Here is a 72,089-nt window from a genome sequence, read left to right as displayed (position 1 = left end):
TGAAATCATTTTAGAGCGATAAGGAAATGTCAAAAAACTTCTACCGCCTTAATTGCTTTTAACAAAACTTAGCTCTATGAATTTTACAAGAATTTGTTTCCTTAATTGTCATCGTCATACACTGTTTGGTTTAAATTTTCTATTGTTTTATTTTCCCGATATTTATTTAGTAAAAATAGAATGTTATTTTTATTTTATTCTACTACTTACTAATGAAATAAAAAACCTTCATGCGATAAATGATATTTTAAGTGACAGCAGCATCATACAAATTTGTATGGTACAACAATATATAAATTAAAAATAAATTTTCTACAAATTTGATACAAATTTGATATGTCTACAACTACAAATAAACTAAAAATAAATTTTATATAACTAATTATATAGTATAAAACTTATTTATAACTTATCTACAACTTTCATACATTATTTTTACCCAGTTAAATATAACAACAATATCATACAGCTAAAATACAATTTTCATACAATTTATATACGATATGTCTTTTGTATTTATTTTGTATACGATTTGTATATATTTTGTATGTAGCATTTTCTTCTTCCTCTTTGAAATTTCAATAAAAACTTCCTCACTTAATACAATTTTGATACATATCAATAACCTTATATAAACAGATAGTATTTATAACTTAAATATAAATTTCATACAATGATTCATACAATATACAACTATTTTTCAACTTTTATACAATATTCAAATAAAAAAATATATAACTACAACATAATATAACTTAAATACAATTTACATACAACTTTAATACAATTTCGTAAGTGTATTGTATGTCATGTGTTCTTCTTCTTCGATTTTCAATCTGAAATTCGGCCAAAATCAAGTCTAATCTTCACCAAACACCCTCAAAATTGATACATAAACTCCAAAGAATATTCTCAATTGTTTGCAACAACACTCGATCCAAATAAATAATAGTTTTTAAAAACCCAAATTCGAATTCAAAGCTTCGAAGCTTTTAATGGCTGTCAATGGTAGAGAATCAAATACCTTCAAAATTTATTGATTGACAATTTTAATTCGAACATCAATTGTGCAACATGAAAGAAAATTATTAGATTAAAACTCTATAGTAAAATGATTGAAATCCATTGATGAATTTCATTATTACTCTATACAACAAGAAAGCATAAAAAAACAGAGAACATTAAAGGAAGAAAAATTGGGGAAAAAACAAAAAAGGGGATAACTGATATATATATATATATATATATATATATATATATATATATATATATATATATATATATATAGAGAGAGAGAGAGAGAGAGAGAGGCAGGTATAAAGGGGCGGAAAAATAACTGATATTCCTTATTCAATTAATAATATAAAGGGATACTCATTTAAAACTTATTTGTATATAATTGTTAAATTGAATATGACCATGTAATTAAGTTAAAACTTGATTAGGGAGGGTAATAAATTTTCATATGCAGTATAGGAAGGTAAAAAAGCCATTTAGCCTATTATTTAAGGGAAAAGTCCGGATTTGTCCTTCTACTATGGTATATAGTTTACATTTATCCCCAATTATACTTTTCATTCATATCCACCCTTACCGTTCAAGAATGTCAGTGAAAACCTAAATCTTTTACCTAAATCACAAAAATATGAGTACGTTTATAAAACTGTATTTTTTCCCAAAACTTTCTGTCACGACCCAAAATTCGCATGTCGTGATGGCACCTATCTCAATACTAGACAAGCCGACAACCTTAATAAATCATAATAACCTCTTAAGTTTGAAAACATAATATTTAAATTCAATATAAAAATCTCATAAATACTGATATAAGTACACTCCCAAAATCCGGTGTCATTGAGTACATGAGCATCTAAATGATAACAAAGTTTGACTGATAAAAACACTGTCTGAAAATATAGAACATTACAATAACTGAAAGGAAGAGAGTCAAGGTCAACGGACACCAAGCAGCTACCTTGATAGTCTCCAACTGATAACACTCTGAGATCTAACAGTCGTCGTATCCGGAAGCACATGGATTTGCACACGAGGTGCAGGGTGTAGTATGAGTACAACCAACTCAGAAAGTAACAATACTAAATAAAGAACTGAAAGTAGTGGCGAGCTTCACAGCTAAGTCCAATTACAGTAATTCCTAACATAAGAAAGTAGGCATGCTTTCAAGTTCGACAATTAAGGCCAACACAATAATTTCATGTCAATTTCAACTGAAACAGAAGATAATATCTCTCAGAAATTTCCAAAACAATGATATATGACAACTGTAAGACAACAATAATGAAATCAATGCATCCTCTCAGAGCAACAGTCACTTAGTCCTCCCACTCGCTCAGCATTTAGCACCCGCACTCAGTAGGTACCTGCGCTCACTAGGTGTATGTACAGACTCCAGAGAGGCTCCTTCAGCCCAAGCGTTATAATCCGCACGGACAACTCACGTGCTATAATATCAATATCTAGATCCGCACGGACAACTCACCTGCTATAGTAAAATATCTGGATCCGCACGGATAACTCACATGATGCATGGACAACTCACGTGCTATAGTATCAATATCTCACAATCAGGCCCTCGGCCCCACTCAGTCATAAATCTCTCCAGTCTCTCGGGCTCTCAGAAATTATGAAAATCTGTCCCAACAGAAATGATATAATGTATCAACAAGGAACAATAGAGACTGAGATAAAATAAATAAGTAAACTGTGACTGAGTACAAAATAGCAATTTAGCAGATAATTCAACATGTACATGATCTCTGTGGGTCCCTACAATGCCAACACATAATTTAAACATGATTTGTGGTTTAATTTCTCTACTACGTGGAGAATGTACAGATAACAACAGATTATTGAACTACATAGTTTCATGGAATTTGACCAAGTCATAATTCCCACGGTGCACGCCCACACGCCCATCACCTAACATGTGTGTCAACTCAAAACCGATCACATAACACATAATTCGGGGTTTTATACCCTCAGAACAAAATTTAGAACTGTTACGTATCTCAAACCGTGTAATTCTTTACTCCGCTATGCCTTTGCTTGACGAACTGGCCTCCGAAAGCCTCGTATCTAGTCACAATTAATTCGATTCAGTCAATACAAATTATTGGAATTAATTCCATATGAAAATACTAATTTTCTAACAAAATCCGAAATTTAACTCAAAAATTGCCTGTGGGGCCCATGTCTCAGAACCCGACAAACGTTACAAAATATGAACGCCCATTCAACTACGAGTCCAACCATACCAAATTTACCAAATTCCGACATCAGCTCGACCTCCAAATCTCAAATCTTATTTTCAAATCCCTAGACCTCAAATCCTCGAATTTCACCTCAAAAATATGTAATCTAGTCGAAATACTAAAAGATAATTCAATATTATTGACTAACAATAATCACAAGGGACTTACCTCAAGTTTTTCCGTAAATTCTCGCTCAAAAATAACCTCAACCCGTATTCTTTCGCCCAAAAATGTTGAAATGAGCTAAAAAAACAAAACTGCTCAATAAAAACGCTATTCTAATCGCTAAAAGTCCATTTCTCGTCACTAAAGGTCTGCACCAGAACCTGTTTGCTCCAGCAATTTATTTATTCACTAAAAAGGCTCTAACTCCATCATATGAACTCGGAATTCGACGATTCTTGTTTCTATGAGTCACAAATAATAATACGGACCTAGTCGTTCAATCAAAACTCAATTCGGAGCTCATTTGCTCAATACGATACCAATTTCGCTCGTTAATCAATTAACTCATGTTTTGCGCTAAAAATCTAATCACGACTTGATAAAATTAGACCAAACATTTCAGATCATTCTTATAATTCATTATCAAACTCCCGGAAGTCTCGAAATCAAATTTCGATCTCTAGAACTAAATATAGACCTTTGGATCATTACATGTTTATGCTCAAAACACCAAACTCTTCCAAAACCTATTCCCCAATAGCTTGTAGTGTATCAACCATAACTTTTTGTACCCAACTCCAACTCCTAAACGGTTTAAATTTCTGAAAACTAGATACAAAGGGCTACTATTTTTATTTTTGTATCATCTCCAAATTCCTTACAGATTACGAGATATAAGCTTCCAAAGTCAGCTCTGTGCAGCAGATATTTCTACGATGCACACTGTTGTAGCAAAAAAACAAACCAACAGTTAAAAATGGCCTAGAAATGGTCCGAAACCACTCCAAAACTCACGCGAGCCCCTCGGGACCCCGTCCGAACATACCAACAAGTCTCAAAATATATTATGGACTTAGTCGAGGCCTCAAATCACATCAAACAACAATAAAATCACGAATCGCACCCCAATTCAAGCCTAATGAAACTAAGAAATTCCAACCTCTACATTCGATGGCGAAACCTATCAAATCAAGTCCGATTGACCTCAAATATTGCACACAAGTCATAAATCACATAACAAACCTAAGAAAATTTCCAAAACTAGATTCCGACCCCGATATCAAAAAGTCAACTCCCCGGTCAAACTTCCGAACTTAAATTTTCTACTTTCGCCATTTCAAGCCTAATTTAGCTACGGACTTCCAAATAATTTTTCGGACATGCTCGTAAGTCCAAAATCACCATACGGAGCTATTGGAATCATCAAAATTTTATTCCAGGGTCATTTACATATAAGTACACATCCAGTCAACCTTTTTAACTTAAGTTTTATCTTGGAAACTAAGTGTCTCAATTCATTTCAAAACCTTGCCGGACCCGAACCAATTACCCCGGCAAGTCATATAACAACTTTAAAGCATAAATTGAGCAGTAAATAGGGGAACATGGCTGTAATATTCAAAACAACCGGCCGGGTCGTTATATTCTCCCCCACTTAAACATACGTTCGTCCTCGAACGTGCCAAGAGTTGTTCCTAAGCCTTTAAATCACTGTTCCACCTTACCATGCACATACTCGGGGGTAATCCCATGTTACTCTATTCTATGTAGGCCTGACAATAATACAACATAACTGAAAGTCATTAATTCAACCTTAGCCCATAAACCTTGGAATTAAATTTCTAGCATTCATAATTTCTTTTCAAGACCCGAATCTCACATCTACACATTGTATAAGTCTGAACAAACTGTATCAAACCATAACCATAACCCCAGATATAATCACATAACATACTACACAACTCACATGCTTACAACACCATTCCTGATCACAATAACTACTCCAAACCAACCAAGTACTAGTATTAAACCCCACATTCCACATATCCTCGTTCCAAAACCTTCAAACACTACCGATAATGAAAGAAACATATAGGAACTCACAAGCACTCACCAGATCAGCAGGTCATGGAGCTTTCCCTCATTCAACAGGTACCATAGCTAATTATTTAAACCAAATTCTAAATTATTCTTCCAACACGCTGTAATCAAACCTGATAGTACCCATTCTAGGTCCAATGACCTTATATTATCAAACACAATTATTCCATAGATATGCCATATTAATATAACTCCAGCCACAACTGCGCAATCCGTGTACCAAAAATGAAAAATATCTCAAACAAGAGAACCATTTTGCAAGTTCAACAAGCACCACCACAACCGCAATGCTATGAGCTCATCATATATAGTAGAACCAAGACACACAAATCTAATAAGGGTAACCAGCTCTCCTAGAGCTCACATTAACATCACTCGCACATGGGCTCAAACCTCGCATATATGCGCACTCCTAGTGCTTAGCTATCACAAATAATTAACGCAATTAGTGCCCCCACTGAGTTTAAATAAAACACTCACCTCAAAAAGGTCGCAAACTTGAAACAATATGCTTTTGAGAACTCTCAGTCTCCAAATTCATAAAACATATGAATCACCGTAACTGATCCCAACTCCAACACTCGAATGACTAACACACGTTTCATGCACGATCATCCTACGAGGAATACTTTCATAATTTCTCCGTGCCACATAGCAATAATTTGAATATCAGCAGTCTATCAACCAGGTGAGTACCATAATACCGATGAAAATCTGTAAGTCAAAACGCAATGCGTCTTCTGAAATGCGCGCCCTTCTCAGGGATTACCGAGTAGTTAGAACATTCATCTAATTATCTGGAATGCCCAAAATTCATGACCTTCCCTTTAGAAATGAACTGCCACCTTGTACATGTAAATCTTAATCTCGCGCCACACACCACATCTATCATGCCATCATGTGACAAGCAAGAGAATCTCATTATCAACTTTGGGTAACCAACAAATTACATACCCGGTCATTTAGTAACCTTCATCTTGCTTCCTTCTAGGAGGAATTCATAATACATAACATGTTCCCTACACCGGTAAAAATTTTCGGTTCAACCCATGGTAGAAACCATTAAGAACACTTTGAAATCCATTTGCACATAACCAAGCTATCAGAACCGAATCCCTCTAACTCGACCAAGCCACGCAGGTAACCAAACCCAAGAATATTGCCACCAAAATTTCTGTAAAGTCTCACCACATCATAATTACCCCATAAATGCCACAACCGTAACACTCACTCTGAAAATACCTTATGTGAATTTGAAATTGTTCCTCTTTCCTTTCTTATACTGAAATGTAAAATCCATAGTCATACAAAATTACCGCAAGTCCCGGCACCTTCAAATGCAAATCTCAGATTTTATCCATACACAAGAACGAAAACATTCTCAATTACTATATATAATTCTCTAACCCATTAGAACTTTCTCAGGAGTCACCCACTTTGCTCAAATCTAAATTGCACCGCCCAAACGGGCTAAAAGGCACAAGCCTCATTAGCACAACAACCCCCAAAGAAGTAACCCTGCCTTAACACCACCAATCAAATTCATACTTCGTGCGCACTACGTTCTTCAAAATAACAATTTAATCATTCCATGATTTTCATATTTTTATAAAGTGCCATATAACCCGTATTCAGGAATTTCCTTACTCGAGTCATCCTCGATCTCCATCTCTGCAAGTCATAACTGATCCACAAGTATGCCTCAGACCCAAAATAAAATTTAACACATAACCATGAAATCAAATTGTCAATAGCAGGCTCCCCCACTTAGCTTTAAGCTACAATTATATAAACTTAGAACCCGCAAGGATTTCTCCTTCTCAATTACCATGATCTCGCACCTTTAATTCGCCAGACTTCTCGAAGTCTTTTGTTAAGCTTTTCATGAATATTCTGAATCACCAGCCACAGTCACACACTTGACCTCTTACCAGGTAGCAAGTAATATTCCTCGCAGAAGCTTCATCAACATTACGCCACCGCTAACTACTCGCAGGAGATAACCCACATGTGGAATTCCTTAATGACATCTTCCAACGACGCTGCACTGGGTGCAACGTCCACGTAATCATTAAATTCTCCTGAGCTCATGCTCTCCCACCATTTGTATAAGTCTGCACTTTCCCTATTGACATCAACTGAAAGTTCAACAATACCTTCCGAACTCAAGTCATATTGCACCTGAAACGATAATCAGATCTTCACATCCCTCTTCATTTCAAACAAACTCTTTTCTTTCATATTCAATCTTTCTTCGTACAATAACCATCACTCCAAATAAAGTCCGTAGGCCAAATCACATTCCATCACGATTCCCAAACCATTCTATACTTTTTCAAGGCGCACGACTACCCTACCATGGAATCCATATGCTAATCTGCCACTCTTACTTCGGTTAAACCATCTCCTTTAAGCAACTTCTCAACCTCTACTTCTCCTACTTGACCTGCTAGTACTTCAACCACCGCGAAACACTTCTTGTCATGTCTTCCCTCATAATTTACTGCCCAACTGTTGCATCAAATCAAAATGCATCTCTGTAGCACCTGAACCAATAAAATGTTACCGACTCTAAGACTCTTCGAAGATCATCTTTATCGAGCCATCAACATTAGAAATACCAATTCGATTCTGAACTGCTGCACACAGCTATCTCTGGCAACCGCCCCTCAGGCACCATTTCACAACACCCTGCCCCGAAGGCAAAATTCAAGAAGACCATAACACCGGTGGACCATAATGCGTTCAAACAAGGACGGCGACACCGCATCACAATAAAAATTTCACCATGCTCGCAAATATCAAGTCTTGTTACTTTAACAACCAAACTTGGACATCTATAGTCCGATTGCCTTTCCTCCGCTGGAATTAATTGTTGAACCCCTTAATCATGCAGAAATCCTCTCTTCGACCCATTCACCGCCTCAACACATAACGAGCACCTTACCATTACATCAACAATGTGCGATAACAATGCATAGCCATCGTAGCAACCTGTGCACAGTCTCGATATCATAGAAAATACAGATACTGAGCTAGAATAAAAGAACATCCTTCTGCAAGGCGACGATAATAGCCTGCCCGAACACGCAAGGAAAAACATCCTGCACCACGTTTTCAATACCACTACAACCCCTCGACGCCCAATTGATAACAAGCGATTTGTGTCGCATAAGATTGAGTAGGAAGGAAATAAAGGCACAAGTCTCAATAGAATCAAACCGCACAATGAGTAAATCAAGAATGAAAGCGCTCCTAACAGCCCTGTAGCCTCTCGAAGATAAGTACAGATATCTCCGTACCGATCCGCAAGACTATACTAGAATTGCTCATGACTCGTGAGACCTATGTGACCTAGGCTCTGATACCAACTTGTCACGACACAAAATCCGCATGTCGTGATAGCGCCTATCTCAATATGGCAACCTCAATAAATAACAATAACCTCTTAAGTTTGAAAATATAATATTTAAATTCAATATAAAAATCTCACAAACACTGATATAAGTACACTCCCAAAATCCGGTGTCACTGAGTACATGAGAATCTAAATGATAACAAAGTCTGACTGATAAAAACTCAGTCTGAAAATATAGAGCAGTACAATAACTGAAAGGAAGAGAGTCAAGGTCAGTGGACGCCAAGCAGCTACCTTGATAGTCTCCAACTGACAACACTCTGAGATCTAACAATCGCCATATCCGGAAGCACCTGGATCTGCACACGAGGTGCAAGGTGTAGTATGAGTACAACCAACTAAGCAAGTAACAATACTAAATAAAGAACTGAAAGTAGTGACGAACTTCACAGCTAAGTCCAATTACAGTAATTTCCAACATAAGAAAGTAGGCATGCTTTCAAGTTCGACAATTAAGGCCAACACAATAATTTCATGTCAAGTTCAACTGAAACAGGAGATAATATCTTTCAGAAATTTCCAAAACAATGATATATGACAATTGTAGTACAACAATAATGAAATCAATGCATCCTCTTAGAGCAACAGTCACTCAGTCCTCCCACTCGCTCAGCATTCGGTACTCACACTCAGTAGCTACATGCGCTCACTAGGTATGTGTATAGACTCCGGAGGGGCTCCTTCAGCCCAAGCACTATAATCCGCACGGATAACTCACGTGCTATAGTATCAATATCTGGATCTGCACGGACACCTCACGTGCTATATTATAATATCTGGATCCGCACGGACAACTCACATGATGCACGAACAACTCACGTGCTATAGTATCAATATCTCACAATCAGGCCTTCGGCTCCCACTCAGTCATAAATCTCTCCAGTCTCTCGGGCTCTCAGAAATCATAAAAATCAGCCCCAACAGAAATGATGTAATGTATCAATAAGGAACAATAAAGACTGAGATAAAATAAATAAGTAAACTGTGACTGAATACAAAACATCAATTTAGCAGATAATTCAACATGTACACGACCTCTGTGGGTCCCTACAGTGCCAACACATAATCTAAACATGATTTGCGGTTCAATTTCTCTACTACGTGGAGAATGTACATATAACAACAGATTATTCAATTATACAGTTCCATGAAATTTGACCAAGTCATAATTCTCACGGTGCACGCTCGCACACCCGTCACCTAGCATGTGCGTCACCTCAAAATCGATCACATAACACATAATTCGGGGTTTTATACCCTAAGAACAAAATTTAAAACTGCTACTTACCTCAAACCGTATAATTCTTTACTCTGCTATGCCTTTGCCTAGAGAATTGGCCTCCGAAAGCCTCGTATCTAGTCACAATTAATTCGATTCAGTCAATACAAATTATTGGAATTAATTCTATGTGAAAATACTAATTTTCCAATAAAATCCGAAATTTAACTCAAAAATTGCCCGTGGGGACCACGTCTCGGAATCCAACAAAAGTTACAAAATATGAACGCCCATTCAACCACTAGTCCAACCATATAATAAAAATTTACCAAATTCCGACATCAACTCGACCTCCAAATCTCAAATCTTATTTTCAAATTCCTAGACCCCAAATCCTCGAAATTCACCTCAAAACACATGTAATCTAGTCAAAATACTCAATGATAATTCAATATTATTGACTAACAATGATCACAAGGGACTTACCTCAAGTTTCCCGTGAATTCTCGCTCAAAAATCGCCTCAACCCGTGTTCTTTCGCCCAAAAATGTTGAAACGAGCAAAAAAAACAAAACTGCTCAATAAAAACACTAATCTTGTCGCTAAAAATCAATTTTCCGTCACTAAAAGTCCATTTCCCATCACTAAAGGTCCGCACCAGAACCTGCTTGCACCAGCAATTTATTTATTCACTAAAAAGGCTCTAACTCCGTCATATGAACTCGAAATTCGATGATTCTTGTTCCTATGAGTCACAAATAATAATACAAACCTAGTCGTTCAATCGAAACTCAATTCGGAGCTCATTTGCTCAATGTGATACCAATTTTGCTCGTTAAATAATTAACTCATGTTTCGCGCTAAAAACCCAATCGCAACTTGATGAAATTAGACCAAACATTTCAGATCATTCCTATAATTCATTATTAAACTCCCGAAAGTCTCGAAATCAAATTTCGATCTCTTGAACTAAAAATGGACCTTTGGATCATTACATGTTTATGCTCAAAACACCAAATTCTTCCAAAAACTCTTTCCCGACAGCCTGTAGTGTATTAATCATAACTTTTTTTTTCCAGCTCCAATTGCCAAACGGTTTAAATTTAAGAAAACTAGATACAAAGGGCTACAACTTTCACTTTTGGATTATCTCCAAATCCCTTACAGATTACGAGATATAAGCTTCCAAAGTCAGCTCCCTGCAGCAGAAATTTCTGCGATGCACACTGCTGTAGCAAAAAACAACCAGCAGTTAAAAATGGCCTAGAAATGGTCCGAAACCACTCCGAAACTCACCCGAGCCCCTCGGGACCCTGTCCGAACATACCAACAAGTCTCAAAACGTATTACGAACTTAGTCGAGGCCTCAAATCACATCAAACAACACTAAAATCACGAATCGCACCCCAATTCAAGCCTAATGAAACTAAGAAACTCCAACCTCTACATTCGATGCCGAAACCTATCAAATCAAGTCCGATTGACCTCAAATTTTGCACACAAGTCATAAATCACATAACAAACCTAAGAAAATTTCCAAAACTAGATTCCAACCCCGATATCAAAAAGTCAACTCCCCGGTCAAACTTCCGAACTTAAATTTCCTACTTTCGCCATTTCAAGCCTAATTTAACTACAGACTTCCAAATAATTTTTCGGACACGCTCGTAAGTCCAAAATCATCATACGGAGCTATTGAAATCATCAAAATTTTATTCCAGGGTCGTTTACATTTAAGTACACATCCAGTCAACCTTTTCAACTTAAGTTTTATCTTGGAAACTAAGTGTCTCAATTCATTTCAAAACCTCACCGGACCCGAACCAATTACCCCGAAAAGTCATATAACAACTTTAAAGCATAAATTGAGCAGTAAATGAGGGAACATGGCTGTAATTCTCAAAACAACCAGCCGGGTCGTTACACTTTCAACACCCAATCCCTCTATTAATTTGTCCATATCAGCTGTCAAGTCAGCAGGTCCCACACACTAAAAGTCACAGAAAAATATTTTTTACTCTTTCTTTTCTTTCTTTCTTTCACTTTTTTGCCCTCTTTTCTATTTCTTCACGTTTTAAGATTCTTCTCCGATGACCAAAATTCTCAAAGGAAAGCCATTTCTATCTTTGTTTACCCGAAAAATGTACAGTTAAATTTGTTCGTGGTTTCTAGACAAGTGAATTAATTTGATCCAAAAAATAATGAAATAACTGATGAAATATAAAATACTTAGCCTTAGAATGTAGATGGAACGACAGAGCTAATGAGTCCGGGAACAGGGTTTCTAGGCACAACAATGATAAGATCAAAAGCAAGAAAGTAAAATTGTATTAAGATATTGTATAGAATGTACTGTAAGTTAGCCAAAAAATTTCTGTCCTTATAATGATAACATAACTCACTATTTATAACTACATCTAGGAAAGGATGTCCTAGGATCATGCCCTCCTTTAATGTCAATTATGAGGGCCATTGATAAAGATGTAACGTTAGACATAAATGCCAAATTCCTTGTAACGGGCCATCATCCTTAATGCTGCAAAATATTTTGTATTAAATGTTGTCGGGCACATAGCATTTAATACTCCTTTTATGATCGTTATTCCTTCCGGTGATAAGCGGAATAGCTATGTTCGGTGGCCATCCCCATCTTCTGTTCCACGTGTCCTTTCTTTAAGAGGCCACGTATTATGTCATATTTTTTCCTATACAGATAGGCCCCCTGCTTTCCGATGACACAATCTTGAGTTACCGGGAAGTTGGTAGAAAGTACCTTTTTGGTGGAAATTACTATAACTCCCTTTGAAGTCGAAAGCACCTTTTTGGCGGAAATTACTATAACTCCTTTTGAAGTTTTCTGACAGTTGATTAGACGCACGTCTCTCCATATTTAATACCCCAAACACGCGTCATCCTATGATTCGGTACAACCTTTTACTGATTATCGAGGTAATCATGGCCATGAATTTAGTCGCCAAAATTTTAGTTATATGCATCCTCATTTCTAAAACTTCTAACCTGCATCTTTATTTCCCAACTTTTCTCTAATCTTCTTCAAACCAGAAATTTTCCTTCCTTCTATTCCAATGCTTCCTCTTCAAAATGTGCTAGTTCTTCAAAGGGCAAGAACAAAATCGAGGATTCCGTTCCTCCAACAGTGGGTTCCATCATCCCAAGAAGGCTTAATACTTCGAAGGAGTTTGAAGAGAAATTTCCTACTGCTAACCCTCGTACATGGGCTGTTAGTAGATACCCTTCTTCCATTCGTGCTTCCAGTATTCCTGCTGTAAAGGAGGACTGCTGCTGCCCTGAGTTAAATATTATTGCTCCTGATTTATCGGAGAGAGTGACCCTTCCTAAGGAAGGTTTTACATATTTCTTCATGTATCCATTTACTTTGAGTGCGTTTTCTTTAAGCGGAGAGCTTGATTCCATAATTGCGGAGTTTTGCCTTCGCTACCAGGTGTGCTTGGCACATGTAACTCCTATAGTGTGGAGGACGATCGCCTGCCTTCGGCATTTGTGCCAACAAATTGTAGAGGAGCTAACCCTAGCTCATATGATGAATATTTATTCCCCTAAAATCTTCCACGGGGGAATGATAAACCTTTACAAGCGTGGCCACCATGCTTTACTGTCTAGCATGGATGACGACAATGACCGTGGGTGGATGGAACAGTTCGTTGCAGTTGCCACCAGTGACATTATTCCAACAACGGTTTCATCCTTTTCAGTTGCTTGGAACCGCTCTCGTAAGTTCCCTTTAATAAACTTTTTCCTACTAAATATTCTTTTATGCTCGTATTGATCTTTCAAACTTCGTTTGTTACAGCGACTCGATGGATCCCATTGGTGATAGAAGGCTTGGACCGGTTGGTTCAGAAGATCTTGGAGATCACAACGCCCGAAACTCATTTGTGGAAAGAGCTGTCCCTTAAATATGGGTGGAAGGTCAAAAATTATGGTAACTTTGAATTACCTTGTTTCCATTTTTTGTATATGAAGAACTTGGTTGAACCCTTCTGACTTGTTCATGAAATTAGGTCTACATACTGGCTCAATTGATGTTCCCGATGAGGATGTTTTGGTTGACCCTACTGATGCGGCGAGGCTGCTTCAGGAGGCACTTACTCGAACAGGCATCTCCGGGCCTGCTTCGGGAGCAAATGTTTCTTCACGGAGTCCCCGGCCAGAGAACAAGCAACCAAAGAGAAGACGTTCCTCTATGGTCGGGGGCAAAGAATAAGAGGGCAAAGGTTGATGCCCCCGAGTCATCTCCGGTGGCGATGGTGACTGGTCCTCCTTCCAGGCCGGTCATAAACACTGTGATGATCGATGATGATGAAGAAGCTAGTGATGAGAGAGCTTCTTTACATAGAAGGATATGATCCTCATCATCTCAACAAGATGCTCGACCTGTTGAGGCAATTGTACCAACTGACGATGAAGTCTCAGCACTTTGGGGAGAATCTGATTTAGCTGAATATGCTAACTCCCGCTTTCGGGTTCCAATTGCTGTAACCGATACCGCGGGGCTGAGTACCGGGTCCGTGCCGACTTCGGTTGGCGAGCATCAAATAACTAGCACTACATTTGATGCAGCTGCTTCTCATTCTTCAACTCCATCAGCTTCATCTCCACCTTTACCATCATCAGTAACTGCTACATCATTTCTATCTTCATCCACTCTTCCAACAGCGGTTGCTACATCATCTCCATCGGTTGCACCTGACCATGGAGAAGGTGTCCCTCCTCCACAACAGTTCATGGAAATTTGGGGCAAAATTATGCTGCCCCTTCTGAAGATCCATAAAGGAGGGGGAGTGTTACCCTTTCAGTCTCCATCGGGTGCAACTTGCTTTCGAGGCCGGTGGAGCTTGCTAACTATCTGAAGCCTTTGGATTCAGAAAAAGACTGGGAGAAGATTCAGTCACTCTCGGGGGAGTGTTTGTTGAACAATTCTATGCATAACGCCGCATCGGTACGTTCCTTTCTTCTTCTATTATTTCTTCTACTTTGAGCAAACGTACTCTAAGTTTTACCTCTTCTTGTTTTGTAGGCCAACTTTCTTGATTTTGAGGGCCTTCAAAGGCTGATTCATGAGAAGGAAGAACTAATTTCTGAACGGGATCAGCTTTTGGCAGAACGGGACTAGACTGTTCTCCGCCTCTCAGAACTGGAAACCAAGGCTACCAAGGTTTTGTTTTGAAGGCTCGTTTGCAGCAAAGCGAGCAAGAAGTGGTAACCCTTAGCTGAGAAATTGGGTCATTGAGGGTTAGATTTAATGAAGCCAAGGATAAATGGGCAGAAATCCAGAACGTCATTCTCGCTGCAACCGATCGTGAGGCTGCCTTCGCTGAAAGAGTGATTAACTTGGAGGCAACCTTAAACCCCAAAAGTGAAGAGCTTTCTGTTGTGGTAGCGAAACATGTCCAGCTAGAAGAGAAGTACAGGAAAACCTTTCCGCCGAAGTTCTTGAGTCTCAAATCTTCTAGGTCTGCCCGGGAAAACCTTTTCGCAGAAGTTACTCAACTCAAAGAAGAACTCAAGCACCGAGTGGCTTCCCTCATTGTTGAAAAAACTTATTCCATGTATAGCATGAATAGAAAAACCTTGGAAGAGGCCAAGACTGGTATTATTGACATTAATGCCGAAATTGCTAAGGCCCGAGAGCTTGAGTTGGCTGTAAAAAATAGACTCCCGGCACAGTCTGTCGCTCCAGGTTCTTCTGATTCTGGTTCTGAGTTTTTGGAAACTGAAGAAGGATCGGAAGGTGATGATACCGAAGACCAAGCTGGTTAAAATATTGAGCCATCGGTGGAACCATCTACTACTCCCAGGGATGAGGATACTTCTCTTCCTCCTAATTCCGGAGACGCTGCAGTTTAGCTTTTTCTTTCTTTTTCTATTTTGTACCTTTATTATTTTGATGCGTCTTTGTAAATAAAATCATATATTTTTGCTCAAGTATCATTTGAGTCTTACTTTCATTTGAATGTTCATGCAAGTCTTTAACTTTCATACTTGCTCAAGTATTCTGCGCATGTTGTTCTGTTCGCGCTTTATTTTGTGTAATATCGAATGCCTTTCCTTCGAGGCACTTTGGTTTTGAGTATTATCCCTTTTTTCGTGAGGGTTTCCATGAGTATTTGCGCAAGTTTGCTTTTTGCGTCTTTTTCGTATGTGGCTTCGGGTGTATTTTTCCCCGATGGCATTCTAGATTCCGGTTATTGATTCTTCCGGAATAAACCCTTTAACGTGAGGGTCTTTATAAGAGAGGGCACTCTTATGTTTACGATGCTCTTGAAGAGGACGTCTCCTGTTCATTACGGCACTAACATTTGCAGTACTTGTTTAACTTTCAAATGGCAAAATTAACTCATCATTCATACAAGAAACAAGATAAAAACAAAAGGATTTCATTTTATTTAATTCCTTCTAATTTCAAAAGTACGTAAGAATTTTTCAATGCAGAAAAGAACTTGCCATGACTTGTGGGTATCTTGTATAACTTGTTTCTACGGGGCTGGCTGCGCAGTCTCCGGTCCCGATGATGTATTCTATTCCCGAATTTTTGTTCCCACGGTTGACGTGGCATTCAGTGTTGCCGTATTCTCATATCATTCTGCCCCAATATTCGAATGCGAATTGGAATACTGAAAGTTTTGTATCTTTGAAGATCCCACCAATGAATTGCTAGGTAATTCTTCACTCAGCAGCATATCTTGTTTTCCCTTAAGAACCCATGCTAACGAGCGAAAGAATACCTAACAGTCCTCTAGTGGTTTGTGCTCATAAACAGTCGGGTAACCTCCGTTCGGTAGCAAACTTAACTTCCTGGTGGGAATTTGCTATCAAAGCAAAGATTATCTAATCGTCCCCGAGTGGAAACTTGTTCGTGTGCCTTGTTATGAAAGGTCTTATCATTGTTGTCTTCGTAGTATGCTTTCCGTCGCTGCCTCGTTAAAAACCTTATCAGAAAAACTCAATTGGGTCAAAAACTGAACGAAGGAAAAAATAGTGCAGCACATACTTTCCATTTGACTGTTGTTTGTCAGCAGTAATATCTTTTGAGGTGAGCCACGTTCCAGTTGTTGGGCAACTTGTCTCCGTTCCGGCTCTCCAACTCGTATGATCCTTTTCTAGTGATAGCTGAAACCCGGTAAGGGACTTCCCATGTTGGGCCTAACTTGCCCGCATTGAGTTCCTTGGTGTTTTGAGTTACCTTTCTCAAGACCAAGTTTCCTACTTTGAAATAACGGAGGTTGGCTCTTCGATTATAATATCGCTCCATTCTCTGCTTTTGAGCCGCCATTTTGACATGCGTCAAGTCCATGCGTTCCTCGAGTAGCTCCAAGTTAATTAGTATTGCTTTGTTGTTCGATTCTTCATTCTCTTGGAAATACCTTAAGGTTAGTTCTCCTACTTCCACTGGTATCAAAGCTTCTGCGCCGTACAGTTGAATTTGTTCGTGGTTTCTAGACAAGTGAATTAATTTGATCCAAAAAGTAATGAAATAACTGATGAAATATAAAATACTTAGCCTTAGAATGTAGATGGAACGACAGAGCTAATGAGTCCGGGAACAGGGTTTCCGGGCACAATAATAATAAGATAAAAAGCGAGAAAGTAAAATTGTATTAAAATATTGTATAGAATGTAGTGTAAGTTAGCCATAAAATTCGTGTCCTTATAATGATAACAAAGCTCACTATTTATAGCTACGTCTAGGAAATGAGGTCCTAGAATCATGCCCTCCTTTAATGTCAATTATGAGGGTCAGTAATGAAGATGTAACGTTAGATATAAATGCCAAATTCCTTATAATGGGCCATCATCCTTAATGTTGCAAAATATTCTGTATTAAATGTTACTAGGCGCAAAGCATTTAATACTCCTTTTATGATCGTTATTCCTTCCGGTGACAAGCGGAACAGCTATGTTCGGTGGCCATCCCCATCTTCTGTTCCACGTGTCCTTTTTTTAAGCGGCCATGTGTCATGACATATTTTTCCCTATACAATCCCTACTTTCTCAAAACCCAGATCTGATTGCAGGGAAGGCAATCTTAATTCAAAAAACTTTCAAACCCAAACTCTAAATTTTCAAACCTCAGTTCTTCTATTTTTATTCCTTTTCTTTTCTTTTCTTTATTTTCTTCATCCCTAGAATTTTACCGAAGAGTGTACTATAAAGAGTGTTTAATCTAATAGGATTTGAGGAATATTTAAGATATTATTTGGTCGGAAAGTCCCACTCCGAGAAGATGAAGAAATCTGGGGTTTTGTTTGTTCCTTTTGTTGGTCGGTTCATATTTACTTTATCCCCAATAAAATCTTTCTGTTCATGTGAGTTTTCCGGTGAGGTGTAGCGATGTGGAGTGGGTTTGAGGAGAAAGAAAAACTATGGGGTGGAGAAGATTCCTGGAATTTTAAAATAAATTATTTTTTCCATATCTCAAAGTGGGGAAATAGGTAATGGCTAAAAATTCATGAGCAAATGAGGATGATCCTTTTATTCTAGAGAGCGAGCAACGAATGATATTCTTTGGTGGTTGAAAATGGATGTTAGCAGTGGCGGATACCGAATTTTCATCAAAGGGTGTCAAAGTATAAATAATTAGATACATCGAAAAGTTAAGGGGAGTCAACGTATAGTAAATATACATAAAATAAAAAAAATTATCTAGCAAAATAGCTTAATTTTCCGGTGAAGGGGTGTCGCTTGACACTCCTTGCTTCAATGTGGCTCCACCACCGGATGTTACTTTAATGATGAATTTGTTCTGGATTGAAAGAGGAAGATGAAGTTTATGGAATCTGGTGTGTGATGATGAGGTTAATTTTAACGTGGGACCTGCTAATATGGCAGCTGATGTGAAAAAATTAATAGAAGGATTGGGTGCCACGATGGAGGGATGTTAGGGTTAAGGGCAATTTTAAAAAGTTTGTTAACGGTAGGGGTGAATCTGAACGAAATGTATAACGGGAGACTAATGAAACTATATACTATATAGTGGGGCACACCTTTTCCCTATTATTTAAGGCAGATAACTAAATTTGTTTTAGGGCAGATTATAATTCAACTCTTTCACTGATTATATTTTACTTGTTTCAACTCGTCAAATGTAAGTCAATCCGTTCCTTTGATGCCCCTAGAAATGACCACTTAAAAGTAAGATATAATTGGGCAAACTGTTGTTGGAAAATGAAACTTTGATTAATTAGAATATCTGACCATATTAAATGGTAAATCAAGATAAAACATTCAATGACAAGTTGATCGGGTAATTAAGGAAACATTCCTGGAGACGGTGGCTTTTCTGATTAGAGAATGGCCAGCCAATAACCTTTAGCATAATGCAATGATATCTTCGTTAAACTAGCTCTCATTATTGATTATACTGTATATTTTTCCAAAGTCCAAGGTCGGTTTCCTCCCCGAAATACTTTTAAATCAACACTAGTGGACAACATACGCTGAGCTGGATCCCCCACCCCCACTTCAACCCCTTGGGGTTCATGGCGTCCCTTCAATGTATTCAAGAGGTCCAATTATTTCGTCCCAGGCTCTCCTCCCAATTTCAACTTGCCATCCAAGGGGTATCTTTGTTGTAAGTTATAACCCTCTATACCAAAACAAAAAATATTATACAATCCAGAATTACTCATTTTGCTTTAATTTCTTGATGCTTTATTGTAGAATAAGAAAGGATCTTTCAAAGTCGTGACAGCAAAAATGGCGGCGCAGCTTCATCTCCGTGCTAATAATTGCATTTTGTTGCCGTCAACGTCTTTTTCTTCATTCCACACATTTTCTGTATTGAATTCTTCAAAAGATTCTGGGGATAACAGATCAGTCCTAGGCGTGGGGAGATCCTTCTTGGGTTTGAATGACAGAAGAATATTAGGAAATAGGAGAGTGATTAAAAGAAAGAATGATTCTTCTTCGGTCATAATTAGAGCGTCAGCAGGAGGTGCAGCAATATGGGATGGTTTTATGCCGGAAAAGAGCTCCAAAGCTCCTGCACTAAGTGACGTTTTCTGGCCTTCTGCAGGTAAGGTTAAGGGGTAGTAACACTACTTAAAAGTTGTACACTTTAATTACAGTATTCTTGATATGGGAATATTACGTTACTAATGGTAGAATGCATTTACTGTACGTTGAAAATAGGGGCATTTGCGGCAATGGCTATGCTAGGAAAGATAGACCAAATATTGGCACCGAAAGGGATATCAATGACTATAGCTCCATTCGGAGCTGTTTGTGCTGTCCTCTTTGCCACGCCTTCTTCTCCTGGTGCTAGGGTACGCTTTCTTTCTCATTCACTACCACATCTTTTTTCATTATATTTCTTTGCTGAAAATAACATAAGTAGTGCTATCGTTTTCTTTTTGGTGGAGCGGGAAAAGGGTTGGAGTGGGGTCAATGGCGCAGGGTACTTGTTGTTTTAGCTAGAAGGTTTTACAACCGCATGCTTATTTTATTTGCTTATAAGATATGGTCATACTATTAATGTTTTTATATATATATCGAATTGCCAATCGTAGCTTAAAGTTTTATGTTAGTTTTCTGAGAAATGAAGCGAGGTGCCTTTAGTATGGAAAATATGTTCTCCTGTTTTAAGCTAGATATAAAAATATGTAAAACATGAAAATTACTAGTATATCCTATAAAACTGATGTTTTGAAAATAGTTTTGAGTGACACTAGATGGCTAGAATTGATATTTCCTCGTTTTCCACTCACCACATGGTGTTGTCTCCCTTCTATTTTGGATCTGATTAAGTGCAATCACTTGACACTTAATCTGTTATTAACAAGGTATAATGAGGATAATTACTAGCTACCCAAATGAGTATGGTTAAACCAACTTGTTAAAATTTACATTCAATCAAATGTTGACAACAATGTATTAGTTGAGGTAAGTTATAGTTGACAACAATGTATTTGTACCTATATATTGAAGAAAGACATTTTTATGAAATGTTTTCTGTTATACCGAACACATAAATCTGCACCAAATTGAAATTAAAAGTATTGCAATATAACTATTGCATTTTAAAGATTGATGCCTAAATGTTAATTGAAGCAAAAATATGAAGCTAAAAATTTAGTTATAAGAAAATTGACTTTAGCTCATAAATGAGGGAACAATTTCCCTCTTTCGATAGAAATTGTTTTTCCTTTGAAATCATTTTCTGGTAAACAAGCATTAGAAAATGACCAACATCATTCCAAACACTCCCGAGCTGTGAGTTGCAAATAGTCAACGTACTCACATGTATTCTTCTCTACATACAATTTTTATCTGTATCTATTATACAAAAGTCAACGACCAAAACCAACATTATAAGCCATTGTAACAAATATAAAATTTGAAATAAAGGGAGTAACAATGGAACTGATCGATGAGTTTTAAAACTAGTTTTTTTTTAAGGAATAAAGATTAACTCAATTGGATGACCAAAGTAATAAAACAAGTGCCAAATTTTAAAGTTTTTTTTGGTCAAAAATGCTAAAATTTCAAAAGTATCCTTTTAATATTTGTCTGTGACGACTTATTTGAGTAGCCTTACCAGTTTTGTCATGCATTCTGTCCTTACCTTAATAAACTTCTGATAGTTATATTTGTAATTGTTTGGCTCTTGTCTCCTAGAGTGTGTAATTCATATTTTTGTTAGAATCAAGTAATTAGGTGTAATGTGGAAGCTAACAAAATAAATCTTGAACTACGATAAATCAGATAGCAAAACACAAATATACCAAACGAGACACAAACATTTAGCGTGATTCGGTCAATTGGACGGAAATGAGCAATCCACTATATAAAAAGAGAAGAGAGTACAAAATATCGAAAAAACAACCTCACAAACAGGCAAACAAGTGGCACATTAACACTTGTCCCGAAAAGTTCTCCCCCCTAAACAAGACTCTCAAACTCCATACATTGTGGATGCTATTGAATGAGAAGAAAAGATCCTCAATTTATAGAAGTCCAAAACTTTTGTGTCGAGAAAATGAACCAGCCAAATATGAGAGATTTATGTTTCCTTCTAAGAATAGGAAAATCCAATTATGATAAATATATTACTCCTTCCTTTAAGAGATAGGAAAATCAAATACGATAAAAAGTTAATATTTTTATCAACAATAAGAGAAAAAAGAAAAGGCCATTTCAATATATTTCAATATTGAGTAAACAAACAAGAACTCTTGATAACATTAGCTAGCTAGAGAGCTATTTTTATATAGCAACTTGAAGTGAGCGACATGGAGTGGAAAGTGGAAACAGTCACAGTGATGGACAGTAACTGTGCTGTTTCTCATTTGTCGGCTTCCAAAAAAAAGCAAGGGCCAGAAGATAGCAAAATAGTACAAAGTCCTTAATTTGGTTACCAGTTGGTACCTTTATTAATATTCTTAAATCTTGTAAAGTCCTTAATCTTGGATTCTCCCTTATAAAAGTTTTGGCTCTGTCTATATCTATCCAGAGAATACTTTTTTCTGTGCTGCTTCTGCTTCTGCTTCTCTTTCAATTTGTCCACTAGTGAACATGCAAGTCAATTATCTCCTTGGTAAAGTTTAGCCCTGTACTTTTAATTTGTGTGTGATTTTGTGCTAAGCATACATAATTTTCTATAAAAGATTTCACATTATTAAGAGTATCTCTACACCATATATTTGGCTTCCTAATTTTTTCAACTACCAACAATCTTCCCTCGAACTAAATTCTATATGGGCTATCACCACAACCCACAAGTCTCCGCCCGAACTAAGCTCCATGTCGCCCATTATCACAGTTCATGAGTCAATTTTCAAGATTTACTGTATGCCACCCACCTGACCGAGCATTCATGGCCACAGAAGCCCATAACTAGCTTCTTTTTGTGTGCTTGTCTAAGCTACCTTTGGTATAGTGAAGATAGTAAACCATGCCTCACGTTATTACTCAGCCATCTCCATAAAAAGAAAATAAAGGAAAGAGATTTTATTACAAAATAGAAACTTGATAGTAGCTGTAATTACTAGAGTACTGCACTTGAATCAACTGGTTATACAATTGTGATTCAATAAAGTTAATAATGACCACCGAGGGTGTGGTCGAATGGTTGGGAGTAAATAGGGTTTTTGTGTTCAAACTTTGGGAGCAAACAACCTTTTGTTAGGGAGTGCTTTATCCCTTAATTAGTGAACGCAACTATGTGAATCTGAATTAGTCACGTGAGACACGATTAAATCAAGTTCACAAAGTTAATAGGCTTTATATTTACCAGAAAAACTCAATAACCAAGTGCATGTGGCATGAGTTACCCAAAAAAAAAAAATATCTTGTCATTTTATTTATATTAATAAAAGGGTTAACATTTACTGGTAGCATATACTCAATACCAGCCTTTAGACGTGCTAATTAAGTTGTACATATCTTTAATTGCTCAAGTTCAGGGCTTTGTTGAAACATCTGGAAAATGATTTATTGGGCTTTGTTTACACAAGTTGAGGGCTTTGCTAATCAAATGTCCGGTTATATAAAATATGCTGACCATCAAATTCTGTGTTGATTGAATGTGCAGAAGTACAATATGTTTATGGCACAAATCGGTTGTGCAGCCATTGGTGTTTTGGCATTCACAATATTGGGGCCAGGTTGGCTAGCTCGAAGCACAGCCCTTTCTGCTGCCATGGCTTTCATGATTTATACTCGTTCTGTTCATCCTCCTGGTAAATTAGTGTTTGAGAAATTATCTCTTTTTGTATATTTCATAATATTCAAAGCTGATGTGCTAATTATGCATTATGTATGATAGCTGCAAGTCTGCCACTACTGTTCATTGACGGAGCTAAGCTGCATCAGCTCAACTATTGGTATGTTCTGTTCCCTGGAGCTGCTGGTTGCATTCTTCTGTGTTTAATAGTAAGTTTTGCTTCCTCTCTTCCTTCTTATTTAACTGCTATCAGTTAATGAAAAAGCTCATTGCATTCGTCTTTGAAACAGTTCAAATCATTTTAATAATAGGGTAATAAATTTGATCCGTTTACCGAGAAGTTCTATGGTTTGAGCCTGCTGAATTGAATTTTCGAACATGAGCAATATACTATTTCCTTATTTAGTATTCGACAATTCTCAAATCATGAGCTAGTTTTTTAATTGAGTTAGTGGCTCAAAGTTCGCTTGCTCAACATTGTATCAAAGCGAGATTCGGTCAAGGTTTACCCAATGTTTGATCTCTATATTATATTGTCCACACACCCAATATCTAATTCTCGTTGTGGGAGGTATTAGATATGACATATTGATTGAGGAATATCTTGTTGTTCTCCTTGTATAATTTTAGATAATCTTTACTTATAAACTAATTTTTACAGTTGAGTTAGGTTCGAAGTCTTTAGGTTCAGGTCTACTTTTTTTTTTTTTTTTTTTTTTAATATAGTAGGACTCAAAAAGCCTAAAGTATCAGAGGATGTTCGGCCAATATGGTGACCAAATCATCTCTTTGCAATTGGAGTTGAAACATTTTTCAGATCTCGTTTTAGAGTGATTTATGATCAGTCTGGTATTAAATCTGTTTTTTTCCCTTCACTTTTGATAAGTGATACCAGTTATTGTTGTGTTCCATTTATTTAACATATTTATCTTTTTAGTCTATCTAAAAAAAGAATGTCATTTTTTAATATTTAGAACAACTTAACTTTTAACTTTATATATTTAACCCTTAATGACCTGATTTTATAGTCACATAAATATCTATAACATAAAAAAATCTTTGTTTCTTTCTTAAAATTAGTAGTTTGGTGAGTACAATTTTCCGACTATTTATTAATTCTCTCCTTTTCCAATAATTGCAGCAAGAGATGGTGTGTTACCTAAAAGAGAATGTCAAATTCTGATGTGAAATGCGATGCCTCATATGAGAGCTGTATAAAAATTCTTTTGCATGGTCAAAATTGAAGGTGCAACAGAGGAATCCACCATTTCTCCAATAAAGCAATCACGGATTTGATGAAAATGAATATCGTGCAATGTCAAGCGGATAATTCCGATTTATATATAGTTGTGAATATGATATGATTCTCATTCAACCCAGAAAAATTAAATATCATATAGTAGCTTTTTCTGGAAATCGTTGTGTCATGGAACTCAATTGACGCTTTTTTATTAATAGAAAATATCACAAATTTGTCATCATAAGCTATATATTATACAATCACAAATCTGAAGACTCTCATAAATATAGGAATAAATTTAGATGATAATTAATACTACTGGCATAAAAATGAAAACTTTAATCAATATTTTTCAAGTCCGACGCAAAATCATGTCTCCCCTAGCAGCTAGCACAATAAAGATCAGGTGAATCATGTGATGCTGGAAACATCTGTGTTTTTAATATTTAAGTTTATTGATGATATCAAGGAAAAGCTATTTTCCATATAGATCTTGAATACACGAAGTTTATAGTATGATTTCGAACGAAAGTTCAAACATGGATTACAAACTTATCCATAATGATTGATACGGATGATCTCGCCGGAGAGGGAGGCCATGGCCAGGAGCAGCCAGGTGGGAAAAGGGGTTTGCAGCAACTCAAAAAAAAAATGAATAAGAAAAATGAAATTTTAGAGTTGCTTGTTGCCTTGTTGGACGTGCATCGAATGGAGATCGAATTTAAAATTTATTAATTTGAGATTTTAATCATTTTAAGCTATTGAGTTTTAAATTAATTATTTATATATATTAAATAAATATTTTAAAATAATTACAAAATTTGAATCAAAGTTAATGAGTTCGGTAAAATCCTATCTTACACACTACACTAGCTCCACCCCTAGGACCAAGAGCCTTTCCTTTCTAAAAGCGAAAGCTATGTTTAACTAACAAAAAACAACACCTAATCATTTTAACTAACAAAAAACAACACCTAATCAATCATATGATAAATCTCGTCGGCGGTGCATCATCAAACGGAAAAGTACAGGTGTTAATTCTCACATATTTGGAGAGCTGGATGAATGCAAATGGAGAAGATCGAGATGCAGAGAAAATATGGGGAGAGAAAGTATGAAACTTATTTATAACCGACTTTTGTGTCCATTTACATTGTTAATATATAACTAACAAACTAACCACACTAGTTAATTAGTCTAACTATGGTCTAAGTGACAAATGTACAATCAGTGAGTTCCTTTACACCTCCCCCTCCCCTCCCCCCCCCAAGCTTGAGGAGATGAAGATATTCTTATCCCAAGCTTGGACAAGAGATATCGATGTTGAAGTATGGTGAGAGGATGTCAGCCTGCTGAACTGAGGAAGGTAGATACTGAATGTGAACTAGTCCTTGAAGCACCTTCTCTCGAATGAAGTGACAATTGATGTCAATGTATTTAGTACACTCATGAAACACGAGATTAGTAGCTATATGAATAGCTCACTTACTATCACAATGTAGAGATATAGGAAGTGCATATCCACAACCAACTCCTTGAACAAACCAGTGAGCTAAACAAACTCAACAACTGTTGAAGTAAGGCTCCGATACTCTGCCCCAGCAGAGCTTCTCGAAATGGTGGTCTACTTCTTGGACTTCCAAGAAATTAGGGACGCACCAAATTTAACTAGATATCCTATGATAGATCGCCTAGTGATAGGACACGAAGCCCAATCAGCATCACAAAATATTGTAAGGCTATTATCAGCAACAACAAACATGAGAATACTCATTCTAGGAGAAGATATGATATATCGAACCAAACGAACAACAACCTCTATATGAGAAACCTTTGGGGAATGCATGAATTGACTAAGGTTTTGCACTGTATAAGCAATGCCATGCATGGTAATGGAGAGGTATAAAAGCCTACCCAACAACCTCTGGTAAAACACTTGGATTACTCAACAATTCATCAAAAGTCTCACCAATGTGCTTGTCAAATTCATAAGATGTGAGCTTGTGATAAGCTCTAAAGGAGCACCCACACACGTTGCCCCAGCTAGTCCCATATCGGAGATAAGCTCCAAAGCATATTTCCTTTGGTGCATAAGGATACCTCTTTACTCCGAGCAAATTCAATGCCAAGAAAATACTTGAGTTCCCCCAAGTCTATAATTTTGAAACTCTACTGCAAATTGCCTTTAGTTTCTTCAATCATGCTCAAATCATCACTAGTGATTAAGAGATCATTGACATACACTAAGACAATCACAGTTTTTTCACAATATCTTCTAGTGAAAAGTGAATAGTCTAGATGACTCTGAATGAACCCAAAAGATAACAAGGTAGTGGTAAGCTTCAAGTTCCACTGTCTTGAATCCTGTTTAAGGCCATATAGAGATTTAAAAAGTCGACATGCAGTCTGCTTCCCTGCTTTAGAACTGAATCCTTGTGGTAAACTCATGTAGACCTCTTCTTGGAGATCCCCTTACAAGAAAGTATTATAGACATCCATTTGGCTGATGGTCCAATGCTTGACAACAGCAATGGAAATGACAGCTCGCACAGTAACCATTTCAACCACGGGAGAGAATGTCTCTTGGTAATCAAGACCCTCTTGCTGGTTATAACCCTTAGCTACTAACCGAACCTTGAACCTTTCTAATTCCCCAGTTGCCTTGTATTTGATTTTATAGACCCATTTGCAACCAATGACCCTCTTTCCCTGTGGCAAAGGTACTACCTTCCAAGTGTCATTATCTTCTAGTACCTTGATTTCAAGTTGCATTGCTTCAACCCATCGTGGATCCTTGGCTGCCTGTGTATAAGTAGTGGGTTCAACCTCAACTGAGAATCTGGTAAGAAAACTCTAATAAGTAGAAGAAAGTGAATCATAAGAGATCATATCAGAAAGAGGATAAGAACACGTCTGAGCAGCTTGAGGCTCAGAAGAGGCAGATGGAGTTGAAGAGTCAATAAAGGACAGAAGAGAAACATTAAGATTATCTGGATCAACAACCTCTGGAAAGAGCAGCTCAACATTGTCTTGTATAGTCTTGAAAGGGAAGATGAATTCATTGAAAACTACATCCCTACTGATGAAGACTACCTGTTTCTCAAGATCATAAATCTTGTAGCCCTTCTGAAAAATACCATAGCCAAGTAGAACAAACTTAATAGCTCTAGGACTGAACTTATCTTGCTTGGGTAAAGTAGAGGCATAATATAAACACCCTATGATTCTCAATTGTGTGTGAGAGAGAGGATGCGTTTATATAAGACCTCAAACGCAGACTTATTATCTAAGACAGATAAGGGAATCCTATTGATGATACACATTGTGGCTTCAATGCAACATCCCCAGAATCTTGAGGGCAAACAACTTTGGAACTTAATGGCTCTAGCAGTCTCAAGAATATGTCTATGCTTTCGTTCAACCACCCCACTTTGCTGGGGTATATATGGACATGACCTTTGATTTATGATCCTATATGTGTTAAACAAAGCTCCACAAGTAGAGTTAAAGAACTCTGTGCCATTATGTCATGACCCAAATCGGAGGGCCGCGACGGGCACCCGGTGCCTTACTCAACTGAGTACCAACGTAACATATCTTTCTTATCACACCATCATAGGTAAATGGGTCTGAAGGGCCATCATGAGATAACTGGAATAAAATATAAGGGAATACTAGACATAGGATAACTCAACATGATATAAAAACTTATACACGTGACATACGGGCCTATAAGGACGACATGATCATTTGTACACTCAAAACATAGGTCGATAAAGCCATACAAGTATCCATATACATGACATCTGTCTACAAGCCTCTAAGATTACATAAACGTTATAAAGGTCGGGATAGGGCCCCACCATACCAATCAATACATGTCCAAATCATACTGACCAAATAGGCAACTCCGGAGCAAATAGAGTGCACCAATACCTTCCGCTGAGTAATAGCCTACTAGGAGGACTATCAACCCGTCTATCAGGCGGACATGAAACGCAGCGTCTCCAGGCAAAAGGGACGTCAGTACAAATAAAGTACCGAGTATGTAAGGCATGAAAACATGGTGTAAAGAACTCAACATGTAAGTCTAAATATCTCTATGAATCATGAAACATTTATAATGTCATGCATATGCGTGTAAATGTCATACCATGAATAGGTATATGAGTACATGACACCATCAAGCCTCTGAGGGCATCCCATCATATCATCTTGGCCTCTGTAGGCGAAATTATCAATGTATACCAGCTGATCAGGTGGTGGTGTGTATATAACGCCTTAACCTTAACCCATATCCCATATACATATAATATACGCGTATATAACGCCATCTGGTCATGGGTCAATGTACATGTATAAATGAATGCAATGTATAATGAAGTAAGTCAACAAGATCTCTCGGATAAACTTTATCAACTTCGTATTTTTCTGAGACCCGTGAACAGATGATATAATAATAAGACACATGGGGAATCAAGAACATATTCACTCCTAGTACTTCTATGAATATGGCCATTTATGAAAGTTGTGCGTTTGCTCGTTTTGTTTGTATCATATGGATCATGCCAAAAGTAAAGAAGGGATAGCCTTAGCATACCTTTGTCGTTTACCTAACCACACGACATCGGTTCAACCCGTTAGTACTTCAATCTACAACAAATAATAAGGGACCATTGTTAAGCTTACAGAAGCTAGAACTCAACACAAAATGAGGGACTAGCTCATCAACGAAATTTTGGACAACACCTCCCCTTATTCTTTTTACTTTTCTCAAACCTACAAACAAGACCAACATGTCTAGAATGCCAACAAATATATTTATATCAATATCTAACCTCATATTCATTACAATGCATCACCTAAACAGTCCACACCATCTCACCCAACAACCAAGTTCTAACTTGCACTTTCCAAGCCTTCTCTTCTTCCAAATATATCAACCACAATAGCAATGATATTCTTAAGTTATTTCTACTAATTTCCAGCCATAAAACATCAAGAATTCAACTCCAAAATAGTCAAGCAACTACAACAATTCAACATAAAGTTCAACTTACTTCACAAGTTTCCTTTATCAAATCAACTAGATATACATAGTTGATCTTAAATACATATAGGAGAAGTTAAACCTTACCTTGGCAGCAAGAATACTCATCCAACTAAGCTTCACTTCAAGCTCAAATAAGCTTTTTACCCTAAATAACAAAGTAGGTAGATAACTAGGTGATCTTGATCTTCCAAGAGAGAAATCACCTTACCAACTTGTGAATTTGGTCTTGAACCCTAGGATAACTTTGAGAGAGATCTTGGGCTAATATTTTGGAGCTCCTTCACGTTGCAATAGAGAGAGAGGGATTATGAATTATTTATCTAATAAAATTGAGATATATTTATGTTTATATGGACCCACTAATGGGCTTGGGAAGATGGGTCATGGGTTGCCCCAAGACTTGCCCATCTCTATCCTTTTTCATTCCCTTTTAATTTGATCCACAAGCTCTAAGTAGGCGATTCACCTACTTAATCAAGTAGGTGATTCGTGTTGGTCCTTTTTCCATTTTGAAACATGTGTCTCATCCTCATTAAATAATTTAGACATGAATCGAGTAGCTCAAGCAAGTAGGACGAAAAGTAAGTTGGTGAAGCAGGCACGTCGGGTAAGCAAGCAACTCGTTTTTATTTGTCCAAACTCTACTTTCTTACGTTTAAGTGCATTCGTCCTCAACCTAGTCGTTTGTATGTTGAACAAAAATACGGGATGTAATATCATTAGATCACTTTAAATACTTTCAAAGAGAATCTCATTTCCGAGCTTACATCAATTGACTTACGGCGTACTTTCATGTACGAAAATATGGGGTGTAACATCATTCTCCCCTTTGTCACGACCCAAATCGGAGGGCCGCGATGGGCACCCGGTGCCTTACTCAACCGAGTACCAATGTAACATATCTTTCTTATCACACCATCATAGGTAAATGGTCCAGAAGGTCCATCATGAGATAACTGTAATAAAATATATGGGAATACTAGACATAAGACGACCGAACATGATATAGAAACTTATACACGCGACATACGGGCCTAAAAGGACAACATAATCATTTGTACATTCAAAATATAGCCCGATAAAGCCATACAAGTATCCATATACATGACATCTATCTACAAGCCTCTAAGAGTACATAAATGTCATAAAGGTCAGGACAGAGCCCCGCCTTACCAATCAATACATGTCCAAATCATACTGACCAAATAGGCAACTCCGAAACAAGTTGAGTGCACCAACACCTTCCGCTGAGCTGATAGCCTACTAGGAGGACTGTCAACCTGTCTATCGGGACCTGCGGGCATGAAATGCAGCGTCCCCAGGCAAAAGGGATGTCAGTACAAAAAAGTACCGAGTATGTAAGGCATGAAAGAAACATAGTGTAAAAGAACTCAACATGTAAGTCTGAATATCTCTGTGAATCGTGAAACATTTATAATGTCATGCATATGCGTGTACATGTCATACCATGCATAGGTACATGAGTACATAATATCATCAAGCCTCTGAGGGCATCCCATCATATCATCTCGGCCTCTGTGGGCGAAATTATCAACGTATACCAGCTGATCAGGTGGTGGTGCGTATATAACGTCATAACCTTTCCCCATATATCATATACATATAATATACGCGTATATAGAGCCATCTGGTCATGGGTCAATGTACATGTATAAATGAATGCAATGCATAATGAAGTAAGTCAACAAGATCTCTCGGATAAACTTTATCAACTTACGTATTTTTCTGAGACCCGTGAACAGATGATATAATAATAGGACACATGGGGAATCAAGAACATAGTCACTCCTAGTACTTCTATGAATAGAACCATTTATGAAAGTTGTGCGTTTGCTCATTTCGTTTGTATCATATGATTCATGCCAAAAGTAAAGAAGGGATAGCCTTAATATACCTTTGTCATTTACCTAACCACACGACGTCGGTTCAACCCGTTAGTACTTCAATCTACAACAAATAATAAGGGACCATTGTTAAGCTTACAGAAGCTAGAACTCAACACAAATGAGGGACTAGCTCATCTACGAAATTTTGGACAACACCTCCCCTTATTCTTTTTACTTTCCTCAAATCGGTACAGAAATTGTAAATTATTTATCCCCTTAAAGCATATATATATATATATATATATATATATATATATATATATATATATATATATATATATATATATATATATATATATATATATATATATATCTAACATCATATTCATTACAATACATCACCAAAACAGTCCACGCCATCTCACCCAACAACTGTCACGACCCAAAATCCATAAACGTCGTGATAGCGCCAGACTCCAGTGTCACGCAAGACAACAATAAATACTTAATTAAATCCTCATTTTAATATTTTTTTGAAATCGTAAATTTACTTCAATTTATCTAGTAAAAGATGAATTTACAGAATAAATAACCATATTTTCCATTTCCAACAGTGAACATCCCATAATCATCCCAGAACCCGGTGTCACAAGTGAAGGAGCCTTTTCTAGAAATTTAAAATAAAATACAATAACTGTCTGGAATACAACTTGGACAGGACAAAAAATACAATACTCTGAAGGAGACTCTACAGGTTGCGGTGCGTCGTATAGAATGCAGCTCACCTAAGTCCCTGCCATAATCACGCCTCTGCGCATACAAGGCCGCTAAACATATGTGTACCTGCACACAAATGTGCAGCAAGTGTAGCATGAGTACGTAAATCAACGCATACCCAGTAAGTATCCCTCCTATCCTCGAAGAAGTAGTGACGAGGGGTCGACTTCGACACTTACTAGTGGTCCAATAATATCAAGTATAGTAAAGAAGTGAATGAATATGAGAGAGAGTAAATATATGAAATAGACAAGTATAAAATACGTAGTACAAATTTTTCTCTTTACAATTTACTCAAGTTCTCAACTAGCATGTTCCCTTCGTAACCGGAGCATATGTATAGATATAGTGAATTTCATCAAAGAGGTTGTCATAATCCAAATCAGGGAAAAACCCTCAGTACACTGGCTTCTTGCCAAACGTTACGCACGATTCCATAAGGATAATATATATAGGAAATGCCGAGGCATACGACCCGATCCATCATAAAAGTAAATTGTGCATTGCCAAGGGTCGAACGACGCGAACCATAGATGCATCTATTAACTTGCTGAGGCGAACGACCCACTCCTATGAGAGTGTGGTACATAAATCCAGCCGAGGCGAACAACCCAATCCCATAAGAGTGGTAGAAGAAAATACCCTGCTCGCAAATCATACGTGCGGCGCGGTCACATATAAATCTAAGGAATCTCCCCGCTCGCGGATCATACTTGCGATGCGGTCAAATATAAATTTAACATTAAGATGATATATCTTTCTTGATTCTTTTCAAAATATGGGAAATTCAGCTTGTAGCCTTTTAAGAAAATTACCCCGCTCGCGAAACATACATGCGACGCGGTTACACATATATTTCTTAAGCTAGTATAGCATTACTCAATCCTTTTTGAAATTACGAAGTTCAAATAAAACCATTTAAATCTTAAGTTCTTGAATTTCAATTCCTTTCCAAACATTTAATAAGCAAACTCAATCTCGCTCACTCTCGAGGCAGACAATAAACATTAATCAATAACAATATCAACAAGGCATGATGTGAGCCTAAAACAACCCGAACATAAGCATAGTTAGTAGCTACGTACAAACTTTCATCACCTCGTGCGTAGGTAGCCCCCACAAATAGAAGCACACAATAATTTAGTTTACCTATGGGGTTAATTCCCCCTTATAAGATTAGAAAGGAGACTTACCTCGCTTCGTAGTTCCATAACCAGCTTTCGAGCCCTTCAAACCTCTCGAATCGATGCCCAACGCCCCAAAACTATCCAATAATTATGCAAACCCATTAATATACACTCAAATTCTCAATATAATCCAATTTATAATAATTTCTAACCCCGATCGAAAAGTCGATAAAAAAATCACCCTCGGGCATGCGTGCCCAAATTTTGAAATTTTTCGAAGATAAAGTTTACTCATAGCCTCACGAACTCATATATATAATTTTCATCCAATTCCATAACCATTTTCGTGGTTAAAATCCAAGAATACCAAAATTTGTACTACGTATTTTATACTTGTCTATTTCATATATTTACTCTCTCTCATATTCATTCACTTCTTTACTATACTTGATATTATTGGACCACTAGTAAGTGTCGAAGTCGACCCCTCGTCACTACTTCTTCGAGGATAGGAGGGATACTTACTGGGTATGCGTTGATTTACGTACTCATGCTACACTTGCTGCACATTTGTGTGCAGGTACACATATGTTTAGCGGCCTTGTATGCGCAGAGGCGTGATTATGGCAGGGACTTAGGTGAGCTGCATTCTATACGACGCACCGCAACCTGTAGAGTCTCCTTCAGAGTATTGTATTTTTTGTCCTGTCCAAGTTGTATTCCAGACAGTTATTGTATTTTATTTTAAATTTCTAGAAAAGGCTCCTTCACTTGTGACACCGGGTTCTGGGATGATTATGGGATGTTCACTGTTGGAAATGGAAAATATGGTTATTTATTCTGTAAATTCATCTTTTACTAGATAAATTGAAGTAAATTTACGATTTCAAAAAAATATTAAAATGAGGATTTAATTAAGTATTTATTGTTGTCTTGCGTGACACTGGAGTCTGGCGCTATCACGACGTTTATGGATTTTGGGTCGTGACAGTTGTTGGGTGAGATGGCGTGGACTGTTTTGGTGATGTATTGTAATGAATATGATGTTAGATATATATATATATATATATATATATATATATATATATATATATATATATTAAATATCAAAAACTCTTCCACTTCATCCAGTACTCCATCTCTAAGTTCTAACGCCTTATTCCTAAATAATCAGAACCCTTACGTACTATGCATCAGAAGATCCCAGGCTTGGCTTAGCTTAGCTTATTCTCCCACCCTACAACAAGATTGTTTAAGCTGCTGTCTATCGTTCACCTCTGCTTTTATTTTTTTTAAAACTAATGCTTGAATATATATATATATATATATATATATATATATATATATATATATATATATATATATATATATATATATATATATATATATATATATATATATATATATATATCAATATCTAACATCATATTCATTACAATACATCACCAAAACAGTCCACGCCATCTCACCCAACAACTGTCACGACCCAAAATCCATAAACGTCGTGATAGCGCCAGACTCCAGTGTCACGCAAGACAACAATAAATACTTAATTAAATCCTCATTTTAATATTTTTTTGAAATCGTAAATTTACTTCAATTTATCTAGTAAAAGATGAATTTACAGAATAAATAACCATATTTTCCATTTCCAACAGTGAACATCCCATAATCATCCCAGAACCCGGTGTCACAAGTGAAGGAGCCTTTTCTAGAAATTTAAAATAAAATACAATAACTGTCTGGAATACAACTTGGACAGGACAAAAAATACAATACTCTGAAGGAGACTCTACAGGTTGCGGTGCGTCGTATAGAATGCAGCTCACCTAAGTCCCTGCCATAATCACGCCTCTGCGCATACAAGGCCGCTAAACATATGTGTACCTGCACACAAATGTGCAGCAAGTGTAGCATGAGTACGTAAATCAACGCATACCCAGTAAGTATCCCTCCTATCCTCGAAGAAGTAGTGACGAGGGGTCGACTTCGACACTTACTAGTGGTCCAATAATATCAAGTATAGTAAAGAAGTGAATGAATATGAGAGAGAGTAAATATATGAAATAGACAAGTATAAAATACGTAGTACAAATTTTTCTCTTTACAATTTACTCAAGTTCTCAACTAGCATGTTCCCTTCGTAACCGGAGCATATGTATAGATATAGTGGATTTCATCAAAGAGGTTGTCATAATCCAAATCAGGGAAAAACCCTCAGTACACTGGCTTCTTGCCAAACGTTACGCACGATTCCATAAGGATAATATATATAGGAAATGCCGAGGCATACGACCCGATCCATCATAAAAGTAAATTGTGCACTGCCAAGGGTCGAACGACGCGAACCATAGATGCATCTATTAACTTGCTGAGGCGAACGACCCACTCCTATGAGAGTGTGGTACATAAATCCAGCCGAGGCGAACAACCCAATCCCATAAGAGTGGTAGAAGAAAATACCCTGCTCGCAAATCATACGTGCGGCGCGGTCACATATAAATCTAAGGAATCTCCCCGCTCGCGGATCATACTTGCGATGCGGTCAAATATAAATTTAACATTAAGATGATATATCTTTCTTGATTCTTTTCAAAATATGGGAAATTCAGCTTGTAGCCTTTTAAGAAAATTACCCCGCTCGCGAAACATACATGCGACGCGGTTACACATATATTTCTTAAGCTAGTATAGCATTACTCAATCCTTTTTGAAATTACGAAGTTCAAATAAAACCATTTAAATCTTAAGTTCTTGAATTTCAATTCCTTTCCAAACATTTAATAAGCAAACTCAATCTCGCTCACTCTCGAGGCAGACAATAAACATTAATCAATAACAATATCAACAAGGCATGATGTGAGCCTAAAACAACCCGAACATAAGCATAGTTAGTAGCTACGTACAAACTTTCATCACCTCGTGCGTAGGTAGCCCCCACAAATAGAAGCACACAATAATTTAGTTTACCTATGGGGTTAATTCCCCCTTATAAGATTAGAAAGGAGACTTACCTCGCTTCGTAGTTCCATAACCAGCTTTCGAGCCCTTCAAACCTCTCGAATCGATGCCCAACGCCCCAAAACTATCCAATAATTATGCAAACCCATTAATATACACTCAAATTCTCAATATAATCCAATTTATAATAATTTCTAACCCCGATCGAAAAGTCAATAAAAAAATCACCCTCGGGCATGCGTGCCCAAATTTTGAAATTTTTCGAAGATAAAGTTTACTCATAGCCTCACGAACTCATATATATAATTTTCATCCAATTCCATAACCATTTTCGTGGTTAAAATCCAAGAATACCAAAATTTGTACTACGTATTTTATACTTGTCTATTTCATATATTTACTCTCTCTCATATTCATTCACTTCTTTACTATACTTGATATTATTGGACCACTAGTAAGTGTCGAAGTCGACCCCTCGTCACTACTTCTTCGAGGATAGGAGGGATACTTACTGGGTATGCGTTGATTTACGTACTCATGCTACACTTGCTGCACATTTGTGTGCAGGTACACATATGTTTAGCGGCCTTGTATGCGCAGAGGCGTGATTATGGCAGGGACTTAGGTGAGCTGCATTCTATACGACGCACCGCAACCTGTAGAGTCTCCTTCAGAGTATTGTATTTTTTGTCCTGTCCAAGTTGTATTCCAGACAGTTATTGTATTTTATTTTAAATTTCTAGAAAAGGCTCCTTCACTTGTGACACCGGGTTCTGGGATGATTATGGGATGTTCACTGTTGGAAATGGAAAATATGGTTATTTATTCTGTAAATTCATCTTTTACTAGATAAATTGAAGTAAATTTACGATTTCAAAAAAATATTAAAATGAGGATTTAATTAAGTATTTATTGTTGTCTTGCGTGACACTGGAGTCTGGCGCTATCACGACGTTTATGGATTTTGGGTCGTGACAGTTGTTGGGTGAGATGGCGTGGACTGTTTTGGTGATGTATTGTAATGAATATGATGTTAGATATATATATATATATATATATATATATATATATATATATATATATATATTAAATATCAAAAACTCTTCCACTTCATCCAGTACTCCATCTCTAAGTTCTAACGCCTTATTCCTAAATAATCAGAACCCTTACGTACTATGCATCAGAAGATCCCAGGCTTGGCTTAGCTTAGCTTATTCTCCCACCCTACAACAAGATTGTTTAAGCTGCTGTCTATCGTTCACCTCTGCTTTTATTTTTTTTAAAACTAATGCTTGAATATATATATATATATATATATATATATATCAATATCTAACATCATATTCATTACAATACATCACCAAAACAGTCCACGCCATCTCACCCAACAACTGTCACGACCCAAAATCCATAAACGTCGTGATAGCGCCAGACTCCAGTGTCACGCAAGACAACAATAAATACTTAATTAAATCCTCATTTTAATATTTTTTTGAAATCGTAAATTTACTTCAATTTATCTAGTAAAAGATGAATTTACAGAATAAATAACCATATTTTCCATTTCCAACAGTGAACATCCCATAATCATCCCAGAACCCGGTGTCACAAGTGAAGGAGCCTTTTCTAGAAATTTAAAATAAAATACAATAACTGTCTGGAATACAACTTGGACAGGACAAAAAATACAATACTCTGAAGGAGACTCTACAGGTTGCGGTGCGTCGTATAGAATGCAGCTCACCTAAGTCCCTGCCATAATCACGCCTCTGCGCATACAAGGCCGCTAAACATATGTGTACCTGCACACAAATGTGCAGCAAGTGTAGCATGAGTACGTAAATCAACGCATACCCAGTAAGTATCCCTCCTATCCTCGAAGAAGTAGTGACGAGGGGTCGACTTCGACACTTACTAGTGGTCCAATAATATCAAGTATAGTAAAGAAGTGAATGAATATGAGAGAGAGTAAATATATGAAATAGACAAGTATAAAATACGTAGTACAAATTTTTCTCTTTACAATTTACTCAAGTTCTCAACTAGCATGTTCCCTTCGTAACCGGAGCATATGTATAGATATAGTGGATTTCATCAAAGAGGTTGTCATAATCCAAATCAGGGAAAAACCCTCAGTACACTGGCTTCTTGCCAAACGTTACGCACGATTCCATAAGGATAATATATATAGGAAATGCCGAGGCATACGACCCGATCCATCATAAAAGTAAATTGTGCACTGCCAAGGGTCGAACGACGCGAACCATAGATGCATCTATTAATTTGCTGAGGCGAACGACCCACTCCTATGAGAGTGTGGTACATAAATCCAGCCGAGGCGAACAACCCAATCCCATAAGAGTGGTAGAAGAAAATACCCTGCTCGCAAATCATACGTGCGGCGCGGTCACATATAAATCTAAGGAATCTCCCCGCTCGCGGATCATACTTGCGATGCGGTCAAATATAAATTTAACATTAAGATGATATATCTTTCTTGATTCTTTTCAAAATATGGGAAATTCAGCTTGTAGCCTTTTAAGAAAATTACCCCGCTCGCGAAACATACATGCGACGCGGTTACACATATATTTCTTAAGCTAGTATAGCATTACTCAATCCTTTTTGAAATTACGAAGTTCAAATAAAACCATTTAAATCTTAAGTTCTTGAATTTCAATTCCTTTCCAAACATTTAATAAGCAAACTCAATCTCGCTCACTCTCGAGGCAGACAATAAACATTAATCAATAACAATATCAACAAGGCATGATGTGAGCCTAAAACAACCCGAACATAAGCATAGTTAGTAGCTACGTACAAACTTTCATCACCTCGTGCGTAGGTAGCCCCCACAAATAGAAGCACACAATAATTTAGTTTACCTATGGGGTTAATTCCCCCTTATAAGATTAGAAAGGAGACTTACCTCGCTTCGTAGTTCCATAACCAGCTTTCGAGCCCTTCAAACCTCTCGAATCGATGCCCAACGCCCCAAAACTATCCAATAATTATGCAAACCCATTAATATACACTCAAATTCTCAATATAATCCAATTTATAATAATTTCTAACCCCGATCGAAAAGTCGATAAAAAAATCACCCTCGGGCATGCGTGCCCAAATTTTGAAATTTTTCGAAGATAAAGTTTACTCATAGCCTCACGAACTCATATATATAATTTTCATCCAATTCCATAACCATTTTCGTGGTTAAAATCCAAGAATACCAATTTTTAGGTTTCCTACCAAAACCCCACAATTTCTACAAATTTCCATATCTAAATCCATATATAAACCATGTATGTAACTCACAACTAGTAGAAATCACTTACCTCATGCTTGATGATGAAATTCCCTCCTCAAAAGCTCCAAACATCGCCCCAAGCCGTGCGAAAAATAGGTGAAATGAGCTCAACCCCGTTTTAAAGAAATTTGCCCAGGTGTTGCCCTTCTTCTTCGCGAACGCGGAACCTTCCTCGCGTTCGCGAAGCACATAAGCCACTGCCCCAAAATTTCTCTTATGCAAATGCGAGATTCCTCTCGGGAACACGAAGCACACCGGGCCAAACTAGCATGAACGCGATTCATTTTACTGAACGCGAAGAACAACCATACTTGCCTCACCAGTAACCCTTCGCGAACGCAGTGCCTCCTTCGCGAACGCGAAGGGCAAATTCCAGCAGCCCTCAACTTCCTCTACGCGAACGCGGGAATACCTTCGCGAATGCGTAGAAGGAAACCAGACACTAGCAAATCTGATGCTTCAGCCATTAACCAAGTCCAAATTCCAATCCGTTAACCATCTGAAATCTACCGGAGGCCCCCGGGACCCCAACCAAGCATACCAGCCAGTCCCATAACACATTACGAACTTACTCGAGCCTTCAAATCACATCAAACAATATCAAAATCATGAATCGCATCCCAACTCAAACTTAATGAACTTTGACACTTCAACTTCTATAACTGATGCCGAAACCTATCAAATCACGTCCGATTGTCCTCAAATTTTGCACACAAGTCACATTTGATATTACAGACCTACTCCAACTTCCGGAAATCAGATTCCGACCCCAAAATCAAAGTCCGCTTCCGGTCAAACTTCTCAAAAACCTTCAAATTTCTAGCTTTAGCCAAATTACTCCAAAATGACCCCCGGACCTCCGAATCCACTTCCGGACGCGCTCCCAATACCAGAATCACCATACGGAGCTATTTCCAGACTCGAAATCCTAAACGAACATCGATAACATTGAATTGCACCTCAACCCAAATTTATGAAATTCTTCCAAAATGCCAACTTCCACAATAGGCGCCGAAACTCTCCCGTGTCATCCAAAACTCGATCCGGACATACGCCCAAGTCCAAAATCATCATACGAACTTGTTGGAACCTTCAAATCCTGATTCCGAGATTATTTACTCAAAAATCCAACCTTAGTCAATTCTTCAAACTTAAAGCTTCCAAAATGAAAATTTTCTTTTCAAATCAACTATGAACTTCCGAAATTTCAATTACGACCACGCGTACAAATCATAATACCTGAAGTAAAGTTGCTCATGGCCTCAAACTGCTGAACGACGCGCTAGAGATAAAAATGACCGGTCGGGTCGTTACATTCTCTCCCACTTAAATTCCTCGAACGTGCTAAGAACTGCACTGGAGTTGTCCGAAATCACTATTTAACACCTCGTGCACCTAATCGTGCTACCACAATACAGTTGAGCACATTAGATCAATCAAATCTATAGATATTCTAATTTATTTAGGCAAATAAGCCTTAGGGCCCAGTTCCAACATCTGGAATTCTCTGCCAGGACGACTTCCCACATACGAACATTGTATCAATCACCACACGATGTACAAGAACATGACTGCATACCTTTGCTGAATTCACACCATGCACCGTAACATTCACATGACCATAATAACATTCTCTGATCATAATAGCCGAAATCCCACGAATCTGATGCTCACAATACATCTCTTGACATATATAAGCCTTGTTTCAACTCTGGAAATACCGCCACGACGGAAGAGATGTGCAGAAATTCATAACTAACTGCTGAGTCAACAAACCATTGAACCTCTCCTCTTAACTAGAATCATCACCTCATTATGAACCAAATAATGGTATTTGCTCTTTAATATGCTTCATATAATCTGATCGTACTAATCCCAGATCCAAAAATCTCGTCTCACCCAGTACAAGCTACTCAGGCAATAAGCTACCTCAGGCACAATCAAAAGTCTCATGTGATGCCATAATGTGCCGATAAGCTACCAACTTGAATGTGATACATAAGGAAAATGAACTCTGGAAGGGATTACTCAACCCATGTAACTAATTAGACAACCGAAGAGGTGTTATGAACCTTCCTCAGAAAATGGGACACAAAACACGCAAAATAGAAAATAAAGGACTGTACTCAACATCACACTGTTGCGGCGCGCAACCCGATCCAAACAACATACCCATGGCAGCGTGCCACCCAATCCACACATAAAATCTATAAGGAAATACTTACCAAGCTAGAATGCTCATTACTACAAAATACATGAATATCGGCCACAATCCCGATCGATAGCAAGCGCTTCACATTGCATAAGATTGAATGGGAAGGAAATAATGGCATAAGCCTCAAAGGTATAAAATTGCACGATGAGGAATCAAGAAGGAAAGTGCTCATAACAACTCTGTAGTCTCTCAAAGATAAGTACAGACGTCTCTGTACCGATCCGCAAGACTCTACTAGACTCGCTCATGACTCGTGAGACCTAAGTGAACCTAGTTCTCTAATACCATGTTGTCACGACCCAAAATCCATAAAGGTCGTGATGGCGTCGGACTCCACTGTCAGGCAAGCCAATAATAAATACTTAATTAAATCCCCGCTATAATATTTTTTTGAAATCGTAAATTTACTTCAATTTATCTAGTAAAAGATGAATTTACAGAATAAATAACCATGTTTTCCATTTCCAACAGTGAACATCCCATAATCATCCCAGAACCCGGTGTCACAAGTGCATGAGCCTTTTTTAGAAATTTGAAATAAAATACAATAACTGTCCGGAATACAACTTGGACAGGACAGAAAATACAATACTCTGAAGGAGACTCTACAGGCTGCGGTGCGTCGTATAGAATGCAGCTCACCTAAGTCCCCGCCGTAATCACGCCTCTGCGCATACAAGGCCGCTAAACATATGTGTACTGCACACAAATGTGCAGCAAGTGTAGCATGAGTACGTAAATCAATGCGTACCCAGTAAGTATCCCTCCTAACCCCGAAGAAGTAGTGACGAGGGGTTGACTTCGACACTTACTAGTGGTCCAATAATATCAGGTACAGTAAAGAAGTGAATGAATATGAGACAGAGTAAATATATGAAATAGACAAGTATAAAATACATAGTACAAATTTTTCTCTTTACAATTTACTCAAGTTCTCAACTAGCAAGTTCCCTCCGTAACCGGAGCATATGTATAGATATAGTGGATTTCATCAAAGAGGTTGTCATAATCCAAATCAGGGAAAGACCTTCAGTACACTGGATTCTTGCCAAATGTTACGCACGATTCCATAAGGATATATATATATATATATATATATATATATATATATATATATATATATATATATATATATATATATATATATATATATATATATAGGAAATGCCGAGGCGTACCACTCGATCCATCATAAAAGTAAATTATGCACTGCCAAGGGTCGAACGCCGTGAACCATAGATGCATCTATTAACTTGCTGAGGCGAATGACCCGCTCCCATGAGAGTGTGGTACATAAATCCTGCCTAGGCGAACAACCCAATCCCATAAATTTGGTAGAAGAAAATACCCTGCTCGCAAATCATACGTGCGACGCGGTCACATATAAATCTAAGGAATCTCCCCGCTCGCGGATCATTCTTGTGATGCAGTCAAATATAAATTTAACATTAAGATGATATCTCTTTCTTGATTCTTTTCATAATATGGGAAATTCAGCTTGTAGCCTTTTAAGAAAATTACCCCGCTCGCGAAACATACACGCGACGCGGTTACACATAGATTTCTTAAGCTATTATAGCATTACTCATTCCTTTTCGAAATTACGAAGTTCAAATAAAACCATTTAAATCTTAAGTTCTTGAATTTCAATTCCTTTCCAAACATTTAATAAGCAAACTCAATCGTGCTCACTCTCGAGGCAGACAATAAACATTAATCAATAACAATATCAACAGGGCATGATGTGAGTCTAAAACTACCTGGATATAGGCATAGCTAGTAGCTACGTACAAACTTTCGTCACCTCGTGCGTACGTAGCCCCCATAAATAGAAGCACACAATAATTTAGTTTACCTATGGGGTTAATTCCCCCTTATAAGGTTAGAAAGAAGATTTACCTCGCTCCGTAGTTCCATAACCAGCTTCCGAGCCCTTCAAACCTCTCGAATCGATGCCCAACGCCCCAAAACTAGCCAATAATTATGCAAACTCATTAATATACACTCAAATTCTCAATATAATCCAATTTATAATAATTTCTAACCCCGATCGAAAAGTCGATAAGAAAATCACCCTCGGGCTCGCGTGCCCGGATTTCAAAATTTTTCGAAGATAAAGTTTACCCATAGCCTCACGAACTCATATATATAATTTCCATCCATTTTCATAACCATTTTCGTGGTTAAAATCCAAGAATACCAATTTCTACGTTTCTTACCAAAACCCCATAATTTCTACAAATTTCCACATCTAAATCCATATATAAACTATGTATGTAACTCACAACTAGTAAAAATCACTTACCTCATGCTTGATGATGAAATCCGCTCTTAAAAATCTCCAAAAATCTCCCCAAGCCGTGTGAAAAATGGGTGAAATGAGCTCAACCCCCGTTTTAAAGCAATCTGCTCAGGTGCTGCCCTTCTTCTTCGCGAACGCGGAACCTTCCTCGCGTTCGCGAAGCACACAAGCCACTACCCCAAAATTTCTCTTACGCGAACACGAGATTTCTCACGTGAACGCTAAGCACACCGGGCCAAACCATCACGAACGCGAAGAACAACCACACTTGCCTCACCAGTAATCCTTCACGAACGCGGTGCCTCGTTCGCGAACGCGAAGGGTAAATTCCAACAGCCCTCAACTTACTCTACGCGAATGCGGGAATACCTTCACGAACGCGTAGAAGGAAACCAGATACTAGCATATCTGATGCTTCGACCATTAACTAAGTCCAAATTCTAATCCGTTAACCGTCCGAAATCTACCCGAAGCCCTCGGGACCCCAACCAATCATACTAACCAGTCCCATAACACATTACGAACTTGCTCGAGCCTTCAAATCACATCAAACAACATCAAAATCATGAATCACATTCCAATTCAAACTTAAAAATTTTTGAAACTTCAACTTCTACAACTGATGCCGAAACCTATCAAATCACGTCCGATTGTGCTCAAATTTTGCACACAAGTCACATTTGACATTACGGACCTACTCCAACTTTTGAAAATAGGATTCCGACCCCAATATCAAAAGTTCACTTCCGGTCAAACTTCTCAAAAATCTTCAAATTTCTAGCTTTAGCCAAATGACTCCAAAATGACCCCTAATCCTCTGAATCCACTTTCGGACGCACTCCCAATACCAGAATCACCATACAGAGCTATTTCCAGGCTCGGAATCTCAAACAGACATCGATAACATTGAATTGCACCTCAACCCAAATTTATGAAATTCTTCCAAAATGCCAACTTCTACAATAAGCGCTGAAACGCTCCCGGGTCATCCAAAACTCGATCCGGACATACGCCCAAGTCCAAAATCACAAAATCGTTGGAACCTTCAAATGCCGATTCCGAGATCTCTTACTCAAAAATTCAACCTTAGTCAATTCTTCCAACTTAAAGCTTCTGAAATGAAAATTTTCTTTTCAAATCATAATACCTAAAGTGAAGTTGCTCATGGCCTCAAAACTGTTGAATGACGCACTAGAGCTCAAACGACCGGTCGGGTCGTTTCAACAACCAAGTTCTAATTTGCACTTTCCAAGCCTTCTATTCTTCCAAACATATTAACCGCAATAGCAATAGTATTCTATAGTATTCTTAAGTTATTTCTACTGATCTCCAGCCATAAAACATCAAGAATTCAACTCCAAAATAGTTAAGCAACTACAACACTTTAACATGAAATTCAACTTACTTCACAAGTTTTCTTTATCAAATCAATTAGATATACATAGATGATCTTAAATACATATAGGAGAAGTTAAACCTTACCTTGGCAGCAAGAATACTCATCCAACTAAGCTTTACTTCAAGCTCAAATAAGATTTTTACCCCAAACAAGAAAGTAGAGAGATAACTAGGTGATCTTGATCTTCCAAGAGATAAATCACCTTACCAACTTGTGAATTTGGTCTTGAACCCTAGGATAACTTTGAGAGAGATTTTGGGCTGATATTTTGGAGCTCCTTCACGTTGCAATAGAGAGAGAGGGATTATGAATTATTTTTCAAATGAAATTAAGATATATCTATGTTTATATGGCCCCACTAATGGGCTTGGGAAGATGGGTCTTGGGTTGCCCAAAGACTTACCCATCTCTATCCTTTTTCATTCCCTTTTAATTTGATCCACAAGCTCTAAGTAGGCGATTTACCTACTTATCACCTACTTAATCAAGTAGGTGATTCATGTTGGTCCTTTTTTCATTTTGAAACATGTGTCTCATCCTCATTAAATAATTTAGACATGAATCGAGTAGCTCAAGTAAGTAGAACGGAAAGTAAGTTGGTGAAGCAGGCACGTCGGGTAAGCAAGCAGCTCGTTTTTATTTGTCCAAAATCTACTTTCTCATGTTTAAGTGCATTCGTCTTCAACCTAGTCGTTTGTATGTTGAACGAAAATACGGGATGTAATATCATTAGATCACTTTAAATACTTTCAAAGAGAATCTCATTTCCGAGCTTACATCAATTGACTTACGGCGTACTTTCACGTACGAAAATATGGGGTGTAACACATTATCAAACCTAACCACCTTGATCTTCCTTTCAAACTGATTCAAAACCATGACAATAAAGGATTTAAGCAAACAAGAAACATCTAATTTAATTCTTGTCATAAATGTCCAAGTCCATCTAGAAAAATCATCTACAAGAGTAAGAAAGTACTTCATGCCATCATAAATGGCATTGTTGCAAGGACCCAAAACATCCAAATAAAGTAATTGAAATGGTTTAGTGGCCCTGCTAGCATTTGTTGGAAAAACAATCCTAGTTTGTCTAGCTAGTGGACACACATCACAATTGTCCAAAGTAAAACTAGACTTATTCTGAAAAAAGAAAATCTTAGTACAACCATGGGAATATGTCCTAATCGTTTATGCCAAATCTCAGAAGTTGTAATTTTTTGTACTGCCATAGATTTATTGTGAGTATGAGTAGTATCCCTGGACCCTAATTTCAACATATACAAGCCGTCTTGTTCTCTACCAATCGCCTTCAACCTCGCACTGAAAAGCTCTTGTAACACAAAGAAGTCATGATAGAATGTTGCACAGCAATTCAAATCCTTTTTCACTTTAGAAGCTGAGAAAAGATTGAATTTAAATGGAGCACACATAATACATCCTTAAGTAGTTCACCTCCGGTTAACTCACATTCCCCAACATGAGTAATCCTAGCAGACTCTCCAGTTGGCATTTGAACTTGTCCTGAACTTCCTTATTCAATATCATTTAACAACCACTGGTTATTACTATTCATGTGATTAGTAGCACCAGTATCCACTATCCAACTTATTCCTTTGTAGGAACATAACAAAAAGTAACTGCCATATGCGCACTAGGAAAAGAAGTACGTGCCATATAAGCACTAGAGTCTAAAAAAGATGACATGTTGTTTAGCATTTGCAAAATCTGATTGTATGTAAAAATAGGAGGTTGAGGTATTGATGGCGGTTGAACTGACTGCAGCTCTGTTTTAGCCAAATGACCAATTATAGAAGTCCCTTTCTTTTTGGACTTAAAGTGAGCTGGATAACCTATGATGTTATAACAGTTCTCCTTGAGATGACTTTTCATGTTACAATAGTTGCACTTTATAAGTTTATAGCATCTCTCTCTAGTGTGTCTCCTCATGTGACAAAATCACACTCAATGTTATAATTTGTTCTCTGCTTCTGATTATTGTTCCTAGAAGTAAACATGTCAGTTGGTTCCATGGACTCAAAAGAGACGGGATGACTACCAGCAGCTATTTTTTGACTCTTATCTTGTAAAACTATGGCATATGCCTGATTCACAGAAGGTGCCTTGATTTTCATTAATATCTGGATCCAAGCTTAACTATAGCCGTCATTTAAGCCCTTCAAAAAATGTCAAAGACGTTGATACTGTAAATGCGCAAGGTATTTTTTTTTTCCACAGTCACAGGGTAGAGCAGGGATGATTGAATCATATTCATTCCACAAATCCTTTAACTTCGAATAATATGCTTATACAGACGAGGTACCTTGAGTTAGAGTAAAAATTTCTTTGTGTAGATAATACATTCTTGAAGAATTCACCTTATCAAACCTCTCACGAAGGTCTTCCCAAATTGTTCGAGCACTAGATCGAAACAGAACACCACTCAGCAAATCGCGACCTACATTGTGCATCAACCATGATTTTACAATTGCATTGCAATGGTCCCCATAGATGATTGAACCTAGTACCATAGGTATCTCTGGTGATCGAACCATCAACAAAACCTAGCTTGTTTCGTGTTAGCGACGAAACTTCTATAGCTTGGCTCCAAAGTGTATAATTTTTCATTCCAATCAATTGAATTCCCAATGCGAGGGAACTCGGTCCATCAGAAGGATGCAGATACAAAGGATGATTGTGATCAATCATAATCGATTCCTGTAGATTGTTTGTTTAGCAAATTCCTGTTCTTCGACTATACCTCCCGCCATCGGAATTAGGGCACAAACCAACAACTAAATTTTCGGTGAATCCCACGATTTTTAACTAAATCCGCGAAGAGAACCCCTAGATTTACATGATTAATACTCTGATACCATTTTAATTCTCACAGATTTGGAGAATTGATTGAATGCAAATGGAGAAGATCGAGATGCAGAGAAAACATGGGGAGAGAAAGTGTGGAACTGATTTTTTGTTATTATCTCTTAACCGACTTTTGTGTCCATTTACACTGTTAATATATAACTAACAAACTAATTATACTAGTTAATTAGTCTAACTATGGTCTAAGTGACAACTGTCCACCTAAGTGATAGCAGTACAATCAATGAGTTCCTTTACATCAGGTTTAAACTATCACGCAATTTATGCTACAAAAGAGTATATTTTAAAATTTCACTACAGATAAATTATATACACTAGATTTTGATGACTTGATGTACTTTTCAGCCCTCACGAACATGATATAAGCTATACGCAGGTTATGTGTTAAAAAAATACTTAAGTAATTGTCACAGCGCATCGAGTCGGACTATAATAATCGGGAAGTTTAAAAAATCTCTAAACATTAATGTTCCAAGCAATACTAAATGGAGTTCGGTAATGGGAAAACTGTATAAACAATGTTCACTAGAGATTTTAAAAAAAAGAAATTTCTCCAAAAGAAAAGGTAAAGAGTCCAAACTTTCGAGCGTGGGGCCAGTGTACTTTTGGACCATACAAGTATAAGCAAATATTAGGGTCAGACACCACAGATCAATGACAATTGCCACATAAAAGGCATAAATACAAATTAGAAAGGACCTATTGACACATATTGGAGTTTCTTTAATCTGCCTGGTAGAGTTGTCATGAAAGTTGATTGATGTAGTGGTTTTGTGCTAAGCACGTTTTACTTACAAGTTACAACCATCTTGACAACGACGTCGGCCGCTTTGTTCTTGTTGGGCGTGCGAATAAAGTGCTAAGTAGTTGAAAAGATTATAAATTTACTTATAAAAAGTAGATCTCTGAATAGCGTGAGAGTTTTTGAAAAAAATCGTACGAATTTTACCTAAAGCAAATAACATATTTAGTCCAATAGTTCTTACACGCGTTGCTTTTGAAATCGGCCACTTCATTATTTTCCCTCACGTATAAAAAGGCTTTTGTGGATAATTTTAATATTTATTGACAATTTCTTAAAAGAAGATCGTGTTCAGATAATTCACTGGTGTTTGTTTAGTATTAAGTTTTACAGGATTTGAGAAACTTATTGATTTTCTTAAACCTTTTTTTTTGTTGGCAAAAACTTTATTTAACAAGCAACTTTTACAAATATTTCTTTTTGCAAACTCATACTTTTGCAAATATTTAAACAAACACCACTCTAAGTATTTTAAGAAACTTTTTGAAAAATTGTTTGCTTGTTCAAAAGAGACCTTAAGGGCTTTTTCAACGTTCAAAGGTAAAAGGATTTCTTTTTTTGATATTCTTGAGTTTATTATGATACCCCAACAACAACAACAACTCAGTATAATTTCACTAATGGGGACTGGGGAGGGTAGTGTGTACGCAGACCTTACCCCTACCCTGGGGTAGAGAGGCTGTTTCTGATAGACCATCGGCTCCCTCCCTCCAAAAACTCTCCACCTTACTTTTGGGGTGACTCGAACTCAAATCGGAGAAGCAAAATATAAATAGAGACTAAGCTAATAAAATACTTCTCCCCCTTTAGCTCAACTCTACCTATGGTAAGTGCTTATTAGCCACAAATTTATTTAATTTATAAGTGATAGATCAGTTTACGTAGTTCAACTTGACCTTGTGGTGATAAACCTACTCAGGTATCTTTAGAAAAAGATGATAAACTACTCATCAAAAACATATTTTAGGAGTATTTATGTACAAACATTGTACTTTCTAAATATTAAACTCTAATAATTTAATTCTCCTCAATGACTTGGTAGTATACTAGTATTTGTCATACTTGCTTAGCTTAGCATTCCTTAAAAAGTGTTTGCAATATTTTAGAGTTCATTTATTATTAAATGGTAAGCATTATCAACTTTTACTTCAAATTCTGCAAAAGTCTTTTTTGTTCTTGTTAATAGGATCGTTGGAATAGCGTATTTACATACTATTGGCATGAGATGAGGTTAAATAGAATAATGTGATCGGTGATAATTCATATACATGATCCCAACTTGTTTGAGATTGAAGTATAGTAATAATAGTTGTTGTTGTTAATAGGAATACACCGATGTACAAGTTTATTTATATTAAGACAGCTAACCAACCAAGCGTACTGCGTACTTGTGTTTCCGCAAGATATATATGTTTTAAAGTCCAGCATTAAAAACTCTTCCTTTGTATTCTTTGTGGTGAAACAGTTTTTGTCTGTTCGACTAGGTAGAGGTATAGCTTTTCTGTATACCAAAGGTTCATTATTCGGGAAGTCTGTCCAAAAACATCAGTCTATTTTGTTGAATAAATAGGACAAGCTGGGTATATTAATGTGCTAAGATCCAAAGGACATTGATCCTTTCAGATTTCACGAATTGGGACCCTACCGTTTGACAAATCTGCCTTTGATCAATCTCCTCTCACGAGTAAACTTACCTTTTTATAATATTATCATTATATAATCATCATTTACTATAAAAATCAAGTTTCTCTATGTACTGATTTTTATATTATATATATAATATATGTCATCTATAACAATACTTCACTATAACAGACAAAAAATATCGAAATAAACGAAACTATTATAAAGATGTTTGACAGCAGTAATATCCACCAAACTGCTGATGTTTGATGTGTCATCGCACTTGCCCACTGATCCTCCTTGTTTCATTCTACTGACAGGTACTTAAACAAAAAAATTGCAGCACATAGAAAACAGAAAACAAAAACAGAAAAAGAAAAAGGAATTGAGAAACAAAATATATTCTTAGTAGCACTGAACCATCATCTTCTGTTGCATGTTTGTGGAATTGGTTATGGTATAATTGAATCGTGATCACTCCTTATGTCAAAATAATGTCTCCCATTTTGGAATATCAGAAACTCATCTCATAGTTGACAAAGGAAAGTCAGATTTCACAAGTGGCATTGATGATTGAACAACATGAAGCACCAGCTACATATACCAAACAACAATAACAACCCAGTAAAATCCCACTAATGGGGTCTAGGGAGGGTAGTGTGTACGCAGACCTTAACCCTACCTCGAAGGAGTAGAGAGACTGTTTCCAAAAGACACTCGGCTCAAAAAACAAAAAGACAAAAGGACAAAAAGGGAGACAATATTAGTATCACAACAATAATAATATGATAAATAGGAATAACATAAAATCCAAAAAGAAAGATACAAAGCAAAGGGAGATTAAGCGCAATAACCATAGTTCCCAACTGTTCTGTGACCAGAACCCATCACCTCATTTGGATTCTGGTCCCATACAATAGGAATTTATTTATTACAGAAAATATACTGCCATGGACTGTCTCCAAATATACACAACTAAGACATATTACTAGACATAAAATAGTAGTAGTACTTTTCCTCATTACTACATACAACCATGAACTCAATAGGACCAGAAACCAAAACCTTGGTCTTCGACTGGAAATCCAAAGTAGCTCACATTTGAGGATGTCACGCGATAATCATCATCCTCGGCTTTTGCAAGCAAGTTGGCAGTAGAGAGCATTGTCTTGTTGAAGTTCTCTTCATCATCTTGAGATAAATCTGACGGTTCAGGTTCAACTACATAAGAATCACCTTGCTTTACGAAAGAGGAATGCACCCCATCAGTGTAATGTGGGCTTTCTGATCCTAAGACATCACTCTTAGCAGAGCTTAGATCTTCCTTAAGAACCCGAGCTGACACATTGGACATTTTAACCCTTGAAATAGGATCAGCCATGGTTTCTTTTGGCGATGAATCGGAGTGTTTCTGGAAGTCGCGTTGAGTCAATTGCCCATTTTCTTTCTCATTGAGAAGCAGCTTATCGTTGAGCTGGAAAACCTGAATAAGGATTGAACCATCACGTAGTTAGAGCATTGTCCACGAGCTCGAAAAATGGAAATTACATTTATCCTTATGCTGCAAATAAAATAAAACTTGTAACTTAAAAATTGTAAAGCTCATTACCTCAGCTCTAAGATTTTCCTTTTCCTTGAGGAGATTATTGTAATCTGATTTCAGATTGTCATATTGATTCCTTAATGCTTCATATTCTTTCTCGAGCTGTTTAGTCTTCCATCGTGCGCGACGATTCTGAAACCATATTGCAATTTGGCGAGGCTGCAGACCAAGTTCTTTAGCAAGCTGGACTTTTCTTTCTGGTTCCAGTTTGTTCTCTTCCCCAAAACTCTTCTCAAGAAACTGAACTTGGTTTTCTGTAAGCCGCCTCTTCTTTTCTGCTTGATGAAAATACTCTCCCAATTCATCTGCTTCATTCTCTTCTTGATCGAATGAGTCAAAGAATGACCTCTTCCCTCCATTAACACTGCCGAAACTGACCATAGAACTAGATCCTGAATGATAAAATGGCCATAGAATAGATTACTACGATGGTGTCAATCTTGACAAAATTCATCCATTAGATAGTCTGAAATTTTAAAAACAGCTGTAATTTCTGTATACTACTCATTGCACTTCTTTTCCTTCTTCCCATTAAAATTTGCTATAAGAATTCAATTTCATAAATTGATGTGTTATCATCTACCTTACCTGATCCAAACTTAGAGCCAATCAACCAAATGGCGCACACATGATCAACCACCAAAAATGATATAACTAGTTATCCCAACAGAGTGATTCAATTCTATATATTACAAGGGAATTATCATAAATTCATTTGAAGAATTAAGATTCAAATTTATACCAAAATACTCCACCAAATACAGATATTCATCTTCTTCTGCAAGAATTCATCTTTTAACATATAATCACAGCACTCATCAAGCACACAGAACTACGTGATCGTTCCGGCACAGTGACTTTTATAATGTAAAATACAAATATAGAAGAGGAAAAAAAGTCAACGCTACTTGAGAAAGAACAACAATAGTAGTGTAGAAGATACACATACCCAAGTAAGAAGAAGAACAGCCGGGGACAAATAGAGAACCAAGATGCTCTTTTGCAGTAGAAGAAGAAGAAGACATAACCCTCTGTTTCTGAATCAAAACACCATCGAAATTAGAAGCACAAGCACCAGCACTGTAGAGCATCCCTGGAGCCATCATAGCTATATATTCTATAATGTTACAAAGCTGTAATATTCAAGAAACAGCCATAGGGCGTGTTCCCTTTATGTATCTGGGGTTCCTGATATCACTACCACCCCTTTAATACAAGGATTGATGTGAAAGAATAGTGATCTAGAGCTTATGGCGAAAGAAGCTGGTGATAATAATTTCGGTGATGTGGGAAGTGTGAGAGCACCTGCTGCTGATCACCATCAACATCACCCTTTGTTAACAATTGAACACAAGGATTATTACTACAGAAAGAAAGAGAGATATGAGGAACCGGGAAGTCTCTGTTTTTCTTTTCTTGGGAATAAAGCAGAGGAAGGAAGGTATTGGAGCAGAGAAGAGATGTGAAGAAAAGATTGAATGAGTTAAGCCAAGCGTTTGATTTGTTTCTCTTTGGAAGAATACTACTTAGCTCCTCCGTGGGGGGCTTTTAACGAGATGGTAATATTATAGTGCGCACTTTTATTTTTTTTACCATTATGCCCCTTCAAACAATAGTATTATTTGTATAGCTTTTTATGTGGTTGTTGGTAATGCGATTAATAAAAGGAAAAAATTGTTTGACCCAAAATTTAGATATGGATTCAACCAATTATATTTAAATAAAATGAAATCAATCTTAGCTAATAGTAATATCCAAAAGACAACGTTATCGATTTTATGACAGATAGTATGTATATTTGATCGAATGATAATAAATGTGAGCAATAATAACAATATTTAATGATCCTAAAAGGTGGAAGATAGCATTAAATAATATAATAAGTATCAATGAATGACATTTAGGTAAATAAAAATGTGTGAGTCACCCGAAAAAGGGTGAAATCTGTGGATATTCTTTCTTACAATGATGCATGATTAATGAGCATTTGAACACTCTCGTCTTGGATCAAGTGGAAAAATTAGACAAGAATCTTAGTAAAAAAGTTATTTTCATATGCTTGTGATATGACCAGATTCTCTCTACAAAATCAATGTGTTTTCTTACAAATGAATATCTCATGTCCTCTATCATTGTGTCTTTTTCTATTTATAGGGAACATATTCCTATAAATAGTATAGGTGCAGAGAATATACACTAGAATATTCTTTTTTGTCTCCTATCTTAAAACTAGCTGTTATAACTCTCTCTAAGATGCTCGACCTCGACCATGATCTATGATGACTTCACGTCCTTGATCTTCGCTGATTCTTCGACCGCACGTGTCATCGCTATAAGACCATTTTGACCTGGGGCAGATCTTTATTGAAATTCTTACTGATAACACGTGGCGGCCAATGAAGGCTATCATGATACTGATGTGGCTTGCCTATATCAAAGATATTTTTTGGCCCATACAATTAGTTCCTCTGCTTGTTGAGCTCGCCCTCGCGGCCGAGTTCGATGAGCGGATACTGTCGTTTGTGATCGAGCCTATCGAGTCGAATATACAGGTCGTAGTTGTTGTAACGATCAGGCAACGTGGCTCTCTGCGAGCCGCGTATTTCAAATTCCTTGAATTTCTCGGGTAATTCATTGGAGCCATCTGGTGCAAGAGAAAGAGTGATGTCGTGACGTCATGCGTCATGATGACGCCATTTCCCAATGCATTGCGTCGATTCTCGTTTAACCCTTGATTGGTTCTGCCGTTTCGATCTTCGTGCTAATCACGATAGGTCGTTTCGATTCTTGTGCCCCCAAATCTTATAAATAGGGGATGGTTTGTTGATTTCGAAGCTTTTCCCACATTCTTTCTACTTTATAAGCATAACTTCTCCTTCTCCTTCGTAGAACCTTTTCGCTTCTCTCTTGTTTTCTCTGCTTCTTTATTTCTTTCCATAACAATGTCGGACCTTCCATCATATATCCACATGGAAGATCATTCTATTCCTCTAGATGTCATTTTTCCTGATCAGAGGGAAGATGGCGGAGTTGCCGTTGAGGAGGAAACCCTCCCGACTGTAGAGGAGATCGTACCTCGATACTCCGATGCTAAACCCGACTTCCATAAGGCACCGAAAGTGGCGACGGAGGTTCAAATCTACGATGATGGTTGCATGATTAGCCAAATTTAAGGCTATGCTCGGCCTCCCTGGTCACGTAGAGTTGGTCCCTGCGGGTGATGATGAAGTGCGGGTTCATCGTCCCGGATTTTGCGCCCTTTACGCATATCCATTCATTATTGGCTATTAGTTCCCTTTGTCACCGTTGATAGAAGAGTTATGCTGCTACTACAATGTATACTCAGCGCAGCTTGCCGCTTACATCTCTAAGGTGGTCAAAATATTGACGAAATTGGCCGACGTTGATATAACAGTACGCCACCTGATCCATCTCTTGGCCCCTCATTTCTATCGAGGGACGTTGCTGAATATTCGCCACCGCGGGGGGAAACGTTTGGTGGTGAGGATGGATGACAAATCTAGTCGGTGTTTCTAGCTTGACTATTTCTTTGTCAAGACCGAGGACGTAGTGTCTGCCGCCACCGACTTCCCTAAGGCATGGAACCCCTCTCGTAAGTGTTGTGTTCGTTTGTGTTTTTTTGTTTAGCATTTTTCTTGTTGTGGGTTGGTTAATCACCTCTCCCTTTTCTGCAGCTACTATTTGACCTCTCCGGATGGTGACCCATATTGCCATTTGGGTCAGATAGATCCTTCCTCATACGGTGGGGATACGTGACTGGCCGAGTTTTTATCAGAAATTTAAGCCGTCCCTTCTCTCAGCAAGTAATCTTTTCCCTACTGTCGACGTTGTGGTTCTGTCGTCTATGCCTGTTCTTTTTGTTGATTTCTTCCTTCTAATTTTTCTCTAGGTCCGGTCAGAGGGTCCACGAGGAGGTCGAGGGCCCCCGCACCCTCGTTCCGGAAGAGGAGGGCCACTACGCCTTCAGTCTCAGCCCCTCCCTCGGCCATTGCCACTCCTGCCTTCATCCCAACTCCAGTCGTCGCTGCTTCTACCTCCGTCTCTATTTCGGCCGTTGAGACTTCTTCTCCTCCTCTATTTTCTCTTATTGATGAGGACAACGAACATTCACCCAGCAACGGGGATCTTCAACCTCGAAAAGGGAGGTCTGTGGACGTGGCTGACGGAGTCTCTCTAGTCGTTGATGCTGTGGAAGGGGAATTTACGTTGCGTGAGACAACGACAATTTTTGTGAATGATGATGTTGAACTGAGTCTTGAGAACCCGAGGCCAGTTGAAGTTAATGTAGGCGTGTCTCTGCATTCCAAGGGGAGGGGGAACAAGGAGGCGGCTACTGGCGACCATGAACTTTAGCGGCATGAGGAGGCTTCAACCTCTCGAACAACCATGGACGCTTTTTTGCCTACTGATGATGAGGAAAAGAATGTTGTTGAAGAGGGCGATAAGTTAGACTACATAAGAATGATCGACGAGGGGCTCACCCAGATCTAGGTGAGATTGGAGAGGGGTTCGAGGACTATCATGATCCCGATGGATCGTGACTTGTTGGTGAACACTGAGGAGGTAGTCCCAGCCCTCAGCCCTTTCTGTTCCGATGTTGAGGGTAAAACACTCAAGGAGATAAATGACACTGCCCTGTCGAAGAGCATTGTTGGCCTCGCTCTCAAGGTAAGTATTGTTGTACAAACCTTTCCTAACTCTTTAGAATGCTCTTAAGTTCTAACATTTTCCCTTTTATTTGCAGACGCTGATTCTGGAAATTGAAAGCGCCCGGAGGGAGAAAAGGCGCAAAGAAATCATTGTGAAGATGAAAAGGAAATACACTGAGTACTGCAGCAAGTATCAGGATCTCTGAAGTCGGCTTCAAGAGGGCGGCGATGTGCTGGCCCTAAGGGGAGATTTGAAGAAAAGGGATGAGGAGCTGGTGCAGGTCATAGAGAAATGCAGCTTCCTTGAAGGGACGTTAAGAAGTAGAGAGGAGGAGTTTGAGGTTAGCAGGGGCGTAGAGGCCCAATGCCGTGATCTTCAAGCCATGTGGTTGAGTTGCGAGGATAACTTGAAGAGTGTCGGTTTTAGGGTGAAGCCCTAAGCGGAGAGATCACCAAAAAATAGGAGGAACTTGAGATGGCAGAGTCCTCTCGTTTGGACACTCGGAGGAAAGCGAAGATCCTCAAGTTGGCGAATAAGACTCTTCGGGCCGAGCGGGAAAATGACCAATCAACGGTTAAAGCTAAGGAGGATCAGCTCTAGGAGAGTATCGGGGAGCTAGAAAAGGAGAGCTCCAACCTTCATGACCGAGTGACCGCTCTGGAGGCTGAGAGGGCTCAACTACTTGTACGACCATCTTCTTCCAACACTTCTAAGTTTCCAGTGTACCTCGAGAGTTGTACAAAGAATGGATCCACGTCGAGGCCCAGTTAGATGTGTTTTGGGACTTGTATGTAGTGAGCTCTATTTCTAAGGCCGCTTTTGAGGATGCTCGGGTTAAGGCTCGTGAAGCTCGGATCGCTTGTGGGTATGATCCCGCCACGTCTCGATCTGACGAGTCAGATAGGGAAGAAGGCGTAGACTGGCTTGAGGAGGATGCCTGGTATGATACCGTTTATCCTCAGGCGGGGATGGCGAGGATGCTGGGAATCGAGATGATGAGGGTGCGGAGGGTCATGATAGCGAGGGCCAGTAGTTTTCCCTATAGACTTTTTTGTGTATTTTTGCCAGCGTCTTCAAGAGCCCTTGTAATGAACTCTTTATTCATATATGAATATTTAAGTTGTTTTCTGCACCTTCTTTCATACTGTCACTTGTTTCCGCACTTGTATACTTTCTTTTTGTTGTTTTCTCATTATGATTTCTATTTTTTTTATTGTCGTCGTCTTCTAGTTAGTCGTAGCCTTGGGGACGAATATTTATGGGCCATATCTGCCCTTTGTTTATATAGGTCGAGTGTGTCTCTTCGCTTAGATTTGGCTAATAGGTGTTGTTTGAGCTTGGTTGATTTTGATCTTTTGCCAAGTTGTGGCCGAGGTCTGGTAGGTGTTTGTTCGGGCTGGGTCGAACTTAACATTTCCTTAAATTGCGACCGAGGGTCGATAGGTGTTATTCAAACTCGGTTGAACTTAACCTTTTATTAAATCGCGGCAAGGGTCGATAGGTGTTGTTCGAACTCGGTCAAACTTAAGCTTTTGTTAATGTGCGGCTGAGGACCGATAGGTGTTGTTTGAGCTAGCTCGAACTTAACCTTTTGTTAAGGTGTGGCCGAGGGCCGACAGATATTAATCGAGTTGTGTCAAACTTAACATTTTTTTATTAAATCGTGACCGAGGGTCGATAGGTGTTGTTCGAACTTGGTCTAACTTAACCTTTTTGTCAATGTGCGGCCGAGGGTCAATAGGTGTTGTTAGAGCTCGGTTGAACTTAACCTTTTGTTAATGTGCGGCCGAGGGCCGATAGGTGTTGTTCGAGCTGGGTCAAACTTAATCTTTTGTTAATGTGTGGCCGAGGGCCGATAGGTGTCGTTCGAGCAGGGTCGAACTTTTCCTTTTGTTAAGGCGGTTTTGATAAACGTATGTTTCTATTACTTTTGACGTATTTGTTCTGATTACATGATTGGAGAAAATTACAAACTTTGGGCATTGGCTGATGTTCCAGTCCCAGTCCCAGTCCCAGTCTATCTAGTCCCTTCATTGTTCGACTTGGAGTGTATTGAGGAGTCGGGCAATGAAAGAGAAAGCAATCCCTTCTTCGCATACTTCAACTCGAAGTGTCCCTTTCATCACCTCGTTAAAAACTTCCTCGAGAAAATCGTAATGGGACAAAACTCAGGTGAGGGAAAACGAGTACAACTTGGGGGCGCTTCTTCCTTTTAGAAGTTGAAGTATTTGAGGTGGTTGATGTTCCAATTGTTTGGTAATTGTTTTTCCTCCATCATCTCTAGTTGGAACAAACCCTTGTTTTCTTTAGCTGTACTTTTGTACGGGCTGTCCCAGTTTGTTCCCAGTTTGCATTCCTGTGGATCTCTGCTTGCTTGGGTTTTGGCTTTGAGTACGTAGTCCCCAACTTTGATCGGCCAGACCTTTGCTTTCTTGTTGTAGTAACGTTCCGCTTGGTGCTTTTGGGCGACCATCCTTATGTATGTCATATATCTTTGTTCGCCGATCTCATCGAGTTCTTTCCTTCTACTCTCGTCATTACTAGTACCGCTTTCGTGGGAGTACCTTAGGCTGGGTTCTCCAACTTCGACTGGTATGACTGCTTCGGTTCCATAGATCAGAGGGTGTCTCTCCTATGCTTGTCTTCGAGGTGGTTCTATATACCTATAATACTTCTAGGAGTATTTTCGGCCACAGTCTATTGGTGTCTTCGAGCTTTTCTTCGTGATGTTTAATATGTACTTGTTGAAGGATTCTCTCTGCCCGTTACCCGTTGGCTGATACAGGGTTGAAAGTATCCTCTTAATATGCTATTTCTCGAAGAATTCAGCAGTTTTCTTTCCCGTAAACTAGGGCCAGTTATCGCAGTTGATCTGTTGGGTAGGCCGAATCAGCAAATGATGTTTTTCCATATGAAGGTGATTACTTCTCATTCGCGTATTTAGGAAAATGCTCATGCTTTCACCCATTTAGAGAAATAGTTAGTTAAAACTAAAAGAAATCGTACATTACCTCGCCCTGCTGGGAGGAGTCCCACGATGTCCATTCCCCACTTGATGAATAGCTACGGAGAGGTTACTGATCGGAGATGCTGGCCTACTTAGTGAATTATTGGGGCATATTTCTGACATTGTTACCATTTCTTCACAAATTCGGGGGCGTCGTTTTTCATTGTAGGCCAGTAGTATCCTGACCATATGAGACACCTAATGAGTGCTTGATCGCCGAAATAGGCTCCACAATGGTCTTCATGGACTTCTTCGAGGACGCGATAGGTTTGGTTTGGGCCCAAACATTTTGCCTGAGGGCCGCCGTATGCCCTCTTATGTAGGTCGTTGTGGAGGAGGTTATATCTGGCTGCCTGTATTCTTAGTTTTTTGGCTTTCTTTTTGTCGTTTGGGAGTATGTCATCCTGCAAGTAGGCGATAATACGATTGCGCCAATCCCAAGTTAAACTTATAGATCTTACCTTGATTTGGTCCAGCAACGAGTTGAGGAGGTGGACTACATTTTTATCCCCGGTCGTGATACTTTTGGTGGTTGCGACCAATTTGGCAAGGCCATCCGCTTCAACATTTTGAGCACGCGGGGATCTGGTCGAGTTGGCATTCGTCACACTTGGGCAGCAACTTGATCTCGGTCTGATATTTTTGCAACCTTTGTTCTTTGATTTGGAAAGTCCCTGTGACTTGGTTGACTACGAGCTGGGAATCATAATGGATCTTTAACCGCTTCGTCCTATACTTAAGTGCTAGTCTCAGTCCTGCAATTACGGCCTCATACTTAGCCTCGTTATTAGTCATATCTGGGCATCTTATGGACTGGCAAATTACTTCGTCGGTAGAGACCTCGAGCAAGAGTCCTAGTCCGGATCCGGAAGCACTGGATGTGCCTTCAGTGTATAGGACTCATAGGTCTTATGTTTAGGTAGAAGCATGGACGGCTTCCTTCTCGACCTCAGGCATTATCCTTGCGCTAAAGTCTGCAACAAAGTTGGCGAGCACTTGCAACTTTATCGTTGTTCGCGGCTGATATGTGATATCGTGCTCATTTAGCTCGATGGCCCACTTGGACAGCCTCCTCGATAATTCGATTTTATGTAAAATACCTCTTAGAGAAAAGGTGGTGATGACCGAGATAAGGTGGCACGGGGAATATGATCTAAGCTTTTGTAAAGCTATGAGTAGTGCCAGAGACAGTTTCTCGAGGTGTGGGTGCCTCGTTTCGGCGATGACGAGTGTTTTGCTAATTTAATAAATGGGAGATTGCATACCTTTACTTTATCGAATCAGAACTGCACTTACTGCCACTTCAGAGACGGCGAGTTAGACGAGGAGATGTTCCCCAAGTTCGGGCTTCAAGAGCAGAGGTGGTGATGACAGGTACGCCTTTAGCTCTCGCAGAGCTTGTACGCACTTGGGAGTCCACTTAAGGTCGTTATCCTTTTTTAGTACACCAAAAAATCTGTGATATTTGTCGGAAGACCGCGAGATAAATCTTGATAGGGCGGCAATACGACCAATCAACCTTTAGACTTATTTCTTAGTACTTAGTTGCTCCGGTATCCCTTTGATAGCTTTGATTTGTTCTGAGTTGACTTCGATCCCCCGTTGTGATACTAAGAAGCCTAAAAACCTCTCCGAAGCTACGCCTAATGTGCGTTTCTCTGGGTTTAGTTTTATTATGTACCGTCTCGGTATGACGAAAGCTTCCTTCAAATGGTTGACATGGTCCTCCGCCTTTACAGATTTTACTAGCATGTCGTCGATATAACCTCCATGGTCTTTCCAAGCTGATCTTTGAATATTTTTGTGACCAAACTTTGATTGGTAGATCCTGCATTCTTCAGCCCGAATGGCATGACCCTATAACAATATGTTCCTCGGTGGGTGGTGAACGTGGTTTTCTCTTGGTCCTCTTCTTCCATAAGTATCTAGTTATAGCCCGAGTATGCATCCAAGAAGCTCAACAACTCGTGCATGGCTGTCGCATCGATGAGTTGGTCAATATGTAATAACGGAAAAGAATCCTTCGGGAATGCTTTGTTCAGGTCCATGAAGTCTACACACATCCTCCATTTCCCATTTTTCTTTTTGAACATCACTCGTTGGTGATCCACTTGGGGTATTTCTACTCTCTAATGGAGCCATTTTCTAATAAATTCTCTACCTCCTCATGGACGACATCATTGAAGGCAGGGTTGAATTTTCATCCGGCCTGCCTTACCGGGGGTAGAATGGATCGATATTTAATTTGTGTGTGGCGATCTCCTTGGGTATGCCCGGCATATCTGCATGGTTGAAGGCAAACAGTTCTGCATTAGTTATTAAAAGTTGAATAAATTTACCTGGTTCTCGGAGTTTGCAGCCGATGTAGGCCTTTTTGCCGAAGTCGTTGGGGTCTAATTGAACGGGATCAAGGTCCTCTATAGTTGAGTCCATGACTTCAATCATTTCGGGGTACATGATGAAGTCCATGGTCTCTTCTTACGTCGACCTCGATCCTGTTGATTGCTATGCCTCTTTTTCCTTGTCTTTCTTCTATTAGGTTATCGTGTTGTCTAAGGTGATGCGGTAGCATTCCCGGGATGTGTGTTGTTCTCCCCATATGTTGAATATCCCCAAAGGCGTTGGGAATTTGATTACTTGGTATAAGCTGGAGGGGACGACTTTCATGGGGTGTATCCATGGTCATCCTACTATGGTCCATGATGTGGAACGTTGTCTCTAACGTTATGCCACCCGCCAAGACGGGCAGTGTAATTTCACCCGATGTTCGTTCAACTGCATTATTAAAATCGATAAGTGTGATGTAGCGCGACACTATCTTGTCCTCGAGTCACATCTGGGTGAGGACTCGGGGATGGATAATGCACGCTCCACTTCCTTCATCTACCATGATACGTTTGACATCAGTATCTAAAATTTGTAAAGTAATGACGAGAGCATTATTATGAGGGTAAGTCAAACCGACGGTATCTGACTCATCGAAGATGATACTTTCTTCAAGTCTGTCATACCGTTCGTGGGTGATAGATCTTTTGATCTTGTGAGTGGCAGTGAATTTAACGCCATTGATTGAGGCATCTTCGTTGCCGCTGATGATCATATTGATGGTGTATGATGGTAATGGTGCCTTTGGCGGGCCTTGGTTTTCACGACCTCTGCAAAGTTGTTGCTCCCCTTGCCGCTCAGCAACTCTTTGAGGTATCCCTACTACAACATGTTCCCAACCTCTTTCCTGAGGGAGATGCAATCTTCTATCTTGTGTCCGCGCTTCTTGTGGAATCCACAGAGGGTGTCGGACTTTGTGGTGTTCGGGTCGGACCTCATTTTTTGCGGCTACTTGACCTTCGTTTTGAGGTTTTCCAGGGCATAGACTATTTTTGTAGGTGACACACAAAAATTGTGAGATGACAATAAGGGGGCATACCTCTCTCATTCCGGTGAGTTCCCGTCCTCGGCCTAGATGGGCAGTCATCATAGCGGAAAGAAGACGGGGCAGGGGCTCTGACGTATGGCTGATGTCGTTTTATGTTTGGTCGTGATACCGGGTGATCCCTCCTTACGTTATCTCTTCATTGTTTCTTGGGCTCGGCTTGTACCGTGACGAGCTGTCGAGTTGCTCTATTGAGGTCGTCGTCATCTGCTCGAATTTTAGCATATTAAGCATTATGGATTTCATCTCAAGCGGTTGGAGGATACTTCATCAACCGACTCAGCAATTTTCTGGTCGCTATTGAACCCTCTCTTCTTAACCCGTTCGGAAAGGCCGCCACTACCATCCCTTCAGACACGTTTGGTAGGGTCATCCTTACCCTGCTGAATCAGGCGAGGAAGTACATCAGTCCCTCTCCCAAGGATTGCTTAATGGAAAGATGTCATTTACTCTTGTTTCGGCTTTCTTGGCCCCGACATGTGCCGTTATGAATTTATCAGCCATTTCTTCGAAGATTTATGTGGAGTGGGATGGTAGTGTTGAGTACCACGTTAACGCCCCTCCCGTAAGGGTTTCACCAAATTTCTTCAGCAAAATAAATAACACTTGTTCCTTGGTGAGGTTATTGCCCTTCACGGCAGTGACATAATAAGTCACGTGATATTCGGGGTCAGTCGTTCCGTCGTATATCCTGATATACAATGGCATTTTGAAGGTCTTTGGTATGGCATGCGAGGCTGCTTCCTCGCTATACGGCTGCTCTACGAATCTACCGGCGTACCTCTTTGGCAATAACTTAGGGGTGTCTGGTACCTTTTCGACTCGTTCTTGGTATTCTTTCATTTGATCTCTAAGCTTTTTATTCTCATTCTCCATGTCTTCTATCCTATTTAGAACAGCCACGAGGACGACGTTGTCACCTGCATTGTTAGTAACATTGTGAGTTAAACCTGGTGTTGGAGGGCCTGGTTAGTCGCCCTGTTCGTCTGCTCGTTGCGCTGTATGGGATCTTGCGGTCTCTATGGTCGTGCATGGAGCAGGTTTGTTGAGCACGCTTATTAGTTTATCGGTCAACCACGTTTTGAAGAGCTTTTTCATGGTTGGTGGCGTCCCTTCTCCTGTGGACGTGGAGACCACTTTTCCATTTGGTTTTGTTATGCTATAGTTGGGGGGGGGGGGGGGGAGGTGACCTCTCACGTCTAGGGAAAGCAGTGGGTGTCACATTATTGCCTAGTGTTTCATAGCTCTCGTTGATAGCGTTCATGAGTTTGCCAGGGAAGTCACCAGTCATTTTCGTCTTACCTCATTGGTTACCTGCCATGTAAGTATCCGTACATGCAGAGAAAAAAAAGGAAACCTTGTGGTTCGTTAGGTTAGCAACTCTCACGAGTTATAGATCTAAAGGAAACTAAAAACAATTAGCTAATAAGTCCCCACAGACGGCGCCAAACTGTTTGACCCAAAAATTTATATCTGGGTTCAACCAATTAGATTTATATAAAATGGAGTCAATCTTAGCTAATACTACACTACTAGAAATTCGGCAAAAACCGACCGCGGTCGACTGACCGATTTTGGTTGGTAAAAAAACCGTCCAAAAAATCGACCGAAGTCGGTCGATTTTTCAAAATATTTTATTTTTTAATTTTTTTTTACAAAACCGACCAATTTTTACAAACTTTGGTTGGTTTTCTTTGGCGCAAAAATGCGGGAAACTATTTTTGAGTCCCGCGAAATTTATTTTTCAAGAAACTGACCAACTTTGGTCAGTATTTTATTTAAAATAAATTAATATTAATATTTAAAAAATGACCAAAATCTATCGGTTAATTCGGCCGATCATTTTTAAAAACCGACCGAATTCTGTCGGTAATTTTATTTTTTAATAAAACCGACCGACATCGGTCGGTTATTTTAGTGCGAAAATATAATTAAAGAGTATAAATGAAATAAAAGACAGTCTTAAAATAAAATGCACCAATGGTCTAGTGGTATAATAGTATCCTGCCACATTACAGACCCCGGTTCGATTCTCAGATGGTGTATTTTTTAATTACATCATTAAAATATCGACCAACTTTGGTCGGAAAAAATCGATCAACTTCAGTCGATTTTTTTGGAAATTATTTTTTGAATTTAATTGACCAACCGAAATCGATCAGAAAATACCGACCAAAGTTGGTCGGTTAACTCTACCGACATTACGATTACTGACCACCAGGAATTGGTCGATTTTTGGTCGATTTTTGCCAATTACCGACCAACATCGGTCGATTTTGGCGGTCGGTGTTCCCCGTTGTTTTAGTAGTGTTAATATCCAAAAGACAAGGTTATCAGTTTTATGGTAGATAGTATGTATATTTGATCGAATGACAATAAATATGAGCAATAATAACAATATTTAATGATCCTAAAAGGTGAAAGATATTATTAAATAATAATAAGTAGCAATGAATAATATTTAGGTAAATAAAACTATGTGAGTCACCCGAAAAGGGGTGAGATATGTAGAAATTCTTTCTGACAATGATGAATGATTGATGAGCCTTTGAACACTCTGGTTGTTCTTGAATCTAGTAAAAACGTTAGACAAGAAACTTAGTAAAAAGGTTATTTTCGTATGCTTGTGATATGGCCAAATTTTCTCTATAAAGTCATGTGTTTTCTTACAAGTGAATATCTCATGTCCCCTGTCATTGTGTTTCTTTCTATTTATACGGATCATATTCCTAAAAAGTCTAATAGTACAGGTGCAGAGAATATCTACTAGAATATTCTTTTTTGTGTCATATCTAAAAACTAGTCGTTATAACTCTATCTAAGATGCTCGACCTTGAACCTGATCTATGATGACTTCACGTCCTTGATCTTCGCTAACTCTTCGACCGCACTTGTCATCGCTATAGGCCACTTTGACCTGGGCAGATATTTGTTGAAATCTTACTGATAACACGTGACAGCCGATGAAGGCTATCATAATACTGACGTGGCTTGCCTATATCAAAGGTATTTTTTGGTCCATACAAAAATGAGAATAAAGATAAGTAAAATGAAAATTAATAAACTTGTTTTGATTGAAAGAAAATGGAATAAGTAAAATGAAAATTAATAAACTTGTTTTGATTGAAAGAAAGTGGAGAAGGGAGAATAGATAGAAAATAAAAACATTTTATCTTCACATTCACTAGGCTTATCACTTACGAGGACGAAAATAAGATTTCTGCTTTATTTCTTTTTTCCTTTGTGATTTTTAATTTCATAATATGATTTTAGTTTAGTGGATCCTTATTATTAAGATGTCTCTAAAAATATCTTACTATTTGGAGAAATTGGTAAATTCAATTATGGAGAGTGATTCAGATGACCACGGAGGAGCCTAAAGTCCCAATCAGTGGGTGGGGTGTCGTATAGTGAAAAATATGGCTCTTTCGCATTGCCCTTTGGATCTTTATCTATTACTAATTTTCTTTTTTAAATAAAGGTCTAAGATCCTGAAAATTCTTAGGGATCTTTATATATATATATATATATATATATATATATATATATATATATATATATGAAGTCCCAAAGTCAAAAATAAATTACTAGAATATCCTATAAAAATTGAAAGACCATTGTATCCTTTCCTTGAATGCTACTTTTATATTATTTTTGTATCAAAAAGTAAATTTACCCTTTAATAAATAATAATATGTAACTACAATCTACAATAAATCAGATAAATGAGAAGATAGTAGCATGAAGGATACAATAAACGGAAAAGGGCCAAAAATGCCCCTAACGTATTGATAATGGGTCAAATATATCCTCCGTTAATCTTTTGGTCTAAAAATACCCTTAACGTTTTATTTTTGGCTCAAATATACCCTTGAAACTAACAGAACATGGATGGTAAATTTTATCACTTTTAAATAGCGACGTGACATTTTCTAAGCCTGCCACGTGTACTCCTTGCACGTGAGAACAAACTCCATTGAACAATAACACTTCATCCCATCTTCCATTCATTCCCTAAATAATCTCATCCCTAATATGCATAATTGAAGAATTCAAATTGACGGACCAACTTTCCATTGTCTAATAAACAAGGAGAAAATACATTCTTGATCATTGAATCGCATCAATGGAGCGTCGATGAAACCTTCCCAGACCTTGTTGTTTATACTGAAAGAGAGTGTCAGGCGAAGGGAGAATAAATACATAACTGGAGGAGGTTGGATTTAATAATAGCTCAAGCAAATTTTTGCAGTTAATGGAAAATGAAGGCCTGCTTATATGCATATACTCTAAAAATCGAATTGAGGTCTGGGACGTAGAGGGGAAGTGTCTGTGTAAAGTTTATGACTTTGACAAGGAAATCACCATTGTAGCACTCATAAATAGAACCTCCATGACTCAAACTAGGTAAGACTCTTTGTACAGATTTTCTTTATAGATTCTTTGTAAGTATTTTTTACGGAGGAATTATTATAAAGCTAAAGTTCTTGATAGGATTCAACCCAAAGATCTATAGAGTAAAAATTCTTGATAGGTTGTAGAAACAGAGGAGGCAATGGATGAATATATTTTATTTTCTAGAAAACTACATTTTATTTGCTGCAATTTTATTTTGATATCTAAGAGTTGTTTTTATTCAATTCCGTCAAAGGTCTATGATAGTAGGTTATATTTATTCGATTTAGACACTATTTACACTCTAATTTAGCCGCACTTTATTGATATTTGAATGCTAAAAGATAACAAAATGCTCTAATTAAGAATTTGATGCTTTGCAGGAGCTACTCCGAGCTAGGAGGGAGCTAACGAGTGTTTTAGAGTCAACATGGAGTGTGGAAGGCCAATAGAAGGTTAGACCGGTCGAAAAGGAGCGAGAAACACAAGCGAGACGACCCATTCAGGTGCGCGGCCATGAATTGGCCTGCGAACTCAAGGCAGTGAGGTAGTAAAAATCCGCAGCCGGATCCGCGGTCGAATCCGCGGCCGCGGATGGGCGAACGAAAGCCAAACACGCAGGGTTAATTATGTAATTTCTTAGGCAACTAACCTAAACCTATATGAAGCCTAAACTCGCCCAGAAGTGAGAGATAGCTGTTTTTAGAAGATTTGAGAGGCAAGAACAAGGAAGAGAAGACGGATAATTTCCTAAGAGTTTTCATCTTCTTCTTCATACTTCTATTTGTTGATTATGAATTATTTTAGTATTTTATTTTCCATTAGTATGAGTAGCTAAATCTATTATCTAGAGTTGATGGAACTAATTGTTAGATGAAATCTTGACTCTATTTTGTTATAATTGACTCATGTTTGTTCTATGATTGTTCAACTACGTATTCTATTATGGTTAATTGAAAGGGCCATTGATTAATCGTGTCTAGTTACCTTGTGTTGCTTGAGAAAGAACACTTGGTTAGATTGTTGTTGAACAACACCATTTTTGGGTAAGTTAAGAGATTAATTAATTGAATTTAAAAGTGAGGTTAGAAATAACAAAGCTTTGGTGGGATAATACTGAGTTGCATAAATTGTTAACTAGAGTAGTTCGAGAGAATGCTTCTAGTAAATTATCGTAATTGATCGAGAGATAATTACGGTGGCCCGGAACTCATAATCCTCATAGAGTACTACGGCGATATTATAACTAAAGAGTTAAGAATTAATCCGGCAATTGGGGAAATCAATAGCCCTAGATCCTTTAACCCTTGAATTCAATTTTAGTCTTGATTATTGCTAATTTTATTGTCATTTTTCCTTAGCTAAATAAATTCCACTGATTATTCATAAAACTCTTGCATCCGGAAGTTGTCTGAGCTTATCATTAGCATTATTTAAAGTTGTAGTAAATAGGTTAGTTCCCTATGAGATTCGACTCCGAACTTGAACTGGATTATATTTGCAGCGACCGCTTAGTCCTTTTTACAAGGCATAGTTGGGCGTGATCAAATTTTGGCGCCGTTGTCGGGGAACTAACGGTGTTATTTATTACAACTTAGAAGAATTGCTAGTATTTTTAGTTTAGATCAATTTCTTATGGTGTTTAAATTTTTTCATTGAAATTCTCACGTTTGAATTCTCCTACTCAGGTGTATGCCTAGAAGCTCTTCGAGGACTGGTGAACTTTTTGAAAGACTCTCAGACCTCAAGAAAGCATTCAGGGCATTAAATCGATCCAACAAGAAGAACAAACAGTTACAACAAAAACACATACTCAAAATTAAAATGGGCAACGTGGACGATGTTAACGAAAACAATCGGAATAATCGGGTTGACCCAAACAATGGAGTGGTGGCACCTCTTGTGCCAGAAGCTGCTCTTTATGATTGGGCATAACCAACTGCTGATAACCTAGCCACCGCCATTGTTGTACCTCATATACAAGCGGAGACATTCCAGATCACCAACAATATGCTGCATCTGTTGCAAAATAAGGGACTGTTCTCCGGGTCATACATTGAAGACCCACAACAACATCTGAAGAATTTCCTATCAATATGTGTGACCCAAAGACAGCCGAATGTGACTCCTGAAGCCATCAAGCTATTACCGTTTCCATTCTCTGTGACTGGAGAGGCTCAAACTTGGCTGAATTCGCTCCTAATAAACTCCATTGCCACTTGGGAAGAATTAGTCAAACAGTTCTTAAACAAGTTTAATCCACCCAACAAGACTGCAAGGCAGATTGATGAGATATTGCAGTTCAGGAAGAAACTAACTGTGACCTTGAAAGAAACCTGGGAGAGGTTCAAAGGTATGCTAGTGAAGTGTCCACACCATGGCATTCCAGATCAGATGCTGGGACAAAGATTCTACATGGGTTTAACAGACAGTTTGAAGGCCAATATAGATGCTTCAGCTGGGGGTGCCGCGACGTTAAATCAGGCGCTTCCTAGGAGGCAACCCATGGTTTGTTGTAAATCGTCGTGTCGCAACGTTAACTTAGGCGCTTTTTGGGAGGCAACCCATTATTTTTCTTACTTTGGTTATTGTAATTGATTTTGAACGACTTTGACCGATCTACTAGTGTGCAGGGCCAAAATTATGCGCATCGGAAGGATTCAGGGGTCGAAATTAAGCCGAGAATAGGTAAAAATGTGGCAAAGACAAAAAATGGCTAGAGACGGAGATCCGCAGCCGCGAATTGGACCGCGGATTTTGGCATGTGTTCTCTCCCCCGTCCGCAACCGCGAATTGGACTGCGGATATGACCGTGGATTTTGGCCTGTGTTCTGCCCAAAATCTGCGACCGCAAATCTGGGCGCGGATATGGGGAGTGTCCAGGTAATTTTTTTTTTAGTCAATTTTTTTTTTTAATTTTATTTTCCCTAACTTAAACACCCACCACCCCCACCTCCCTTCCCATTTACCCCACTTCTCTTCTTTACTTCCTAACTTCAAGTCCCCAAACCCTTCTCCTTCCCCCCACAACTAAAATGCCCTCCCTTCCCCTATATTTTCCTTTCAACACAAGACTCTTCTCCTTCCTTCTCTTCTCCACTCAACCAATCTCCAACCTCCGTTCTTCTCAAGATCTCCAAGTAAGTAACATGATTCTATTCCTCTTTCTTAGTATTTGTTTTGTTTTTAATTTTTTTATTTTTCCCCCATTCTTTGCCCTTGTTATTGTATGTGTAGGATAGTAGAATCATAGGTACTCTTGTCTTGGTTTAGGATTGTAGTATATATCGGGCATGTGAGGCTAATAGATTTGGTTGAATTGGGGGAAGACATTGTTGAGTTTGTGAGGAATGGAAGTTTAATTGGGTTTTTGGGTAACTTGGGGGGTCTATGCACCTTAAGTGTTTGTTGAATTGCCACAATGAGTTTGAATGTAAATTGTGACCAATTGTGCGAGTGAAGTCTGAGTAACCGCCATTGGTTCCCATATTCCGCAGATTACTGATAGTAGTGTTTGTTGTGTAGGTACTATGACACCTTCAAAGAAGAGACGCACCACCGGAGCCTCATCAAGTGGTCATGGAACTTCATCCCGGATACGGGCACCGGCCAGTGCAGCTCAGTTTGATCGTACCGGGTTTGTCTCCAGAGCTGCCCAAGACCGTTTCAGTTTGAAGGCCACTAAAAAACCTGTACCGGAAAGGGGTATTGACAGGGCGTCCCTCCAGGATGAGTGCCCTAATATGTATCGGTAGTTTATCAGGCGCAGGTTGGAAAACTTTTTCGA

General features: G+C 38.3%; 3 protein-coding genes and 2 long non-coding RNA genes across 5 annotated transcripts; 3 read left to right on the top strand and 2 right to left on the bottom strand.

The window, feature by feature from the left end:
- Nucleotides 1-19,430: 19,430 nt before the first annotated feature.
- Nucleotides 19,431-25,144, top strand: LOC104114172 (uncharacterized). Its single transcript, XM_009624549.4, has 6 exons — nt 19,431-19,568; nt 19,658-20,012; nt 20,129-20,262; nt 23,529-23,676; nt 23,763-23,869; nt 24,802-25,144. Exons 1-6 carry the CDS (start codon nt 19,491-19,493, stop codon nt 24,841-24,843), a joined length of 864 nt encoding a protein of 287 aa, XP_009622844.1. The 5' UTR covers nt 19,431-19,490; the 3' UTR covers nt 24,844-25,144.
- A 2,228-nt stretch (nt 25,145-27,372) lies between these two features.
- On the bottom strand, nt 27,373-47,778 carry LOC138908380 (uncharacterized). Its single transcript, XM_070199042.1, has 6 exons — nt 47,556-47,778; nt 47,356-47,418; nt 47,112-47,284; nt 46,735-47,028; nt 27,812-28,026; nt 27,373-27,739 (listed from the first exon to the last, which is right to left on the bottom strand). Exons 1-6 carry the CDS (start codon nt 47,776-47,778, stop codon nt 27,373-27,375), a joined length of 1,335 nt encoding a protein of 444 aa, XP_070055143.1.
- A 3,766-nt stretch (nt 47,779-51,544) lies between these two features.
- LOC138907169 (uncharacterized) lies at nt 51,545-52,654 on the top strand. The gene is made up of 2 exons (XR_011414931.1): nt 51,545-51,820; nt 52,042-52,654. It is a non-coding gene; the product is annotated as an uncharacterized lncRNA (long non-coding RNA).
- LOC104088671 (homeobox-leucine zipper protein HAT5-like) lies at nt 52,037-54,341 on the bottom strand. The gene is made up of 3 exons (XM_009593390.4): nt 53,749-54,341; nt 52,806-53,191; nt 52,037-52,679 (listed from the first exon to the last, which is right to left on the bottom strand). The coding sequence occupies exons 1-3, from the start codon at nt 53,903-53,905 to the stop codon at nt 52,239-52,241; spliced, it is 984 nt and encodes a 327-aa protein (XP_009591685.1). The 5' UTR covers nt 53,906-54,341; the 3' UTR covers nt 52,037-52,238.
- Nucleotides 54,342-67,941: 13,600 nt separating this feature from the next.
- On the top strand, nt 67,942-69,233 carry LOC138908807 (uncharacterized). The gene is made up of 2 exons (XR_011415222.1): nt 67,942-68,314; nt 68,686-69,233. It is a non-coding gene; the product is annotated as an uncharacterized lncRNA (long non-coding RNA).
- Nucleotides 69,234-72,089: the final 2,856 nt, after the last annotated feature.

This window comes from Nicotiana tomentosiformis, chromosome 3 (assembly GCF_000390325.3).
Source record: "Nicotiana tomentosiformis chromosome 3, ASM39032v3, whole genome shotgun sequence".
Taxonomy (NCBI): Eukaryota; Viridiplantae; Streptophyta; class Magnoliopsida; order Solanales; family Solanaceae; genus Nicotiana; species Nicotiana tomentosiformis.
Note: the sequence above shows the minus strand (reverse complement) of the source record. Positions and strands in the feature narration are given on the sequence as shown.

Coding starts and splice junctions, on each gene's coding strand:
- LOC104114172 (XM_009624549.4), top strand. CDS start 19,491: ATGTATTCAAGAGGTCCAATTATTTCGTCCCAGGCTCTCCTCCCAATT. Junction 20,013..20,128: donor CGTTTTCTGGCCTTCTGCAG/GTAAGGTTAAGG, acceptor CGTTGAAAATAG/GGGCATTTGCGGCAATGGCT. Junction 20,263..23,528: donor CTTCTTCTCCTGGTGCTAGG/GTACGCTTTCTT, acceptor TTGAATGTGCAG/AAGTACAATATGTTTATGGC.
- LOC138908380 (XM_070199042.1), bottom strand. CDS start 47,778: ATGAAAAGTCATCTCAAGGAGAACTGTTATAACATCATAGGTTATCCA. Junction 47,419..47,555: donor CTCTAGTGCTTATATGGCAC/GTACTTCTTTTC, acceptor ATATTGAATAAG/GAAGTTCAGGACAAGTTCAA. Junction 28,027..46,734: donor AGTTTGAAAGGAAGATCAAG/GTGGTTAGGTTT, acceptor GGTATTTTTCAG/AAGGGCTACAAGATTTATGA.
- LOC104088671 (XM_009593390.4), bottom strand. CDS start 53,905: ATGATGGCTCCAGGGATGCTCTACAGTGCTGGTGCTTGTGCTTCTAAT. Junction 53,192..53,748: donor CTGTTCTTCTTCTTACTTGG/GTATGTGTATCT, acceptor TTTATCATTCAG/GATCTAGTTCTATGGTCAGT. Junction 52,680..52,805: donor AGGAAAATCTTAGAGCTGAG/GTAATGAGCTTT, acceptor ATCCTTATTCAG/GTTTTCCAGCTCAACGATAA.